This window comes from Cupressus sempervirens, chromosome 4 (assembly GCF_028749045.1).
Source record: "Cupressus sempervirens isolate cs-2001-9-10 chromosome 4, ASM2874904v1, whole genome shotgun sequence".
Classification (NCBI taxonomy): domain Eukaryota; kingdom Viridiplantae; phylum Streptophyta; class Pinopsida; order Cupressales; family Cupressaceae; genus Cupressus; species Cupressus sempervirens.
The window spans coordinates 706,090,900-706,162,988 of record NC_143121.1 but is presented as its reverse complement, the minus strand read 5'-3'; the positions used below and the strand labels follow the sequence as shown (position 1 = coordinate 706,162,988).

The following is a 72,089-nucleotide window of genomic DNA, read 5'->3' as shown; positions in this document are numbered from 1 at the left end:
GTTATGCTAGTTGAGTTTGGGAGATGGTTTTATAGTGGGTATATTCCTTGGATTAGGAATGGTTTATGAGTTTGATCTTCTTGATGAGAGGCTTACATCCATGATTAGTTATATGGTATGGTTTCGGTGTTGTTGAGGCTTCTTGGTTGGGGTTTTATGGAGGAGATCATACTTGCATAGTTTACATCTAAAGTTGTGTGTAGAAGGACATGATACAAGTTATGATTTGCATGGTTTCTCTTTGGTCTTGATTATCTTCCTAGATATTTAGTTTTGCTTACATTGGATTTGAGATTGGTTAGAGATTGTGATCACTAGTTTGTGCTCATGCATGTCATGTGAGAGATGACATGGTTATTCATCTATCTCTTTCCTTTTTTGGTTGTGGAGAACTTGGGAGAGTGTTGGAGACTTGTTGTGAGATTTTTTCTTGTAGGATATCATTTTATGGGTTGTGGATGTCCTTGAGAATACATGGATTCACTTATTTGAGATATTATGAGTGAACTGGTTACAAATTTGACATTATCTTTTGCAGTGGGAGCTTCTTGGTATATATGTGGCAGGTATTGCTCTTGAGGCTTGTGATTGTAGGTTACAGATTGGATATGTTGATGATTTGAGATTCACTTGTTATATCTTTGGAGGTATGGATAGTTGGATGTTTTTGGCACTTGTTGTGGGTGTTATTTTAGTTATGGATTTTTTGACAACTACAGATACATGTGATTACCTTTGGATTAGGTTTTTTGTACTTGGCATTTTAGTTGGTATAGGATTTTATGATCTTCAAATGTGATAGGTTGGGTGGCTTTCTCTTTGGATGGCTTCTATATATGTTTGGTGGCAGGGGCATAGTAGGAGGTGAGATCATTCATGTTTGAGATGTTGGATACTTTGATTTTTTTGTAGATACCAAGATGGAGCACTTGGTGTACTTTGATCCATGATGGTAGATGTGCTAGGAGGGATTGCTCCCTTGTTCATTTATGTGGCTACAAATTGATCTTATGTAATGTATATAACAAGTGGGAGATTGTTGAGCCAATAGGTGTCACACACATTGCATAATATTGTTAAATTGTATTATTTTATTTTATTATGTAATGTTGTACGTGGATGGACATGCAACATAGGAATATTCGCAAAGGATAGACTTGATGAGTTGTATTGTAACATTGTGATAATATTTGATTTAATTGTTTAATATTGGGGAAAATAATTAAATTTCCAATATTAAATGTGGGGTTAGTGGGTTAGATAGCACATGGTTTATGTAATACCACTTGGTGGTTTTGTGGGACTTGCTACTATATAGACAGCCACAAGGGTAGTTGTTGGAGTGAGAAGATAGTAAGGAAAAAGGCAAGAGTCAAGTGGGACAAGACTTGATAGATTAGCCAAGGAACCATTTGTGAAGTTTGGAAGCATGGCATGGGATGTGTGGATTCTGCTTTTTCACATAGATTTCTTAGTTGTGGCTATGGCTTTGAAGGCTTCTGTGGTTGTATTGCAATGGTATTTTTACTGAATAATACATGGTGATGGATGTTTTTGGAGGCTAGGTTTTTCCCTCAATGAGGGTTTCCTAGGGTATATCTTGTGTCACATTTTTGTAAGTATGTTGTCTATTCTCTTGCATGTGGATTTTAATAACTTATTTATTTCAGATCTATTATGGATTATGTGGAAATGGTTAAATTATTTGTTGCAAGTTTCCTTACACTTCTAACACTTTGTCTCTCTTTAACAAGGGGCAATACTTATATATTGTTATATCCTCATTCCAAGGTTCATGGGGAACGAAAGTAAGATCAGTAGCACATGCAAGGAAATAAGTCAGATAAGAGGACATACAAAACTCCTATCTAGAAGCCTAAGAGTGTGTGATTTGATTCCTTAATGAGTTGGCTATTAATTTTTCCTATTCTAGAAATTTTTTCCCAATTACAACAATATCTATGTAATGAAACATCCAATACTCGAAAAGAAAAACAATCGTTGAACCCTTAGCTTGATGCAATAAACCATTAGGTCATGTATGTAGGGTTTGATATGATCTTTAGTGATCATTTTAGGAAACCTTGAACCTCCATGATAAAACATTTTCATCCACTTTCTTGCCATTTGGTTGTGATATTTTGAAGGGTCTTCCTAGTATTTAACAAAGGGCTAGGTGGGACCAAAACTAGCAAAGGCACACTTAGGTCATTTGAAGATGGATGAAATAGTTTTTCTAGTGATAGAAAAAACTAGTTCCCCATTAATATTCAATATACTCTTGGTTTTTATATCATGGTGATCAATACAAAGTTGAAGTAATTCTAGACTTAACAATGCATGGGGAAAGGTGGCTGCTTTAAGGATACTAATTGTCAGGACCTCTAGACACCCCTTAACCTCGGCTTGGTCTAGGAAATTTTCTTGGAATTTCTCAACCCCAACTCCCATCAAATTGGTATCCGAAATCACAGGCCTTTTGCACTCATGACTGGAAACATTTATGAAGAAATGCATGACAGACTTTATTTTAATAGAAAACAACAAACTTTCCAAATCATTCTCCCAAGAGAAAAATGACAACACAGAAGGAGGAAAGAGAAATTTTTCACATTCTCACCTATAAGCCACTGAAAACTAGAACACTTCCCTTCTCCTATTGCTCATCTCTTGACTTACCTCAAAGCAGGATAAAGCAAATAAATTTTAAACTTGGGATTAAAAGGGAAGCTAGCATGCCAAAGAAAGTACTACTGAATAATGAGTCAATTATAGTGAGATTACTGTAGTCCATTACACACGCTTCAAATAATTATGATACTTATACATTAAATGCTCACTTTAAGGAAAATATTCTTGCAATCATCATTATTCTCTTGACATATCAATTTAGCTCCCAAATGAAATATTTTCCCCTTTCCATTCATGTCAGCTCATTACTCATATAGGCTGATAATGATTTGGATAAGACATTTACGTCATCATCCAGACATCGCCTCTGACACCTTAGAAACAAATATCTTTTCAAATGACCATAACACTCCTAAATATAGATCTTTACTATCATAACTACTTTGAACTACTTCAAACTAAGGTTCAAAGAGGTTCAAAGTGGTTCAAAAGAAAGTTGATGGTGCACTTGATAGGTTCCACCTACAAGATCATAAAGTTAGTCTTAAACCTTTGATTGAACTACTTCAAACTAAAGTTCAAAGAGGTTCAAAATGGTTCAAAATAATTTAAACAAGGATCTCACAAAGAGGTTTTACTTTCAAGGCTAAGGTAAACCAAGATCTTGGGAGGGAGAATTACATATTACTTTAAAGGAAAAAATTGAAGGGAGAAGAATAAGATAACAAAAAACTATGGTGACTCAAAAACTAGGGCTAATAGGTTATTCATCTTCCTTCTAAATAGATGCATAATATAGTGCATTTTTACAGAGAGAAAATTTCATGGTATATCTTTTGTCTCCAAGAATAATATGATCTACTCCTTTAGGGGAATAGGTGGTATGATTGGTTGTTGTTGAGAAAATGAAAGAGTGTGACAAAAAGAGTCAATATGATAGGTTTGATATCTAAATTGATTGGTAGAATTAATGATGAGTTTTATGAAGACCTTGACCCCTATTCTTGATATCAAAGGGAGAGGAGATAAGGATATTGTAGAAGAAGAATGAGATGGTTATAAGCATTTCCATCAATTATAAAAAGGGATATTATTAGAAGTTGATATTTTCATTGATAGAAACCCTTTATCTCCTTAAAGTTACTGAAGTTTAGAGCTTACTAATATGTGTTGTGGTGTTGACATTTTGTATTAACCCTCTACTTCAATTACTACCAAGGTTTTAAGAATATGATTATAAAGAGATCAAGAGTTTTTTGAAGGTGGGACATTTACTAGGTATGATGTTACTCTAGAATTGACATGTTGCATAAGGAAGAAGATTGATATAGATGATCGATGGTGGCTATTGGCTGAGTATTCTCCTTTTTGGATTTCTTCCTAGTTGATTTTGATGTCTACAACAAATTTTGTTATTATTTATGATAGATATCTATGATGATTTTTATTATAATGATATGACGTTGCTATGTTTCTAATCATCAGTGTTGCAGTTGGATTGATTTTGACCCCTCTTTATGTTGAAAATGATGAATTTTGGTAATGTGAGTTGGAGTAGAAAGATTATGCAATAATCATATTTTTAATATGATGATTAAAAGCATGACATTGGTATGGATGGTTGTATGATGATACAAATATATCAAGGTTTTTTTATCATTGAAGAATTTGTTTTCTGACAATTGCTCTAGTAGCATCCTAAAAGAATTCTTTGCATTCCTCCACATTTGATGATATGGTTATATGGTTTGGAATATATAACGTATGTAATTATTGGAATTACAATACGAAAGGTAAAATTTGGGGGGGGTGAAAATCAATAGCATAAACTTTGACTCATAAAAACTTTCACCACACATCCATCTCATACATTCAGTAAGTAAACTAAAATGCCATGTAAAGCATGTACATCTAAATCATGTAAATATATAAACATTCACACACATATGACACCAGATATGATTACCTAGAAACCCTCCAATGAGAAGGTAAAACTGGGGTGGGGATGACACCCACAAATCTTCACTACTGTAGTAATAAAGTGTATCCAATGAAGGTTATAATGTTTTGATCATGAGACATGATCTACCCTATAAAAGGTATGCCCTATTAAATTCTTGCAAAGACTATTAGGTCTCACCCTATTAAAGGATTTCAACACCCTATTAGAAGTGTGTCTTTCCAAAGGACTTTAACTCATAATTAAGTAAGCACCTTGTTAGAGGATTTCAATACAACCTATTAGGATTACTCTGTTAAGAGATTTGACTAATTCACCTGCTAGATTTATTCAGCAATGATCCTATGGTTAGGACTTGATTTCTTGGTAATAGATCACCTCTAAACTGATGTATTCTTGATCCTTCTTGATCATATGTCTCTTTTTTGTATGCTCTTCTATTCCTCTCTTATCCTTTAACTGATTATGCAATACAATCTTAGATCATAACCTGTTAGCCACCATGAATGCTTTATTTGTGCATGCAAACTTCTCTCTTTGCTCCTTCATACACCTTAGAAGTTTTAGGGTTTGTCCTCCTTAAGTAGACTTAGGTGACTTAGGGTTAGGTATGAATCAACGACTGTGATTCATCCATTTTTTTGCCTAATCCTTCTCTTTTTTTTATTGGCTACATGTCATGCATTGGGAATCTAACTTAAGATTCATCCTTATCTCCAAAATATCATAAATTAATCTTTAAGTTAGCTCAAAATGGTTTACATAGTTATTTATGCCATTACAAACAACTATGAAAAAATTGTCTTACTCGACATCTGAAGTCTCTAATGCTTGAAATATATTGATTTCTATACTATGACTTGATATCTGTATCACTCACCATGCACTACTTTCTCAGCTCTTGAATCACTTGGCATACACTATTTTCTCAGTACTTGAGTGACTCGGCACATGAGTGGCTCGGCACTCACTATGGACTTAGCATGCTCTATTAGATACATGTTGTGCTCAACATGTACTACTTGTTCAGCATGAACTAAGTAAACGACTTAAGTGTGTGGACACTCATTAGTCAAAACCAATCTGAGATCAATAGTCTCCCCTTTTGACATGGATAATGCACCGAAGGGGTTTTGTTTGTAAGCAATATCAGATATGGCCTTAAGTAATGATTGATTAACCTCATTACTAACTAGTTGAACATTCAAAACCTCCTTACCCTCTACATTCTTTGAACTAGATGTCATTCTGCGAAACTAGGGTTTACAAAAATATAAACAGCATAACTTGGCACTTGAAAAATACCTTGCAAGATCTAATGAAATGGTGTTGAATCACTGCACAAATCTTTTGCAATCACTTTGGATGAATTTCTACATCACCTCTTGCTCTCCTTACTCTTTTTTGATTTTAAAATGATGAAAAGTGAGTTGTAATCGATCAAATACCCTTATGAAATATCACAATAAATGTTGAGTGCTTACATAGTTGTAAACTCAACATCAACCAATTTTAGGCTCACTCAACATCCATTGACATTCGATTTTCTTGGCAACCATTATGAGCTTGGCATCAAATAGCTAGTCTGCTTGGCATCACCTTGCATTTCACTCAGCACATACAGGAAAATTTTCATGCTCGGCAACAACATGAAAAAATTAAAGATTTTTCTTGGATTCCTAATAACATCTTGCATCTTTTTTCATGCTAATTTAAGCTTTTCAATACTAAATCCTTTAGAACTGATGTATGATATAACTTATGAATTTTAGTCCCACATACCTCTTGATTGCTTAGTTTGATGAGGTGTGATTACCTGACCCATTGGGTGAAGTGATCCCTTTTCCATTTAATGTGATGCAATCATCTTTCTTCTTCCATGTCTTGTTCATTTCATTTCTAACATTTTCAACATCTGCCTTGCCTTTGCCTTTATCAAACTCACAACTAGGTGCCTTTCACCTTGTTGGACAATATCAACTGATGTGACCACTCTTCAAATAGCTAAAACATCCAGTTTGACTCAACCACCTTTTTTAGTCACTTTTGAAGTGTGTCCTAATACAATTCTTAGGAACATGTCCATATTTTTGACAATAATGATAGCTATACCTTGTATTATAATCCCAGTTATAAGAATTACCATTGTTCCTTACCTTTTTTTTCCTATTTGATGACCACATGGGTTTGAATCTGTATTCAAAAGCTCTATGTCCATATTTCTTATAGTTGTAGCAATATCCTTCAAATCTTTGTGTGTGCGTGGTCTTAGTTATACATTTATGTGTCTGATGTCCTTGTTTGTTGCACTTATGATAGTGAACCATGCTCAATGCTTGACATTCTAATCTATAGTCTTACTCCTACACATATTAGCAGTATGTCCTTTCTTACCACAATTATGACAAGTGGGTTTGGATTTCTTACCTTTGTTGCTCCTTTCTTCAACACTTTTGGATGACTCTCCTTCTTCAATACTTGTGTATCCCAGTCCAAACGTATCATTATTGGATCTAGGGGATCTCAATAATTGCTCAAAGTATTTGATGGCTTCACTTGGTTTGTTGAAACTTTCAAAAAATTCCTTTTCCCTTTTTAGGTCACTTTGCAATTGGTCATTATGCAATTTCAATGTTGTTATCTCAATGTCTTTGACATTCAGCTCATAGTCGACATTCATCATTTGACTTAGTGTATCCAATTGCATGTTAGCAATCTTGGTTAGTTCTGATGATTTCTCTTCCAGTATGTTGGCTAGAACTCTTTTGTCTTCTTCAATCATGGCTTTTTCTTCCATAGCCTTTTTTTTTGTATTCAGTCATCTCTCATAGTAGTATGGCTTGTGATTCTTGCTCTAACTTGAGATTTTTGATTTCCTCAGCTTGGGCTCTATTCTTTTCCATTATATCTATAATTGTTACATCAAATTCATTTGAATCTCCATCTGCAAATAGCTTAGTAGTTTTCATTTCTCTGTATTGTATGTCATTCTCTCCAATAGAAATTTCCTTCCTTCTCTTTAAAGATTTCTTTAATTCTTCTCTTGCTTCATTCAGATGATGTAGAATGAGTTGTGTTTCAATTCCCTGATTCTCAATAATCTTTCCCAACTTGAAGACTTCCATTTCCAAAATCTTTCCTCAAAGTTTCAAAGCTTCTCTTTTAAATAACAAAGCTCTGTTACCAATTGTTGGAATTACAATAGGAAAGGTAAACTTCTAGGGGGGGTGAATCAGTAGCATAAACTTTGACTCATAAAAACTTTCACCACACATCCATCTCATACATTCAATAAGTAAATTAAAATACCATGTAAATCATGTACATATAAACATTCACACACATATGACACCTGATATGATTACCCAAAAACCCTCCAATGAGAAGGTAAAATTGGGGTGGGGATGACACCCACAAATCTTCACTACTACAGTAATAAAGTGTATCAAATGAAGGTTACAATGTTTTGATCATGAGACATGATCTACCCTGTGAAATATTTTCATTGTTAAAGGCTTACAAAGACTATTAGGTCTCACCCTATTAAAGGATTTCAACACCTTATTAGAAGTGTGCCTTGCTAATGGACTTTATCTCACAATTAAGTAAGCACCTTGTTAGAGGATTTCAATATAGCCTATTAGGACTACTTTGTTAAGAGATTTGACTAATCCACCTGCTAGAATGATTTAACAATGATCCTATGGTTAGCACTTGATTGCTTGATAATAAATCACCTCTAAACAGATGTATTCTTGATCCTTCTTCATCAGATGTCTCTTTGTTGTATGCTCTTCTCTCCCTCTGTTCTCCTTTAACTAATTTTGTAATACAATCTCAGATAATAACTCCTTAGCCACCATGAATGCTCTATTCATATATTCAAACTTCTCTCTTCGTGCCCTCATACACCTTAGAAAGTTTAGGGTTTTTCCTCCTTAAGAAGACTTAGGTGACTTAGGGTTAGGTATGAATCAACAATTGTGATTCATTCATTTTGCTTCTTGTTCCTTCCCTTTTTCTAATTGGTTGCATGTCATGCATTGGGATTCTAACTTAAGATTTTTCCTTATCTCCAAAATATCATAAATTAATCTTTAAGTCATCTCAAAATGGTTTACATAGTTGTTTGTGCCATTACAAACAACTTATCACAAAAATGTCTTACTCAGCATCTGAAGTCTCTGATGCTCAGCATATACTAATTTCTATACTATGACTGAACATTTGTATCACTCGGCACGCACTATTTTCTCAACTCCTAAATCACTTGCCATACACTGCTTGCTCAACACTTGAGTGACTCGACACATGAGTGGCTCGGCACTCATTGTGGACTTGGCATGCTCTATTATATACATGTTGTGCTCAGCATGTACTACTTGTTTGGCATGAACTAATTAAATGACCTAAGTGTGTGGACACTCATTAATCAAAGCCTAATGCAAGGTGCTCCCCTTAATACCATAAACTCAAAATAGAAACAAAGAAACAAAAGTAAATGCGAGAACAAAATATGGACTTCTTATTTGCATCGCAAATGCAAAATTATAAAATTCATAAGTACAATATGCTAACCCACATGGGCACCTTCAGTACAATAATTTACAAGATAAGTTGTGAACTATCACCTAGAGTTGTCCTAGACAATGGTCGGGCCTTTCTTAAATAGGCAGTTTTATGTCACCCGAGAAGGTTCTAGATACTCAAACTTAATACCTAGGGTCGAAAAACCCTAAAAAAACATATAGAGTCATCCAAATACATTTTTGACAATTATTTTAGAAGTTTTGGGTAGCCCAACTTTAGAAGGCCATAACTCACGAACCGTTGCTCTGATTGGCTATTATAACCACTTTTCAAAAACACAAGCTCCTGATCTACAAACTCAAAACTATGCTAGAACCCTTCCGTTGAATTTTTGGACCTCATCCAAGTACTCTAAGGCCTCAAATGGTGATCCTAAAGATTTTTCTACAAATTGTTTCACCAAAAATCTATAATAACTTCTCTAATACTTAAGCTGGAGAAATGAGATTTTTATGGTAGGCTTATATCTCTAAAATGAACCTTCCTATAGAAAATGAGAACATTCCAAGAACATATGAAAAACTTACTAAAAATAACAAGTTCCCATAAATAGTAACACCATGTCTACTAGTCCTTTTTAAAATAGAAAAGATTGAAAATAAAATATTTTTGGGTGATGCAAGATTTCCCTTACACCCAGGATGCTCTTGCATCAAAACCAATCTAAGATCAACATGTAAAATGGATGTTTCACTCATATTTATGTTTAATTATATGGATCTATATTATAGAACATAGGCTATATGTTTATTTGTTGGAAACTACAATCGAAACAATTGTTATGATGAGGAGCTCCAAGAAAACCCAAACTTGTAGGGTTCTCTAGTAGGCCTTATCTTCTAGTTCTAATCTAGGACCACTTATGTAGTCCCTAGGGGTCACTGTAAAAACTCTCTACCTTAGAAGATTCAAACTAATCTCCAATCTACAAGAAACTCACCACCAAGGTTAATTCCCTTAACAATTTCTAATAGATTTTGCTCCAAAGCCACCCCAAGTTTTCAAAAGTCCAAGTTTGGCATCTCCATGGATGGATGGGCCATAGATTATGAATTTAAATTCTCTTATACAAATATTTCTACCCCTTTTCTCTCTTCCTACTCAATCTCTTCAATTCCCTAAAAAGTAGGGCTAGTAGTTCAAGAGCCTCAATTAGGCCTCTTAATGCAATTTTGACCAAATTAATCTAAAACCTTCTTAAGGACCCTAGAAATAAATCACCATACCAGATACCCTTTTAGAAATACTTCAATATTTTGTGGGTCTCAGATGCCCGAGGTGTCTGTACACCTATAACCCAAACTAGCCTAATTCCTTAAGGTTAATAGCACATAAGGGTTTGTGCTCTTGTTCTTGATTGATAGAGGTTCAATCACATTAAATTTACCTTTCACAGTGCCTAACATATCCATCCAACACTTCTCAATCCATCCACCCATTTTTCAATCCTTTGTTATGCTTCTTGCTCCTAGTCAGGTGCTTGTTGACTCGCCTAGGGAAAGATGCTAAAAATAGAAAAATGCTCTTTCAGGACCTTAAATTCAGTATTTACACTATACAATGAAAAAATGTCATGATATTCACACAATGGGATTTTATGGAAGATTCATTTTTTTCTTCCTCACTCTGGATGAAACAATGTACTAGCCAAAGAAGAAATATTTTTCAAGAACACTGCAAATGGAAAAATAGGAACTCAAAAATATTTACAAAGAATGTAGTCACATAGCTCTAACTAACTATCATGTATAGAGGTGGTGATCAACCCATTAAAGAAAATTTACTCAACTTGCAAGGAGAATTGTGATAGAAAAATGCACAAACCTAATTACTTTATTCCTCCAAACCACAATTTATGTTGACCAACACCTTGATCCAGTTGAGCATGGCCTTATATTCACAAAATTCATGAACTCCAACTATTCAAATAGTTCCACAACTACTAGGATTCATTGAGCAACTTTTCCACAAATGTTGCCAATGACAACTTTTCAAGAAATGTTTCCAATGGCAACCTTTCAAGAAATGTTGCGAATGGCAACTTTGACTTCTTTTTGCATCATTGCTTCAAGCTTGCCTTGGATGTCCCAAATTTATGTCTTGGGACCAAAATAGACTCCCTATAATCTCCCTACATGTTTCATGACTCTTCTAGCCATTTTACAAGCTCCAAGACCCAAGTTTCTCACCTAGTTGCGACTTGGTGAATTTTGGCAATGTGAGAAATTTTATGTCAACACTTGAAAATGAACTCCCAACTTCTATACTAGAAATATAAAAAATCTAAACACATTAGTAGGACTCTCAATTTCCTATTATTCACTAGTGGTTTGGTTAAAACCACTATAAGCCAAAATTGACCTAAGAGAGCTAGGGTTTCAAATGACCTACCCTAGGTGCTCCTGCACCATTCTCCTCTACAAACAAGAAGTCAATTTACTCCCAAAGTCACAAGATATTCGCTGATGTCTAACTTCTTAAGATAACTCTAAACTACCCAAATAGCCTCTAATTTAGTCTTCCCATTTTACAAGATGCTCCACATGGACTCCATGTATAGTTTTCTTCTTCACTCTAGAATCCAGTATCTTCTCTGCCTTAGGTTATTCCTCCTATGGTATAGAGACCTCAATTAGGTACTTAGCTATCTTGGAATCTTGTTTCTTCTTTGCAACATCTGGACCTTTATATTTGATTAGGTCTTTTACATTTAAAACTAGTGAGATAGCTAACTTTGTAGGTAACTTCGCCTTGTAATCATTTTGTCCATACTTTTCCAAAACTTTACGTGATTCTATTCTTCTCATGAAGATTTCTTTGGATTCCTTTCTAAAACCTATCTTTTTTGAGATGAATCATTACCAAATCCCCTACTTCAAATTGTAACTCTTTCTTTTTCTCATCCATTTTAGCTTTCAATTTTTGATTAATCTATGCTAGTTTTTTGTTAACCTAGTCATGGACCTCCTTCATGGACTAAGAAAAGCCCTTAGCATGTCCACTGTTTCCTGTAATGTCTCCAAGTTCCCTAAGTTCACACACACCTCTTGCGTGTATCCCATACACTATCTCAAAAGAACTTTTCTGGTAACCTTCTTTACATTGTCATTATAAGGAAATTCAGCTTGGGGTAAGACTTGGTCCCACATTTGACCATACTCCTTGGTCAAGCATCTCAATAGGTTTTGCAACACCCTATTGATGACCTATGTTTTTCTATTTTTTTGTGGATGATATGTTTAACCATTAGACAAGTTAGTTCCTAGTTTCTTCCACAAGGTCTTCCAAAAATGATCCATGAACTTCACATCTCTGTCTGACACAATTCTCAAAGGAAATCCATGTATTCTCACTACCTCCTTAAAGAAACAATGAGTTATGTGACTAGCATCATGAGTTTTATTGCAAGGTATAAAATGGCTCATTGTTCTAAACATGTCTACAACCACAAACACACTATCAAAACCAAAGTCAGTCCTTGGTAACCCAACAATAAAGTCCATGCTAATGGATTCCCATGGCCTATTTAGTATTGGAAGTGGTTGATTTAATCCTACATTAGTAATAGTCCCTTTTATACTTTGAAAAATTCTACATTCCTCCACATACTTCCTCACATCTCTCTTCATCCTAGGCCAATAGTAAAATCTTTGAACTAACTCTAGAATCTTATTAAGACCAAAATGCCTACTAAGACTTCCATTATGCTTCTCCTATATCAAATTCTCTCTCATGGACCCTCTAGGTACCTAAAACTGATTACCCTTGAAAAGAAATCCACTTTGTAAAGTGTATTCATCATATTGACTATGGAAATGATTGTTAAACTCTACACATACCTTGTCACCCTCTGCAAAGTCTTCATCATCCTTGTAGAGATCCTTGAAGCTTTCCAATCCAATGCTTTGTAATTGAACTTCACTGACATTAAGAAACCTTCTACTCAGTGCATTATGTATCTTATTAGCTTGTCCCTTTTTATGTTTGATAGTGAGATTGTAGGCTTGAAGTAACTCCACCCACTTGATGTGCCTATGAATGGGTTTCTCTAGTGTGTTGATGAAACTTAGGGCCTACTTTTCTATGAATCCTACAAACTCCTTAGGTAGTAGATAATGCCTCCACTTCTTGAGGGCTTGTACCATTACATACAATTCCAAATCATAAGAAGAGTATTTCTTCTTGGCCTCATTTAACTTTTCACTAAAAAATTCTACTAGTCTTCCTTCTTGACTAAGCACCGCCCTCACTGTAACATTACTTGCACCACATTCCATAGTAAATATCTTATCAAATATTGGAAGGACTAAGATAGGTTGGGTTTCCACTATTCTCTTCAATAATTCAAACCTCTTATTGGCCTCATTAGTCCACTTAAACTTGGTTTTCACCCCTCTTTTGATAGTATCTAGGATAGGTGCACAAATATCATTGAACCCCCTTATTAATTTTCTATAAAATAAATACAACCCATGGAAACTCCTTACCATTATCCCTAACTTTGGATTAAGCCAATTCAAAAAAGCTTCTACCTTACTTGGATCCATTTTTAGACTTCCTTGTGCAACTACAAACCCAAAGTATACCAACTCTTGCTTCAAGAATTCACATTTCTCTAGATTTATGGCTAAATTTTCATCATGTATCCTTTTCAACACAATGTTTTATGTGCTTCAAGTGTTCTTCCTTGGTTTTATGAAAGATGAGTATATCATCTATATATACCACAACAAATCTACCTATGTAGTATTTGAGCACTTAATTCATCAACCTCATGAATATACTAGGTGCATTACTAATCCCAAAGGGAATTACCAACCATTCATATTTTTCCTCTAATTTTTTTGAATATTTATTTCCATTCATCTCCCTTCTTAACTCTAATTTTGTGGTAACCACTTTTCAATTCTATCTTAGTAAAATAACTTGCTTCTCCTAAAAAATCCATGAGATATTTTATCCTAGGAATAGGAAACCTATACCTAATAGTTATCCTATTTATTACTCTTGATTTAGTATATGGTCTTGAATTACCTCCCTTTTTATGCTTTAGCACCATAGGTACTCCACATGGATTTATACTTTTTCTTATCAAACCTTGATCAAAAAGTTGTTGCACTTTCCTTGCAATCTCCTTGTTTTGATCTAGAGTCATATTTTAGGCTGATATGTTAGGTAAATATTTCCATAGTATAAATTCAATCTAATGACTAATGGCTCTCTTGGGGGTAATGTGGAAGGACTTTCATCAATGGCTATCTCCTTGGATTGTTGGAGAAACTTCTCTACCTCTACTGGCTCTATGATTGGCTTGGTCTCCTTCTTGGGTTTCACCACAATGGAAAACCTCATCAAATTTTCCTCCTTTAGATCACCCAAAAACTCCTTTCTATTTATTAACAATACATTAGGGGTCATTATCTTTGCATCATCCTCTTTAACTATTGAATCAATATGGTAAGTAACTCCATTCTTCTTAAATGAATAATATTTCTTCTCTCCATTATGGATGGCCTTCCTATCATATTTCCATGCTCTACCTAGTAACAAGTGACAAGAATCCATAGGTAATATTTCACACAACATCTTGTCCTTGTAACCCCCCGTAGAGAACTCTACCCAAGCTTGTTCATTCACCAAAATATTCTGACCCTTATTCAACCATGTAACCCTCTAAGGATGCTTATGGGGGACCTTTGACAAATTCAACTTGTTCACTACCTCCTTAGAGCTGATATCATCAATAGGCCCTGATTCTATGATCACCTTGCAAACCATGTCAAGTATTTTTCACTTTATACTAAATAATGCTCTTCTCTACTTGGGTTCCTCTTAAGTTGGTTCTTTGATAAAAATCCTTCTAAACATCAGGTTTTCCCCACTCTCTAAGTCTAGATTTACCTCTGGATACTTTACACTTCTAGTGTCGTCTTGTATATAATTTCTCTTCTTGAGAAGTGGGGATTTTCATAGGGCATATATAGGTAGGGTATCCTAACTGACCACCATTATAACATTTCATATTTATGAAATATAAGCCCCTATCTCTTCTTCCTCTATTACCACCAAATCCTCTACCCCTATTGAACCTCCTCTTCATGAACTAGAGTCTCCACTCTGCTCCATGATTTAGAGTTACCTTGCGACCTATTGTCACTAACTCTACCACCATAACCCCCTCTATTACCTCTAGAATATCTTCCTCTACCCATTCACTTGGATTAGATATTTTATTTCATCTTACCTTTTTCTTCCACCTTAAGGGCTAGTTGATAGGATTTTTGGATAGCAGTTGGGATCAATATATTGAGTTTTTCTTGTATGTTCCATCTAATTCCATTAAGGTATCTAGCTACCTTAATGCTTTCATCCTCTGGCACCCTAGATCTTAAGCACAACTTATAGAACTCTTCTTTGTAAGTGGCCACATCCAAGTCCTTCTATCTAAGACTATCTTTTCTTGTGTAACTAAATTTCATAATCCTTAGGTAAGTAATTCTCCCTTACCTTAGCCTTTATGGATTTACAAGAAGCTATAGAATTCTTTCCTTCCTTCTCCCTTTCTAATTGTGGGAAGCTCCACCAAGTCAAAGATGACCCCCTCATTCTAGACTTAGCTAGCTTAACCTTATGTGGCTCTAAGACTCTTCCACACATAAAGTGGTTATCCATCTCCTCTATCCACTCCATTACCAATTCTCTCTATCTTGAAACTAAAGAATAGAACTCCCTCCAATTTCTTTCCTCCTAACACCTTGATTTCCTTCAAGAAAATTTTGTCCTACAATGGTGGATTAGGTTTAGTCACTTCATCAACAATGTCAATTTATGTTCCCTTGTCATGTTCACTTTACAATTTTTCATTAACTCTATCAATATTTTCTACCACCTCTTCTAGCTTACTCTTAATAGCTTATAGAACCTGTTTGAGGATCTTATTCTCCTCCTTCTCTCATATCATCTCCCTAGTCAACTTACCATTTGTCACCATGCGTATCTCAAATGAAAATTCTAACATATACCATGTCCCAACTCAAATCTTTGTAGGGCTCTGATACCAATTTGATGGCGAGCTTCCAAGAAAACACAAACATGTAGAGTTCTCTACTAGACCTTATCTTCTACATCTACTCTAGGACCACTTCTCTAGTCCCTATGGGTCACTCTAGACACCATCTACCTTAGGAGATTCAAATTAATCTCCAATCCACAAGAAACTCACCACCAAGGTTGATTCCTATTGTCACAAAAGTTTGCACCCTTGTCCAAAGTTTTTACCTAAGGACAACCTTGTGAAACATGGAAACAACCTCCAAGCTATGGGACTTAAATTGTAAGGTTGAGTCTTTGGAGAAGGTTGGATTCCTTTGCTATCAGGATGCACCTAACTACTCTTGGAGAGGAAAAGGGAGAATGAATGTATAGAAAGCAATTCTACCTATTCTAACCTAAGGGGTGATGCACCAAAATAGAGTGTTCAAACCAATCTCCACCCATACATGCACACTTGAACCATCATGACACAAAAGATATACACATCTAGACTTGCTTTAATCTAACAATCACATGCAGATCAGAAAACCCAAATAAATGAAACAAGGAAGAGGAGAATTCACTTATATATCATTCATAGGCCAAAAGGAGATACACTCATGCAAGATTGCAGATATCCACAATACACTAATGAGAGGCAAATAGGTTTTACCAAATACATCAATGTCTAGAGGAGATAAAGTAGAATGTCATATAGGTTTAGAGGCAAAGGGAATTTATAGTGAACTTGCAAAGCAATATCAAGAAAATAGAGAAGGGTCGACCCTAACAAAATTAACAAAAACTATCTTTTTAGCTCAGGCATAACTGAGATATTTTCTATCCCAAACCAAACTCAACCACTACCATTAAGTCTTATAGAGAACAATCATATAGATCTAGAGAAAATATGATCTTGGCACAGATTCAAATGCAGTGAAGTCCATAAATTTTCCAAAGCAAAACCCTAAGAAGATAGAATGATGCCATTAAGTCATTCTGACAAAGTAGATGGATAAAACAAGATATGGTGGAGTGTTTCCTTCATTTACTGGGCATGGCATTTTTTGTCATTAAATTCTATATTGTAGCTGACAGGTAGAATAGTATCTAAACAGGCATGTGACAATTGAGTCACCCCTTCAGGAAGGTATATATACACCATCCAGAATGGACTTTGGAATCATCATTGTAATCATCATGGGAATAATTGTAATAAGAATATTGTGTATATGAATAAAGTATTTTTTATGTGTTATATCTTGCTATTCTAGATGTGTTAAGTATTCCTTTTACCTGTACGATAAACATTTGGCATCATTTCTAGTCGAACCTCGAATGAAGGAAATGTTATGAAGATTAATGCTGAATTTTCTTAACAAGGATAGGAATAAGATAAAAGAGAAGGATGAAATACGTACAATACAGGAAGTTTTAATTTTAGCACAACAAGCTGAGCATAGACAAAAGCTTCAAAGATTGCTAACAAACACCAAGGGTGTGAAGGGACACAGATAGAGGGAGTGCATTCACCTAGTAGGCCTAGGAGAGCCAAGTAATTTCTAGAAGAGACACAAATTGAACCTAGTTTTGAAAGCAGTAGCATTCAAAATATTTATAGAGTATAAGGACATCTTTGCTTGGACATATAAAGACTTAAAAGGAGTGCCATCAGAGTTGTGTGTCCACTAGATACCATTGATTGAAGGAGCAATACCCATACAAAAGTGGTCATACCAAATGAATAAAAACTATGCGGCACAGGTCATGGAAGAAATCAATCAGATGTTGGAAGTAAGAATTATTTTTAAAGTACAGACTAGTTAGTGAATTGTGATATCTCTAAAAAATGACACCATGTAGATAAGAATATGTGTAGACTTTTGATGCCTAAATGCAGTAACAATTTAAGATTCATTTTTGATAACATTCACGAATAGCATCCTGGAGGAAGTAGTGGGGTATGAGATTTATTATTCATGGATGGGTTCTTGGGGTACAATCAGATATCCATCAGTGAGGAGGACAAATTAAAAACAACATTCATTATGGAAGATGGAGTATATGCATACAATAGGATGTCATTTGGATTGTGCAATGCCTCGGAAACATTTCAAAGGGTTATCCTACATATATTTGATAAAATGTATGTCAGAAGTTTTAAAGCAATTCTAGATGACTGGTCAATCTTCAGCATAGAGGATAAACACCTAACAGCACTTGGAGAATGCATAGAGAGGTGTAGATGAGCAAGATTGGTACTGAATCCAAAGAAGTGTTCATTCATGGTGCCATAGGGGAAGCTACTCGGGCACATAGTCTGCAAAGCAGGGTTGAAGACAGATCCGAACAAGGTTCGCATAATCTTGGAGATGCCACCATCGACGAATGTATCTAAAGTAAAATCGTTTCTAGGGCACAATGGATATTACCAGTAATTTATTAAGAACTTTGCAAAGGTTCCCTATTTGCTAGACAAACTCACCTGTAAGGGTGAACCTTACAAATGGGGAGCCAAATAGAATGAAGCCTTTGAGGGACTGAAAATAAGGTTGACCATGGCACCAATTCTAGCCTATCCAAACTAGGACAAAGAATTTCATGTTCATGTAGATGTGTCAAATTATGTCATTGGAGCAACACTAGCACAGACAAGTGACCACAGATTGGACCATCTGGTGTATTTTGCAAGTAGATTATTATCTAAGGCAGAGAAAAACTATAGTACAATAGAACAAGAGGCACTAGGGATGGTGTACGTAGTACAAAAGTTTAGACATTATTTTTTGGCAATGCCATTTGTATTCTATGTAGATCATCAAGCACTGTTATACCTGGTGAATAAGTTGATTATTCAAGGAAGGATAAGTCAATGGTTACTATTATTGCAGGAGTTCACATTTAAGATCATGGTATGGCCAGGGAAAATTCATGTAATTGCAAACCATTTGTTGAGAATAAAATCAGGGAGCCACGGAGGGAGTTAATGATGATTTTCTCAATGCACAGCTATTTCACATCATAGTACTACCATCTTGGTATGCACAAATCAAAGAATATATATCAACAAGGTAGTTTTCGAGTGAGATGCCACCAAATGAGAGAAGGAAATTGGTGCTAAGGAGCTAGATGTTTCAATTAATCAATGGGCTACTATACAAAATAGGTTCGAATCAGATTCTAAGGCGATGCATCCTAGAGGAGGAAATTCCAAAAGTACTAAAGGAAGCACATGAAGGGCCAGTAGGAGGACACATGGGGTCAGACACAACTGCACGAAAGATACTACTGGTGGGATTATGGCAGCCAACCATACACAACGATGCCAGAGAGTGGATTGTTGTATGTGACACATGTCAAAGAGCTAGAAAACCATTAAAGAGAGACTTCATGCCTCTGAATCCTTCGTATGTGTAGGAACTCTTTGAAAGATGGGGATTGGACTTCTTCAGACCTCTGAAGGTAAGAAAAACTAGAAGGTGCCAATACATTGTAGTGGCAATGGAGTACCTAACTAAGTGGGTGGAGGCACGTGCACTACCGGATAACTTGGTGGTAAGAACAGCAAGATTTATTTATGAGAAAATCATCACCAGGTACAGGATTCCATTATAGTTGACAAGTGACCAGGGAGGACACTTTGTTAATCATGTCATCTGAGTGTTCACTACTGAATTTAAAATCTATCATTCATTGTTGAGCTCATACTATCTGAGAGACAATAGACAAGTTGAAGCCATGAACAAGATCCTGGTTGCAGTAATTTATAAATCCTATGCAATTGAGGGAGAAGATTGGAAAGAGAAGTTAACATCAGCCTTAAGGGTGTATTGTACCTCATATAAAGTAACTACCAGACATACTTTGTTCCAGTTGATGTATGGATAGGAGGCAGTGGTGCTGATAGAATTCATGGTACCAAGTTTGAGGATAGCAATCGAGAACAAGTTGGGTGACATGGAAAGCCTAAGGGAAAGATTGTACAACCTAAAAAAACTAGACAAATGATGACTACAGGTATAATGGACCACAGAAGTCACACAAAATAGGCAGAAGACATGGTATGATAAGCACTTAAAATTAAATAAGTTTCAACCAAGCCAATTAATGTTGAACTATAATAGACAGAATGAAATCAGACCTGAAAAGTTCAAAGTTAAATGGGTTGGACCATACAAGATATGAGAAGTTGGCAATAACGAGACAATCAAGCTATGGATGCTAGATAGGAAAGAAGTATCAGATGTGATGAAGGGGTTGAAGTTAAAAATATATCGTGAAAGAAATGTGCCCTCACCAATGAACATCTGAGAGGAAAGAATGATTGTAAATAATGTATATATGTAAGATAAGTAGATGTAGATAAAATACAAAATTGAACATATTCCCTAAAGTGCGGGTAGAATAATAAAGGATAGTAATAAAGTACTAAGGAATAGGATTATTAAAATATTAAATTAAAGGAGTATTTAAGACCGTACGGCCCTTAGAGATCTGTCAATACCATAAAAAGAGGAATAGTTTATGCACGGCTATAGGGAGAGAGGCACCATATGTCAAAGGCCAAAATAGAAGATTGTATGGCATTTTACGAACACACAACCAGAGAAAGCTCTGACCATGTGGAGAATAGAAGGAACACAGTACGTTGTATGTTTGATAGCTTGCGAGAAACCATAACATCGTACAGCCCATTTTCAAATGGAAAAAGCTTGTGAGAAATTAGAACACCATACAATGACAAAAAATAGAGAAACATCTTCTGCACGGCTCAGACAGAAGAAGGAAGCAGCGTATAGTGCTCTATATGGCTTGGAAAGAAGAAGATAAGTAGTGTATGGAGGTCTGTATGGCTTGAATGTTTGAGGAAGCAAGAAAAAGGACCATATGGAAGGGAGAAAAGTGAAACTGCATGGCCTCACTTTCGTACGGCCTTGAGAAGTATAAATTGCAACAAGAAGCAAAGGAAAAGTCTAGTATGATATCAAGGAAGCAAACATTGAATCAATGCATACCATGGTTGTACGACCAAACATATGGTAACAGGAGCAAGGAAATTGTACATTGTAAAAGGAGAATTGGGAACATCTTCAATATAGGAAAGAAAGCCATTTTGTATGGGTAAGAGGAATACAGGAGGAGAGTACTGTATGAACCTTGTGTTGTCTAAAACACTTAAAATTTCAAAAGAAACCACCATCTGCACAACTTGCAAAGGAAAAAGGAAATTTGTAGCCATGCATTGAAAGAGAGTAGCCATACCAAATAACCCTTCAAAGACTATACAAGAGCATTCAGAAGGGAGGAGTCATATTTTTCACAGTCATACAATGGATAGCGTTGGCAAGAAAGAAGTCATTCACAAAGCTTTGAAGGAGGATCGTACAAACGCAACAACAAGAGAAGGATTCCAAAAACAAGGTTGTACAAAGAAGCAACTAATCTAACGGTTTGTAATCTATCCAACAAAACAACAACAAAAGTGACAGTTATGCATTTAGCTGGAAAAAGGGCTTGGAAAAAGAAACTGGACAAAGATTCAGCCAAGAACAGGAATGTGAAGACATTGTCATCCAGAGTCTGTGTAGCAGGAGGAACCAGTATAGGACCAAGCAAGAAGAAAGTAAAGCAATAAAAATAGTCAGTTGTGACAAATATTCATACAATGCAAAGTGTTACATTCAAAGGGTTGAATGGTGTAGAATGTCAAAAGTGGTGGCAAGAGACTCCAAATAACCATCAGGTGAGGGCTAGCACTCAGAAAGCATAGGTGGAAAGGGTGATACAAATGTCAATATTTTGTATCAGAGGCTATGAAGGATTTCTACACATCATGATAGAAATGTATGATAGGTTCTCTCAAACTAGTACATTTGAGTATCTTGATTGCAACTTAGTAGTGTCATTCAAACCATCCGACTTTACATGAGTATTCAGGATACTTGGACATGCTCAAGGTAGAAGGAAAATAGAAAGTAAACCTAAAAAAATGAGTTGAGAAGTAAAGATGCAACTGATATAGCTCGTGTGTGGGGACTTGTCGCAAGCAGAGCAGGAAGCTCTTTTGGAGACATCAAGGGGTAGAGGGTTGAAAAAATCCAACATACAAAAAGGTCACTAGCACTGTTTGATGGACATCATGAAGAGTTGCCTCACAGGCTTTAGCCATACCTTAGATATTTTATTTCCACATGTAGTGATGATGAAAGAGATTCTACATGGTAGGGTATATGACTACGCAGCATTGTTGGTCGAGCAGATGTCAAAATTCATGACATTACAGCACAAGACATTCTACATGCCACATTATGCCATTGGCCTATTCCTAGAGGCAACAACGTGAATGATCCCTAATGATGCATTGGAGGCCAAACCGAGACCACTCGCACCAAGAAAACCACCGATTATGCAATGAAGACATCTAGATACACTTGGCACCAAGACCATCAGACAAAAATGACTAAGGCTAGATGGTGGAAATATGAACAGTGGTCGAGAAGAGACTTCTTCAGAGGAGAGTGGGACCAATGGGGAAGAGGAAGAGGATGAAGAGGTAGAGGTGATTAGATCTATGCCATTGAGATTCCCACGGCCTATACTTTAAGCTATAGCACATTTGGCTTCTATTGGCATACATGGCATTCCTGGTTTTGGTCAGCTCAAATAGGTAGTAGTGATGATGCCATTTTCTATTCCGACATAGCCCACTGTAGAGACATGAGCTAGTCCAAAAAGCAGTAGCAGTGACACATCCATCACCAACAGAGATAGTCACTCCAGAGGTAACAATGGAGCTTTCTTGTGAGGCTTTACCAAAGGCTAGAGAGGAGACACTCGTACTAAATACTAAGATGGACATAGAGATAAGGGTAATGGAGGTACCGACAAGCGAGGGTTTAGAGGTGTCAGGTGTCCGATTGGACGTACTAGGTTCAGATGCAGTGGTCACGGTGGATACGGCATTGCTAGCATCACCTTAGTGAGATGGAGAAAGACAAACCCAAAAGTTGAGTGCATACCTGAGTATGTGGTTCCATCGTACCCTAGCACCTCGAGTGGCGTACCAACAAACACCCACGCGAGAAGCAATTTTGGAGAACCCATTATAGACATAGGATGAGGGACTACCACATAGCACCATTGAGCATAATGCAAAAGCAGTAGAGAGGGATATGGGTGTGCAACAGGAACATCCAGTGGCTTCGGAAGCAGGGATGAAAGAGACATTCTTCGCTGATATAGCAGCTCTAGTGACTTGGGCTCGCTAGGTGGTGGCCTCTGCAAAGATTTAGGCTTTGGACTTAGTAGTGAAGGAGTTGGAAGGAGTAGTATCCTTCATGAGATTAGGATGCCCAGTTGCCTTTTACAATTTGTTTCGACAAACGAGGATGGTCGAGTGTGGAGACTGCAGACATGCGACAAGATTTGGTTCATGACGAAAGAACCTAGTATGGAGAGCTGAGTGGATGCTTTGACTCACGAGATAGTGGAGATATACAGGGAGGCATATTACACCCTGTGGAGGATCTAGGTAGATTAGGTAGTAGTTGAGAGGGCTCGGGAGGAGTCAGCTACCAGGTTAGCCACGAAGAGGGCAGCCCTGATGGAGAGACAGAGTCAGCTATAGAAATTGGCAGTAGAGAAGAAGAGAGTAGCAAAGGAGAAGGAGAAAGAGTTGGGAGAGATAATAGGGATGATTTAATCAGCTTTAGAGCTTTAGATGGAGGCAGAAGCAGAATTGAAAGTCAGGAAGGAGCGAATCTACAAGCTACGGGCGGAGCTGAACGAATTGAGGGCGCGGACAGCCACTACGCTAGGGACACATCCCGTTGTTTAGTATATATACATTGATGTAATTAGTTCTTTATTTTTGAGTTTTGTTGTAATTGTCATCCAAAGATGACTTTTCTTTTTGGGAAGGATGATGTTGTTAGTAAATTCTATATTGTAGCTGACGGGTAGAATAGTATCTAAACAGGCACGTGACAGTTTAATCACCCCTTCGAGAAGGTATATGTACACCGTCCAGAATGGACTTTGGAATCATCATTTTAATCATCTTGGGAATAATTTTAATAAGCATATTGTGTATATGAATAAAGTATTTTTTATGCATTATATCTTGATATACTACATGCATTAAGTATTCCTTTTACTTGTATGGTAAATAGCATTCATTGGAAAGTGGTTGGAATCGATCATGACGATCGGATCATGAAAGAAAACATCTCTTCCCTTTGTTTCTAGCTCATGAGTCAGCAAGGTCAACAGGTCAACCAAGTTCTATAACCAAAAATCACCACGTGGACCAATATTTTTTTATCTTTCTACCACCTCAAGATTTCTTCACATGTTTGACCACATAACCTACTAACTGCACCAACTTCCAACTTAACCGCAATGTCGCATAAAGGTTAGCCTTAACTATGACTGCATTTCTTTCAAATTGGGTCCATGAGGACACGTGGCGATTAGGAAAATTCCCACATTGTCTAAAATCTTCACAGCTTCAAAATGTGAGAAAGCACTTATCGTTGATCTCCACAAGATCAACGATCATGGAAGATCCTAGTTATTGTGATGTTTTCTTTTAAAACTTTCAGTCCCACTACACACCCAAAATCCAACTCCCCAACATGTCATCCCTCAGTGAATCAAAATGAAGTGATTGGAACAAAATTCTACCTCAGCACTTATCTAGTAACTGTTTGGCACTACTTTTCAACCCTGGCAACCCACACAGAAGAATGGACCCACAGAGACACACATTGATTGTCTACTTCCCTGCATTCTTTAACATCCTTGCATCTTCATAAAGTGGGGATGCGATGGCCATTGATTTGGGAAGATCTGACGGCACAGATAGAACTTAAAAACATGTGGTACCTATTAGTACTTGCAACCAACTAGGAACCACTCATATGCCAGCTCACTAGACACATCAACACAATCACATTGCGGCCCACACAATAAAACTTTACCCCACTAATCCACATGGCACGACATCACTTCCTCACATTGTCAAAAATTCTAACAAAATATGGAATGCAAGAAAGTGTTGGCCAATCAAAATCCATCCACATGCACAATTACCTTGAAATGTCAACTGGTCAAAAAGATGGCCCACAAACAAGCAGCAAGGCCCCACCTAGGACACATGGAAGAAGGTCACTTCCTCGCATCCGTTAAACACTGGGAAATTCCAAAATGCAAGAAAGCACCCGTCGTCAATCATCTTCGATTTGATGGTGGATGGAAACATGCAGTCCACTGACAACCTGTGTCAGTACCTCGGCCAATGAAGTGTCTTCCATATGCCAACTCGACTGATAACTTCCCTTTTTGCAGCCCAAAAAGAGAAAATAGACCCATATGCCACATGGCAACGAGGCGCTCACCAACATTGCTTAAAGTTTGAGCAATTTCATAATGTGGGAAAGCACCCGCCATTGATCTATGCAAGATCTGACAGTCTGTAAAGTTGTAGGAGCCGAAAAGTAAACTTAGGAAAATAGGAAATGCAATAAAGTTTATTTCATTTATTTACCTCATATTCCCATGGAATTTGAATATTTAAATATAGAAAGTGATCATTAGGTGGGCTTTGGCATTTAAATTCAATTTTTTGGCGGGAGGCAATTTGGTTAACAATTTCTAATGACTTTTTGTCCAAAGCCACCCCAATTCTTCCAAATTCCAAGTTCAACATCTCCATGGATGGATGGTTCATAGACATCTAAAATTAAATCCTTTTAGACAAGTTCTTCTACCCCTTTCTCTCTCTTCCTACTCGATCTCTTCAATTGCCTAAAAAGTAGGGTTAGTAGGTCAAGAGCCCCAATTAGGCCTCCTTATAATGTAGTTTTGACCAAATTACCCAAAAAATTCCTTAAGGACCCTAAAAATAAATCACCATACCATATACCCTTTTGGAATACTTCAAAATTTGGTGGGTCTCAAATGTCCTAGGTGTCCATACGCACTTAACCCAAATTAGCCTAATTCCTTAAGGCTAATAGCACATAAGGCTTTGTGCTCTTGTTCTTTATTGATAGAGGTTCAATCACATTGACTTTACCTTCCATAGTTTCTAACATATTCATCCAACACTTCTACATCAAAATGCCACACTACTCAGTCCATCCACCCATGTTATGCTTCTCGCTTCTACCTGAGTGCTTGTTGACTTGCCTGGGGAAAGATGCTAAAAATAGAAAAACATTGTTTTAGGACCTTAAATTTATTATTTAAATTGTACAATGAGTTCTCTTCCATGTCCCAACAGGTCATGATGGTCCCATGGTGGGATTTTATGGAAGTGGGATTTTTTTCTTCCTCACTCTGGATGAACCAGTGAACTAGGTAGAGAAGAAAGATTTTTCAAGAATGCTACAAATGCAAACAAAGGAAATCAAAATTATGCACATAGAAAGTATTCACATAGCTATAAATATCTACATTGTATAGAGATGGTGATCAATTCACTAAAGCAAAGTTATTCCACTTGCAAGCAAAACTATGACATGAGAATAAACAAAATTGATTGTTTTATTCCTCCAAATCAAAAATTATGTTCACCAACCCCTTGATCTAGTTGAGGATGGCCTTATATTCAAAAAATTTATTAACTCCAATTGTTCAAATAGTTCCATGACTATTAGGAGTCATTGAGAAACTTTTCAAGAAATGTTTTCATGACAACTTGTCAATGACAACTTTGACTACTTTTTGCATTATTGCTTCAAACTTGCCTTGGACCTCCAAAATTTATGTCTTGGGAAAAAAATAGACTCGCTATCATCTTCCTACATTTTTCATGACTCATCTAGCCATTTTGGAGACTCCAAGGCCCAAGTTTTTCACCTAGTTGCAACTTAGCAACTTTTGGCAATGTGGACAATTTTGTGTCAACACTTGAAATCTAACTCCCAACTTCTATACTAGACATATTAAACACATAAACACACCAGTACGACACCCGATGCCCTATTATTCACCAATGGTTTGGCTAAACCCACTACAAGCCAAAATTAACCTAGGAGAGATAGGGTTTCAAATGGCCTACCCTAGGTGCCCCTACACCATGTTATGTTGTCATTAATGCCAAACCTTACTAGTGAGACATTTTCTAATAGTTTAGAGTGCCATATTACTTAATTTATGAAGAGAATTTGAAAAGAGAAATAACAAGATGAACTAGTAAAGTGGTTGAGTAAAGAAGAGCAAGTATGATGGAATTATAAAGGGCACTTCATCAGTTAATATTTGAAAAGATAATATGTTGTATTAAGTGAAGAAGAAAGATAGGTTAAGATATAGAAGAGATGATTTATAGAAGTCAAGAAGTTGTGTATAACATGAGTTTGACCGAGTGGCAAGTTACTAGGTCAATGAAGAAATTAAGCATTATCGAGAAAAATATTAAGGAGCACAGTGATAGTCAAGCGAGCCAGTATAAGTTGAGAAAGACATATCACTAATGATCAAGCTACCCAATGATGACCAAGCTGAAGACATAGTGATGACCTCAACAAATTAATAGTTTGTGAATGAATCAAGATTTGAGGCCAAGACAGTTAAACTTATGGATCTTTCAAAACGTAATGAAGATAATGATTGATGAGTTGGCATAGTTAATTCATGAACTGAGTTTGTTAAGAAATCTAAGGTAGGGATTTAATGAGAATTTTCCAGAAGGTTCAAGGAAAGAAGGAGAAGGACAAAATGATGCACAAATTTAATGAATCTGATCAAACCCTAAGATCTATGGCTATGTTTAAGTGGCAAAAGATTAAACCTGTCTATTTAAGGAGGCATAAAAGATTACTTATAATTGTTGTTCGTTGGTAAATATATGAAGAGAAATTGAAGAAAAGAGTTTCAGAGGAAAGGTGAGAAGTTGGTGAAAGAGAGATTTCTTGAAGTGTTGCCAAGCATATCACAGATGAAGAATGTGATGAAGTCCAGTCAATGAACCAGGAATGAGTTGAATGGAAATCTAAACATGCAAAGTGAGTTTTAATTTATCAGATCAACCTAGTTGTTACTTTCTAACCATTGTGGAATTAAAAATTCTTTAATCAAGGTTGACCTAATAGTCATATTGTAAATCCTTTAATCAAGGTGATAGTTTCATGGGATGTTTTAAAGACCTCTAACAAGGCCACTCCTAACAGGGTGATTAAATCCTTTAAAAGGGTCACACCTAACACTTTTGTAACCTTTAACAAGGTTGGCTCTTAATCGTGCTCAATTCAAAAAAGTGAAAAAGTCATAGCATGTTACTTGGTAGTTTTTTCCAAATTAGGTTTCCACGTTAAATCCTGGTGTCATACTTGTGCAAATGTTATTTTCATGTTTCATGTTATTTACTATTTTTGTTATTTGGTATATACTAAACAAAGAGCTAAGTGTTTATTTGAATAAGTTGTATTATTGATGATTTATTATATTGGTTGAGTGGGTTCGTGACTTTTATTAAGTTGTTTGAAGTTATTAAAAGTTGAATTGATACATTTGGACCTAAGGATAATTGATTCACCCCCCCCTCCCCACCAGTTATTCTAATCATTCTAACAATGTTGATATCACATGCTTGTAGTTTCAAATCTCTTAGTGTTGTCATTAATATCTTTGATATATTCAGCGTGCTAGTAATTTGGTAGTATGTCAACGACTAGTCCCAAAAAATCTTCACATTTATCATCATTGATCTTTCTTGGGTTGAATGTAGATAGGATGACCTAGAACTTTAGCGTAGTATCTCAAATTTTAGATTTTTAGTAAAGTGATGTATCACAAGTATGCTTTTGATTATATGGTTTATAATTGTGTTTTTTTGGTTCAATAGTTATGAAGAAATTTATTTCATATTAGTTGTGGGAACTTAGGTCATTGAGGAAACATGAAACATGTTGGATGTTCAAAGAACTTCTCTACATAATATGCATGGTATTCAATTAATAATTTGGTGTTTCAATGTGTAGAGTTGCTTTTTAGGGTTACTTGTGACTGTCCTAATGACAAAGCTCGATCGTTCTCGTGTTCATGGTATGTTCCTAGTTGCATTGGAAGATGTGTTGATTTGGTTGTAGCTACCACCTTCTCATTTAGGGATTCGTATTGAGTGATTTCATTTTGAACAAGTCTTTTGGGTTGACTAATTGTCGCTACATATTACCCTTTTCCTAACTTCAAAGAATGTGCGCTAAGAATATGTGATGTTTGGGATCACATTTGATATTATTCTATGATGTTTTAGGTTCTATCTATCTTATTATAGGATTTCTTTCGCCATAATTATAGTTTGGTGGCTAACTTATTGCAATCTCCCCTTGTTCTAGTAAACCCAATTGATGTTTTATGATGATTTGAATGGCATAGCTAAGAGATTTGGTCAATCGCAGAGAGTTTGGAATTTGTGTGAGTTCAAAAATATGTGAGTATGAGGTAACAAATGTGTTTGGTGAGAGTATTTGTGGATAACTGTCAAATGGTTTTTTGAGGCAATGAATCAATATAACTACATTCAGGGGAGAATCTACAATAAATCATCTTAAAACCCTATTTTAATTCATTTCATGTATCTCATGTTAAGATAGTAAGTTTTCTCTGCAACTCATTTGCATATGCCCATGAAAAAATGATCTTTTATTTTCAAGTCTTTGGCATCTTTTCCTGAGTGAGTTATGGATACAAGTCTGGAAATGAGCCTCATGTAAAACTTTTCATATTGATACAAGTCATGATTTTTCCCTTACTGGGTTTTCCTCATAACTCCAATGTTCTCTTGTGCAATGGTGTTGATTTTTTTATCTTTCATTGGTGTTGATTTGTGTTACATGTTTTGGAATCAAAGTATAAGGTAAACTTGTTAAACTTTGATTTTACCTCATCCCATCGTAGTCTCCAAGTGTTTTCAACATCATCATCACAATGATCATTAGGCACCAATTGGCTAAGTGTTAAGCCTAAAGTTAAAGCAAGAGAATGTCCAAATGATTGAAGATTGTCCAATCTTGTTACCCTACTAAAGAAGAGAAAGAAAGTATAACCTTTTGAAAATGAGGATTTAACTACAAGAAACACTAGTAAAAATAAAGGTACTAAAGGTTAAAAAATCCCACCTAAATCCAAAACGTACCAAAGGGAAAGATTATAGAGAACGTTTTATCCCTAAAGTTCAAGTGATTGAAAATAAGAGGACAACCTGCTTCAAAGAAAGAAGAGAATAAGAAACTCCTCTATCATAGAAGGAATTGTCTTCATCCCCATCATCACAAATAAAGCATTTACCTCCTTACCAAAAGATATTGCCTCCACCACCTAAGATCCTAAATCCTCCACCTAATAATATTTTTGTCCCACACCTCTATCATCTTCACACATGTTTCCACCTAAAGGGTCTATCATCTCTTCCTCTTCTAAATTTACAAAAAAAAAACCTATTGAGAAGGAAATCTCTCTTGTACTTAATGTCCAAGATAAAGTTGATATTAGAATAAAAGATAAAGAAAAAAATGTACCTAAAGGGTAGGGTGAAGCTAAGTTGTAAGAATAAGATCAAATGTAGGATAGAAAGATGATTAAGCTTGGACAATAAGAGAGTACAAAATACATTGAAGGAGATGGTGGGGAAAAATTGGTGAATGTAAGTTACAAGATGAAGAAGTGAATGTAAGAGAACATCTAGAAGAGGAAGAATGATAAGAGACAAGAAAAGTAAGTGAATAGGTAGGGTGATGGTGAAGCCCCCAAGCCACAAAATGAACAAGATACTCATCTAAGGGATTATAATGATGCTAATATTACATATGCCTCAGAAAGTATTCTAATGCGATGAAACTAAGTGGTTCAAAAGAGAAAATTGATATATGTAGATCCACAAAGGAGGACTTTATCATTCTAAAGGAGGCAAAATGATGATTTCGGGACTTTCAGGAGAAGAAAGAAGAGATATAGGAGAGTGGCATCAATAACCATTAATTCATAGGAGCATAGAATTTCCCAAATATGTATTAGTAGACAAGCTTCAAGTGGAGATGAAACAATAGGACTACTAAAATTAGAATGAAGATTTAATTATAAAAATGAGAGAAAAAGAGGAGATTAATTGTGCAATAATTTTTGGTCATTATTCACAAACGTATGAAAAAGGATGAGACAAAAACTGACTTGAAGTCATAGATGTCACATATCAAGCCCTGCATGAATCAACTAGTCGGTATTGTTGACTCGGCCACCTTGTCAATGAACTTTCAAATAGCTTTGAACAAAGAAAGGCAACCCAAATATTGTGATATACTCCTTGCTCCTAATGAGTGGAGGGAATAATTGAAAACCTTGGGTGACCAAGTACATAGAAAGACAATAAAATTGTACCACTCCCTATGTGATGAAGTTAGCCTAGTACAATTGATGGAAATGGGAGTTAGTGAAAGCATAATGATGTGGGGGTTGTGTCTCTATTATTTAAAGGATGAAAATAACCAATTTTGAAAAGATGCTTTAGGTTGTGCTAATTGATAATAACAACCAAGACCTACTAAAGGAGTGGTTTAATGCCACCAAACTGACTATCAAGGCTCTAAATAGATGTAGAGACAAGTTAATAAAGAAACTAAGTTCTACAAATCAAGTGCAAAAAAAAAGAATTTAATGATATTATTTATTGCACTTTTTGGAAAACTTTAGTGTTGGTAAGGAAACCATCTAATAAGATAGTACAAGATTTCACTGAAAATCTCCATCCACTTGTCATAAAGGAATTCATGGATGAAATGATACAACAAAAGGTTGAGCTACTAAAGATGCAGATAAACTTGAAGGCTTCAAGGAACTATGTAAGGGACTAGAGAAGTACTCTCAATGCATTAAGACCAAATATATTAATAACACTGATTTTTATGTCACTTGAATTAATGGTAAATGCCTTTGTAGAAACCTTCCTAGACATATAATACAAGTAAATGCAATAGTATGGTCTACCCATACTCTATGATCACTTAATGGACTCAATCATTGCTGCATATGGAAAATTTGTTGGTTGTTATCTTAGGACCATATTGAGAAGAGTTCTCATGTGATCGTCAATTAGCTAAGGATCACTTTGTTTCTCAAGGTGTTGCATATGGAATTGTAGATTAGGCATATGTGAGTTTTATGGAAGGCCACAACATGGACTTTGGTGGAGTCAATTTTGTGTTAATAAAGTTGATTGGTCACTAGTATCAATTAAAATGTTGATCAGCCAAGTCAACTATTTAATCTTAATCCCCAAATCTGCAAATAAGGTATCCATATCTTTGTATAAAAATCTATATATTCTTAAGCTTAGCCATCAAAATTAGGGGTTAGAAGTTTACTTTGTCAACTACAAATATTGATTTGATTGCTTCTTTTGATGAAAATATTGATTTTTTTGTAAATTTGATGTTTGGCTTTTTTCATTCAGTCAATTATCTAGTTGTTTAAAGTAGATGAGTGAATTTCATGCTATTAGTATCCATTTAAGTTAGAATTTTGATTAAATTTTATCATCCTCTAGTGTTTTTTCTATGCATTTAGAGAATTGATTAGAAGCATCATAATTTTGAAATTTTCTTTTTGAATCTTCCTATAGATTCAAAATGTGTTTTTTATAAATGTTACATGTAGTGCCTGTATGTCATGTTTAAAAATAGTTTTGTTAATTCTTAGTTTACACCTACACTTGCTACCAAACATCCCTCATACAACATCATGATCAACCACTGAGCCGTTGTAACACAATTAAGTAGAAAATAACCTTAGAGCGGGTTTCTTGCTTTTCAATTCAAGTGATTGGTCTTTGTATCACTCAAAGTCAAATGTAGTAACACTACCATCAATAGGCAATGCTAAAGCTTACTTTGAGTGCATGATATTAAATAATGGTGTCACCGACTACAAGAAAAACAATTACAACACCTGGACTAAGTGTTTGTATCAAAATAGTTTTTCTTGATATCTACCAATTAAGCTAGTGTTATAAAGGATTCAAAATAGGATTGAAATGGTTATGTTGTGCTTAATAAATTTATATTTATGAATATTATACTATCATATATGCTCAAATGCGAAATAATAATTCTTTAAACCAAGTTAAGATACAGGTATGTAAACTTTACCACATAGAATGTGTATTTAATCATCAAATTTTTGACTAAAAAATTATTGCTTGTTTTGCCAATTAACAATGTTTATTTTTTTAGACAACATTCTCATCATACTTAGCTAGAGGGATATAATTGTTTGTGATTGGACACAATACTCATTGTGCACTTGGTTATTCAATTTATCTGCTACCTTCATGAAGGGTATGGCCACTCCTTGATGCAACGTGTGCAAGAGACTACTAATTTATTGTTAAAAGTAAAGTATTCAACTAATGTTCTCTCAAACAATTGAAGAATGACAAAGGCTTGGTTGCTCAAAAGATATTATTATATTTCAAATGATATATATATTATTGATGAATTTATTTGTCATCACAATATGGACGATACTTTGTAATATGTAACATGCATGATGAATTTCTCATTAGTAATTTATCAAATCAAATTATTCTTTTGAATTACTTAATTAAATTAATGATTCATTGAATGTATAAATATTCATTTAATGTAAATGGTTTTTTTAAATGAGAATCAATGACCAAATAGAGTTGCGTACATATAGTAATAATTGCTCTTGAGGAGCTCAAGTTGGATTGAGTTCAGCCCCAAACATGGTCGAAAGGAAGCATTAACAAAATGATGGCAACTTTCTCAGAAAAGCAAACTGGTTACCCAAAAGTAGTTTCTGCATTTTGATAACTAATCTTGTTAGTATTACCTATAACAATTAAGTTGGGGAGCATCTTAGTAAATGTTCAGCCCCAAATGTGGAGGAGAGGAAGAAAGAGAGCATCGACAGGCTAGAGTCTCAAAGTTCGACTTCCTCATAATGGAAAGTGGTACCGAAGTGATGCCCTTATCATCTCCATAACCACACTTTTGAGTGCTGGCTACAACATAGATCTTTCTCAAGTTTACATTAACTAGAAAATGATTTACACAAGCATAGCATTTAAGCTGATAGATGGTAATTTTCCTAACCTGTTATTGCAATCATAATGATCACGATCTGCATGTTGGAAAAATGACACCCACACATTCATACCCACCGAGTAACACTTCTAGCCAACAAAGGATGTATTTAATGACACCCTTTCCTCAAACCTCAAATCTCTCTCTTCTCTCGCAAACCCACTATTTTCTCCCTCTCCCTCATTTGGTCCACAGCTACCCTCTACCCCCTACGAGGTGCAGGTATATGCACACACATAAAAAGCTATTAGCATAATAAGGTCATTCTCATCATTATCAGGGTAACTTTCATAACCTGATGTAAGCTCTTTCTCTGAGGACTACTGAACACAATGACTAACCATGATGAACTTGAATTTGTAACATAAAGCCTATCTCCTAAGATATCGTCAGCTTCGTAGTCTTGTCTCTGGATGAGCTGACTAGTCAATTTTATTCTTCAGAGGTGAGTTCCATTTTGGGACGGCATAAATAAACTAAGCAGTAAATGTGCCAAAGCTTATTTGCTTGTGACTTGGCTAATAACGAAGTACTTGAGATGGTAGATTCAGATGAATTCACATACAAAATTAAAAACTGTGTTGTGTGAAAACCATTATGCACATAATGTTGTAAGAATAATACTACTTTCAAAGTACAAAGCATAGATTAAGAAATCCTTGATGAATGCAAACTGTTATCCTCAATGAATATAAATTGTTGGTTTTGATGGAGCTGTAATGGAAGTATCTCACATTTTCACAGTGTACATGGTCTTAATTTGATAGAAAGAATCCAGAACAGATTAATTTTGTGGGTGTATATATTGAAAGAACATAATGATGAAAAAAACATACTAGAGTGCAACAACGAAAATAGTTTCAATATCTGCCATACCAAACAGAAAAACTGTTCTCAAATCCAAAGTAATGAATCTCTCAACTCAATTAAAGAAATTGTGAGCACAATAGAATTCCAAAGAGAAGTTGAAATAAACTTGTCATGTATATACACCATTTGGACATTTTATTATGTGCATGCGTGTCCTTTACATATAATAGCAGGGAAGTCATAAAGTGACTATGACATTACATCCCACAATTCATGTGTGAAACATTAGAGCAGTTGCAATCACATTAGAGCAGTTGCAATGTGCAACTATGGAAAGAAGCCACTTCCATGTTGAAACAGGCGGGCCCCAGTGTGAAAATATCTGGTTGTAACTCATCAGGTTAAGTTTTGACAGATTTCAACTGATATTATAAGAGTGTTTCAAAAAAGCAAGTTACACATGTACTGTAAGTAGATCAGATTTAATTTCTATCAGTATTCAGTTTATTTAATATCTGCTTCTTAATACCCTTGAAGACATCTAGTTCCTTTAGAGCCTGGCCTATGGTAGTTTTAGGCCATGAACTTGTAACTCCCTGTTTTAGAGAATTTGACAGCTTGAGATCTGAATTTTCCACTGGGAATCCAGAGGTGTCAGCTTTGGAAGGATATACACGTATATTTCCTTCCTTCTCAAACGATGGCAGCCTTGGCAACTTCAACAAGTCTCCTGAGCTATCCAATGCTGTAAATTGTCTAAGAGGAGGAGCAGACTGGAGGAGTTCCACTACAGCTCCAATTGCAGCCTCCCTTGGAATTTGAAGTGTGGTTGCTTCCTTTGACATCGTTTCACTGGCCTGAGCACTTTGCCTTGCAGTCAAGCTGTCAAGCATCTCATAAAAAACATCAGAACATATTTTCTATTGATAATAACCAATTCTCCATTCTCTTGATAGATAAAATAGATACTAAATGTAATAAACAACCGAGTTTTCTAAGAAAGTAAAACAGAATTATAAAAAAATCAAGAAATCATCATATATGCCTTTGATCAAGAACTGATCTTAACAGGAAACTGAAAAATGGAAATGCTATCACTGTCAATTATGGTGAAATGACTCCTTGTGTGAATATCAATATTATCAAACAGATCAAATATATATTAGTTTATCATCACACAATGTAAAGTTTTAATTTTAGCTTCAATAGAGCAATGTCAATTGCAGTAGTTCAACTTTTGAACGCATATTTGATGAACATTTTACTCAAATACTGATTTCCACAGACATGTAAGAAAGCCCAAAAAAGTCTATATTTCAGAGAATATGACAGGCATCCAATATTGCCATATCTTTGTGATATTGCTATCAGGATTCAACTGTGCAGTATTTTAAGTCAAACTGATTGACCCATGTTTCATGAGTAGTGGTTCACACAAACCCATCTCTCATAAGAATGAATGGAACAATGACAATCAAATCATCTCACAAATGAATGTGATTCAAAAGATTATCATACCTGCAAATCAACTAATACAGTAAATGGAAACCTTAGGTGCTTTGTGCTAAAAATAAAAGAGAACCTAAAAATCTTTTATATACAGATTTACAAATCACGGGCCTCAATCATATCATCTGTACATATTTGTTCATTTAAATTTTATGCTGATTGCTTAATTTCATCCAGCAACGTTTCAATATCCTCAAATTGCTTCTTGATTTGGGATGAGAAAAAGATTGTTTTCTAATACATGCCATTGTTTTTGAGAAAGTTCAAAAGAAAACAAACTTAGATTGCCAATATAACAAAGTAAAAATTTTACTACCTCACCTTTCTACTGTTCACATGCCCATCATTTAATGGCAAAAGAAATGCAATTAATGTTATCAGACATCACTTTCAGCACACTACGTCCAAGTTGTCCCTCCTTGACTCCTTAGTCAGATCAACCGTGTTATATGGCTTTGTGATGTGGGTGCCCTCTCTCCTAGATTCTGACTCAGCCTTAATTGAGCACGTTCAGATTCTTTTCCTCCAGTGTATCATCAGATGTCATTGCTGAGTTTAGGGCCCATCCTTTCAGGCTTGGTGCCATATTTGATCTAGTCTAGTTCCTTCACTGTCTTTGGGGGTTTGTGGACTCTGCTAATGATTGCCACAAGTACTCCTACCTGGCTTATTGCTCTTCAGTTGTTCTTGCTGATTCTGATCCTGCCACCAGGGCCCATTGCTGGTAAACTCAAGCCACTTGCTTTTCTTGGCTCGATCAGGATTGGATTAATCACCTCCCTCCCTTTCAATTTTCATTGGATGCACCTGCTCACCTCCTTCCCTCACAACAGGAGTTCAATGAGCATGTTAGATTCAATATTTACAAACAACACATTATCACGACTTGGAGCAACCCTCTGGGAGGTTGCATCCAAGGATGGCCTTCTATGTTGAGCACTTCACATGCGTCTCGTCTACTTCCCTCAACACTGGGATCATGCCCTCAGTGTCTCTCTGGGATCCTTTACAGTCAGCTCCCACCGGCTTTGGATCCTAACCAACCATAATATCGACAGAGGTGACCGGATCTGTTGCCTTTGCACCTTGGCAGAGGCAAAGACAGAGACTCACTTCATCTTTTGTTGTCCCACCTACTACAAAATCAGGGGGAAGTTTCACTGCCTGTTCGAAGAGTGCAGTTCCATTTCAGCTTTCTTTGAATAACCCCACCAACAGTGCATTGCACTTTACCTCCAGGAGACCACTAGGCTTCGTGACAGATTTTGAAAGAACAAATTAGGATAGAATAGAATGTAGCAAGGATGAAGAAACAAAGGATCAAAACCATAATCTCATTCCTAGTGAAATAGACCTAGAACAAGTCAGGATGAAAACACAGAACCTAATAGACCTAACCATAAATTAGCTAGTAAGATATGTATTCCAAATGAGGATGTAGAAGGAGAGATCGTGAAGGATGATATATGCTTAGCACATATTAGTACTACAGCAGAAGAACGGAAGAAGGATCAATTAACTCTCACAACTGAGGAAGATGCAGAAATAGCAAAAGAAATACATCATATAGAGAACAACAAAGAAGAGAGTGTCAATAATAAGGTGCAGATACCTAGTTAGGAAATACTAGGAGCGATAGTGGAAGAAAAAATATATTGCACATCAGATCATAACCAACCATATGACAAGAACAACAATAATAGCAACCAATGTGATATTACAGCTGATTTGAAACAACTGGAAAAGGATGTGGTGGTTTTAGAAAATATAAATAGATTAGAACAATGAAAAAAAATGTAAGCATCAGAATTCATACACTAAAGATATCAGGGAAAACATCAGGACACATAACAAACTATTAAAGGACATTATGCTAGTTCATAATGACATCTGCAACCAACTCATCCTATGGCAGGATGCTTATAGGACTCACCTAAATTTGAAGGAGCAACTACTGATTAATGACAAGAGTGTGGATAAGGAAAGACACCTAATGAAGATAAGATAATTGAAAACCAAATAGCCTAGTTAGAAGGGGACTCAATCAAGAAAAAAAAAGATTCAAGAACATATAATCAAAATCCCAATAACAGGTCTAACAAAGATAGTCCACAGAGTCTAATTAAGGACACATGTTGATAATGACTTAGGACAGAACAATATTCAAGATGTAGATTCAGACCAAAATAGAAAAACAAACTCCAACAATAGCAAGGATAAAAGGAATACGGAAGTTTTAGTAGTGGAAAACATAAATGACAGAGATACGACGAGTTGTACACCTGCAACATTAACAAAAAATGCAGATGGAAAACACAACAAATGAGAAAAGGGAAAGAGCAAAAGGTAAAAAAAAAAAAAGGAAATTATACAAGTTCTTGCAAACTCCAATAGGAGAAAGATACCCATTTGAGGATGAGAACATTCTAAATGATCACCAAGAGGTGGTAGGAATAAAGGAGAGAAATCTTAATCACATTCCAACAGAAGTAGAGACTCTCATAAGGAATTGTGGGACAATTAGTCAGGATGAAGTATCTAATAACTGGGATAAAGATAGAGTGGAGGAGAATGTGGCTTAAACAATTCAATGCTAGGAGGAGAATGTGGCTGAAACATGGTTAACAGAAGGGGACAGAAACACAATTTATTTACACAACAGCACTCTTAATAGAAGGAACATAAATAGAATCAGAAAAAATCAAGGACAATGCTGGAAATGAAACAGAAAACCCAAACCGAATAGCAAAGGTCTTCGTTAATTGTTACACTAATATCTTAAATAATTTGAATCATCTAATATAATAGCTCAGAACAAGATGAAAAGCACACTAGCCAAATTATTAACAGCAGAAGATAATAAATTTCTAAATAAGAAATTCACCTTAAGAATCAACGAAGCCCTTTTTAACCTCAATCGAGATAAATCACTGGGTTCAGATGGCTTTCAAGCCTTTTCTTTCAAAAATGTTGGGATATTTTAGGTTACAATCTATATGAGGCTATTAAGGCAACCAGAAATTCAAGATCTCTCTAAACTAAGATTAATGATACCTTTCTAGCATTAATCCCGAAGAAATCAGAACATGAGGAACTAGGGGACTTTAGGCCCATAAAATTATGTAACATCATCTATAAAATTATTTCTAAAGCATTATCAAATAGGATGAAAATAGTCTTACCTAAACTAATTCAAAAGAACGAACTGGCTTCAATCCCAGTAGGTCAATCTTTGATGGTATAACTATTATCCAAGAACTAATACATTTGGCTCAAACCAACTAGGATTCGTGTATGTTAATCAAGTTCATAAGGCTTACGATAAAGTAGATAGTTCATAAGGCTTACAATAAAGTAGATTGAAGATTTTTATGTAAAACTATGGAAACCTTAGGCTTCTCATACCAAAGGATCAATTTAATATACAACTATATCTCAACACCCAAAATCTCCCTCCTTGTTAATAGCACGCATGAACGTTTCTTTAGCATTTCTAGAGGTATTAGGCAAGGAGACCCAATTTCTCCTTTCCTTTTTATCATAATGGTTGAAACATTTGGCAGAGCCATAAAAAAGGCACAGTCTGATGGAAAAATTAGAGGAATCACAGTAACATAAGAAGTCCCTAAAATAACACATCAATCCTTTGCAAATGACACCATCCTTCTAAGATAAAGTACGATGGAAGAGGTCCGGAACTTTTTTTTTTAAATTATAACTTGATAAGAAGGAGATATTTTCCACAAGTAGTCAAATTGTGATATTGCTATTAGGATTTAATTATGTAGTTTTCGAGTCAAACTCATTGACCCATATATCATGAGTAGTGACTCACACATGAATCCATCTCTCATGAGAACAAATGGAACACTTAGCTCTCATTGGATCTAGGTGATGCTCACATAGGTGAAGCACCGGGATTTCCCAAGAGGTCACCCATCCCAATTTTACTCCCACTTGAGCGCGCTTAACTACAGAGTTCCCTCCATGGTTAAACCCACTCTACTTGCATCCCCATTTGCAAAACCTTCACCAAGTGTTGTGCCTTATGAACCATTCATTACAAAGTCCCTTGAGCTCATCAATTGATAAGAAGAAGATAATTTCCACAGCAAGTCAAATTGTGATATTGCTATGAGGATTCAACTGTGTAGTTTTTGAGTCAAACTCACTGACCCATATATCATGAGTAGTGGTTCACATATGGAATCCATCTCTCATGAGAATAAATGGAACAATTAGCACTCATTAGATCTAGGTGATGCTCACAGAGGTGAAGCACCGAGACTTCCCAGGAGGTCACCCATCCTAGTAATGCTCCAGCTTGAGCGCGCTTAACTATGGAGTTCCCTCCATGGTTAAACCCACTCTGAATGCAACCCCATTTGCAAAAACTTCACCGAGTGTTGTGCCTTATTAACCATTCATTAGAAAGCCCCTTAAGCTCATCAATTGATAAGTAGGAGATATTTTCCACAGCAAGTCAAACTGTGATATTGCTATCAAGATTTAAATGTGTAGTTTTTGAGTCAAGCTCATTGACCCATATATCATGAGTGGTGATTCACACATGAATCCATCTCTCATGAGAATAAATTATAACTTATCTGTAATACAATGGGGTATAGGAAAGAAACTTTACCCAGTAAATATCTTAAGCATTTAATTGGAAAAAGGTACCAAAGAAGGTTTAAAATGGAATCTTATATTAAAAGAATCAGACAAAAAAATATAAAAATGGAACGGGAAATGGTTAACTAAAGTTGAAAGAACAACAATAATTAAAGCAGTTTTATCTATCATTTCTACATACTAGATGTCATGTCTTCCACTTCCTAAGGGAGTAAAAAGAAACCTAGATAGCAAGTTAAGGAAGTTCCTCTAACAAGGTACGAAAAGAAATCGAAACAATCATTGATCAAATGGGATAGTATATGTAGACCTAATATGGAGGTCTAGGTACAAAGAATTGGAACTGGCAAAATGAAGCTCTAGGAGCAAAACTAATTTGGAGGATGTATCAAGAACACAAAAGCAAATTTGCAAAATTTTTATTTCACAAATATTTAAATAGCTCAGATCATTTATCTTTGTTTTGAACTAGCAACCTACCTAAAGGATCAAGAACTAGAATTTCATGATGCATTGTAATCCCCTTATATCCAATTATCTTAGTTGGGACATTGGCCAAGGTCAGGATGCTCTATTTTGGGAAGATTTTGGGATGAGCTTTTCCACTCGATAGCCTTAACTTACCAGCTAATATTAAAAATACACTAATAAATTTGTGGGGACATCATGTAAGCGACTACAAACATATTACTAATGATTACCAACATGGAGGTTGGAAGTAGAAATCCATTCAAGAGACAAATTTGTCAACTCCAGAAGAAAAAATTAATGAAAAATTTCTAGAAAATGGACAAGTTAATCACAAAAATAGGAGGGATAAATTAATTTGGGGTGCCGAGAGCGGGAGATATAGTGTCAAAAAAGGATATGAAATGATAATTAACTCTCATCAATGGGAAAAGATAGATATTCCCCTCAATCTCTGCTAGGACGCAGCGCGTCTTCCCAAGGCAAGAATCTTTCTTTGGACAGCTTTGCAAAAGAGAATTCTAACGGTTGATAGGTTTACTAAGATGGGCCTCGAGGGGCCTTCAAGATGTTCTTTATGTGAAAATTAAACTGAGACAGCTGAGAACTTATTCCAATGCTCCTTTGCTAGAAAATGTTGGAAATGGTTATGTCAAAAGCTTACTAGCTAACAGCTTTTCCCGTCATCTTAAGGAATTTTCTAAATAGTTAGCCCAAACATGAGTTTTCTAGGGTCTACAGTAATTTATGGAAAATTTCTCTATCCATACTTTTATGGGAAATATGGAAGGAGAGGAATAGAAGAATATTTGCTAACAAATGTTTGGATTTAAGCTCATTTCTCAGTAAAGTATAAGCATACATTATATAGAGGTAGAAAATAATAACCTTAGAAATTCTCATAAGGAAGAAGGTTCTTTCTTTAAGTGGAATGTAGAAATGCGCAAAAACTGGTTTAAGCTTATTAACCCACCTTTGATCTATTCAAAAGCAAATAAACAAGCCAGAGCGGATTACAAATGGGAACCTCCCAATAGGTTGGGCAAAACTTAATTTTAATGGAGCCTCAAGAGGCAATCCAAGTCCTGCTGGATTAGGATGTATTATACATTCTGACAAAGGTTCTTGGATAATCAAACAAGCCAAGCCCTTAGCAGTGCTCTCTAATAATCTAGCAAAATTAGAGACCTTGATCGAAGGTCTAAACCATAGCTTGGAAATCAACATTAGAAAGTTATTCATTGAAGGGGACTCACAAATTATTCTAAATGTCTTACGGAAAAGAAGTGCTCCTAATTAGATATTGAATTCCAAACATGAATACATGTTAAAGATAGTCAATAAATTTGAAGAAATTAGTATTAAACATATATACCGAGAAGGAAATAAAGAAGTAGATACATTAGCCAACAAAGGAGTAGATGGTGAGGATTCTCTCCTACAGAATAATTAAGTCATCCAATCATAAACGTATAATCTTAAAATAATACTCAAAGATCAATAATCATATTATAATACAATCATACAAATCAATGGGTCATATTAACACATGGATTAACATTCAACAGGATTATTAATATTACCATTTTAAAGAAGGATATGAACTTGAAGGTATTGTCCAATGCATGGATAATCCGTCAACTAAAATGTTGTTAAACATTAAATTAGTTCAATTTGTTATAATGATAAAGGTGTAGTTAGTTACAAATGATACCATGGTAATTAGGCAAAATATAATGTAATTGATAAAAAATGAGAATGTCAGGCATCTTGGAGTAAGCTATCAACAGGATGAACACTAAGTATATTACATTTCAAATTAATTCTAAAATCGTATCATTAGCCTGAATGCAATACTTGAGTACAAAAATTAGCAATATGGTCAATCATGAGAATCTTCAATTAAAAAAATATGTTATGACCTATATATATTAATAATAGGTTTATTCAATATAATGTAAATATTACAACTTGATTATGAGTGTAAGGTCAAGATCAAAATACTTAGTCATCATAATGGAAATATACAGGAAGCTTCCTCTTTGAAGTAAATAAAAAGGTTAACCTTTCGAGGCATTTAGACTACATTTCCTTTATCATTTAGACTAAGATGCACATGTCATATGGATAACTTAAATAAATTCAAATAAATATTATTAGACTTTTTATTGATTTCTTCTAACAACGATCTTGATCAAGAGGAAAGTTTATGCAGGCAAAAATTGGACAATCAGGTAGAAAGTCAAAGCAGCAAAGTGTAGCTACTAAAAAGGGAACTACAAAGAGAAATATACAAAGGAAAAGCTCAAATTGACTGAATTGAGGAATAACCCTTATAAATTTTGTAAATAGAAGAATGTCCCTATATTAATCTCTTATCTTTAATGGACATAAGTCCTCGAGTTAGATTGGAGGTTTTATTGACTCCTTTCTTTCCTTTCAATGCCTATTTGAAAGGAGGAACAATGTATAAACATTATGAATTAATAATAAAAAGTTTTGGCTTTGGCCTTTTACCAATCAAAAAAAAATACCAAACCCTTAACATTAATCTATAATATAATAATAATGAAACATTAGACTCGTACAATATAAATCAATAATTAACAATGATGGTCAATAATTTATTGACTGATAATTTAAAATACCTTAAAACTGACCAGTAATGTTTCTACCACCAACGGTTGACTCAAGAAAGACATAACATCCATGCAAGATAGTCAATGGATAGAGATATGTTCACATTGGCTAATGGATGAAAAATTGCATCTCATGGAAGAGACATGTCCCTCGTTCAGGCAGATATTTGTAAGGAAAGAAAAATAGGGAGATATAAGATGAAAATGGAAAATCCACATTAAGTTACTGAACAACACACAAAGAAAATATTATTAAAAAGGATCATAAAAATATAGTAAGAAATGACAAAACTATACCTTTGAATGGCATTGCAGACTGGTATGGGATTTGCAGCAATCATTATATAGATATAGTTGTTGTATCTTAATCCATTTGGCTCGGACATAAATATTAGAATTGGGTTGAAATGGTAATGACTAAGTCTAATCCTATCAAAGGACATCACAAATGTATCAAAGCATGATCTTGCCATCCTATAGGGTAAAAGATGGAACAAGGAATCATTCTAGTCGATTAAAAGGAAACTAACAGTATGTGAATTATGTGTATGCTTTGTGAATGCTCCATGTCTCCAAGCATTTATGTGTATACTCTGTGTTTGCTCTATATCTTCATGCATTAATCTTTTGCATACTCTTATATCCATGCATATATATTCAATATTTTCAAGTGCTTAATCCATGAATGGTTCTACTTAGGTTTATCTATTGTAATAGAATAAATAGAGAAGGATGAATCTGAGAAATACTATCATGCAAATAGAATTTTGACCGAATTGGTTTGGCATCATTCTAAGATGGTCTAAATCATCTCTCTAGAAAGTGAGAGAAAACTTGTATTAAGTTACTAAATGTTCCTATCAAATCATGAGAAACAGTAATTGCTTGATGACAAGCAATTTTGGGGAGGGTAGGACTGTTGTAAACCTTCCAAAAATTAAAATTTATTATTAAATTATAATTAGTCAGTATAATATAAATCAATAATACTAATATTATTGCTAACCAATATAATATCAATCTTAATCGATATAATGTTAACATAAATTTATAATATCAATATAATATTAATATTATTTCATCTACAACATAATAGTTAATACTAATTTAAACCCTTAGCATTGATCTATAATATAATAATAATGAAACATTAAACCCATACAATATACTTTAATAAAGATCAGTAATAATAATTAACAATGATGGTTGATAGTTTACTGAGTGATAATTTAAAATACATTAATACTGATCGGTAATATTTCTACTGTCAACAGTTGAATCAAGAAAGACATAACATCAATGGACAGAGATATGTCCACACTGGTCAATGGATGGAAACTTTGCATCTCATGGAAGAGACATGTGCCTCATTCAAGCAGATATTTGTAAAGGGGGAGGTATAAGATGGAAAGTGGAAAAAGGCATTAAGTTTACCAAACAACGCACGGAGAAAATATTATAAAAGGGATCATCAAAAAACAGTAATAAGATATGACAAAACTATATCTTTAAACGGCATCACAGACCGTTATGGGATATACAGTGATCATTATATAGATCTCAATTATCAGTGAAGTCGATGGTCATTACAGTTAGGATAAAACAAAAGACAAAAGCAGAGTTGGCAGAAAAAATATAGCAGTTATGGGAAATAGAAGTATATATATATATATCAGGTAACTGTTGAAGCCTGAAAGCAATTGTTAAATAATTGATGAATATACTAAAGACATACAAATAGATTATTATAATTATATATTGAGACTATATTCAATCCTATTAAATATTTGGCTTAAGGAAGAAAGGCTATGATGTTCCAAGGAGGGGCTTGTCTAAATCCAAGCAATGGCATCTGTCCCAAGACAGGGTAGAGGTCATCTTCCGGAAGCCTTGAGGACAAGCCCAAGATAGGATACAGGCTTGGACCAATAAACTTGGAGGGAGCCCATGTATTTGGTCTCTAGTCACCTTGGTTATATACCTAATCCTTCCTTCCACAAGTTGGAATAGTAATACTAATAAGGCCAGTATAGATGTCAACAAATATAAATAGATAACTTAGTTGGATTAAATGAATAAATAATTCTTTTAATTCTTTACTTTGATTAAATTGTTGTATCTTTATAGATGTCAACAAATATACATAGATAACTTAGTTGGATTAAATACATGAATAATTCTTTTAATTCTTTACTTTGATTAAATTGTTGTATCCTTATTCATTTCGCTTGGATATAAATATTAGAATTGGGTTAAAACAGTAATGACCAAGTCTAATCCTATCAGGGGACATTACAAGGAGAGAAACAGAAGTCTTTTGTGAGTAGACTTTGTTGGAAGATTTTGTTATATCAGAAGCTGAGGAAGGAATTTGTGAGGTGGCCAGTACAAAATTAATGTTTAAAATGTATCCTAATTCACTAATTTGGATAATGACATTCAAAAGAAATGGAGTCTGAAACCTCCTACAAGCAATATAAATAGAAAATCAAGCTCTAGATGGGAGGCTCGCTAGAAGATGCCTAAGCAAAGCAGATACAAGAACTTTGATGGGGATGCTAAAGGGAATGCAAAGTAGGCTGGAGTAGGTTTAATAAAACAAGATAATAATGGCAAATGGGCTTTGGACATTATATACAAAGTTGGGAAAAGTAATGAACAATGAGACAGAGCTACAAACCTTGGCTCAGGAGGATCTAACTTTGTGAAGAGAAAGATATAAAAGATGTGTATATTGAATGGGACAATTAAATTTGTATAAATGCTATATGCAAAAATTATAATACAGAATTAGAAGTTGAAGCCTTGGGTGGAAAAATTTAGAAGTCTTTGTTACCATGGAAAGTCCACAATTACTCATTTATAGAGAAGCAAATTGACCATCTGATTGATTGGCCAATCTAGGGGTTTCTCAAGAGGGGATGGAAATGTTAATTATTTGATCGACAACATGGCCAAAGCTTGATAGGATAATTAAATTCAATCATTTACACTATTTGGCAAAGGCAACCCTTGTTCCCCTGACAACAGGAATCCGTTAAAGGTGTATCTCTGTTAGGTTCTTTGATGAGTTGGTGGTCTTGGACCAATCCCATAAAAGTTGATGTGGCACTATAAACATGTGAATTGAGAATTTTGAGAAGGTTTTTTCTTTCAGGCTAGTGTGTCAAATGGGTTAGATTGGGATATGGTGTGTGACATTCCCGTCTTGATCTTATGATAGATGAAGTGAACAACATGGATTTGGTTGGCCCTTGTGCCTAGAGATTGTCTTGATTAGGGTGCAATGCCTCACTGAAATTTTCTACGTTCTTTTTCCTCTGTGAAAGAATGTATCACAAATTTTCGGGGGTTTGATTTTCCTTGTATGTATCACAAAACATTTCAAAGCCAAAAGTCAGAACTAAGCTAAATTTTGGCCATATGAAGATCATATCAATGCAATGAGGCCAAACCACTGGTCTCAAGTCTCAACAACTTGAGGTCTGCTACAGCATGCACCAAGTGTAAGGCAGAAAATAGCATTTTCCTGTGTGAAATTGTTCAACCATACACAGACACAGTGAGAAAACTAAGAGGTTGCATTAAAATTAAGTAAAAAACCACTTTGAAAATTTAGGTTAACAAGGAATTTATTGGGTTCCAATTCTAAGCAATTGCCATCAAAGAACAAAAATGGATGGATGTACTTTCAGAAAAACTAATGCTAAAGTAGAGTAAATAGAATTTCAAAAACAAGACATCAATTTGGAGATTTTGCCAATTGATGGAGAAGTGAGGATCAAGTATCTCAATGGACTTCATATTCATATAAGGAGGCAAGATCTTTCTTCAACCCAAACAATAATTGTAAAGCTTGCATGCAAGAAAAATACTGAGATGGATTAGAAGATAGGAGAGCAAGGGATCTTTACCAGTTCCAATCAGAAATGCCACAAAGACACTTACCTCAAGAAAAAAGAAAAGAAAACTGAAGTATTGAAATGAGAAATGCAAATACCATCCACAGATACAAAGATTGTGCAAACACCATTAAGATTGCAATATGGATGAAAACGCCACTGGTACTACACCCCAAGAGCCACAAGATTCCTAAGAATACTACAACAGCCATTATAGATGGAATAACATTCAGTTGCCATTCCAATATGGGTGGAAAGATGAGGAATACCCATGACCATCTAAAAATACAAAGACCTTGCAACCACCATGAAGATTGCAATATGATGAACACATCACTGAGGGAGGTGATAGTAGATCCCAAATTACAACCCAAGAGCCACAACAAAGAGCATCCTAAAAATACAATGACAGCCATGGTTGATGGAATAGCATTCAGTTGTAATTCTAATATTAGCAGGAAGATAAGAGTGTACTACTATACAGAAGAGAGTGGTATATGATTAAAGAATCCAAGAAGTATGAACAGATGAGAGTTGCAAATTAGAAAAATAAAGGTAATAAAATCTGGCTCCATTCTCAAAAAGTCTTTATTTCAGTAAAGTTGATGAGAAAGCTTGGCTTTGAGAATCACAACCATTTCACACCTATAATGAAAATAAAGAAATTAGCTAACAATAAATGAATGTGGGTTAATGATTATAACAAGTCTTGTCAGTCTCAGAAGGATTAAAATCCAAAAACCATGACTTAATTGACGTCCCAGTTATCACTCTCAATATGATGCATGAAGTAATGTACAATTCATAGCAATGCAAAATTATAATTTCTTTGGCAAACATGTGGGCATTGGGGAGCCATATTCAGGTGCAGTGGGTGAAGTTATTGATATAGCTAGTAATAGTCATATTTAGTTTGTAAAAGTCAGATTAATGACAACAAAGATGCAAAATGAAAATATATTACCTGCTCGACAAATTCATACTGCTGCCATTGTCAATTGCAAAAGGAAGAGATACAGCAACTTCTGCTTCCCTGCGATAGTCATGAGCTCCAGAAGACATGACCATAGTCTTATCTACTGGGAGTGTTCTTATTGCCCTTTCTGTTTGCTTGGTACACTACATTTTAAAGAATGAATAGTAGTTGTCAGAATCAAGACAAAAAAACAAATAAAAATCTTAACAAAGAATCATCACAACAGAATGATGACAATTTAACACCAAACAGAACAAATAGAAATGTTGCACAATTAAACTCATTATTGTTGAGTTTGCATAATACTTTAACATAAAGGCCAGACAATAAGTACAATGGTAATGATAAATCAAATCTAATAGAGTTCTAAGAACAAAGTAGGAAACAAGTACTTCTAGGATGCTTTCCCAACTCATTTGTGGTAATTATCATATTTTCTTCACAAAAATAGATTCATAAAATCTCCTTTAATCCCCAGACGATCCATTCCTACAGGAAGTGATGCAAGAAAAACCTGATAGTCCTTTCTATCTCTCTTGGAGAAAAAATAAGGAATGGCTTGTAATTTAACACACCTACAATTCAATCATGCCAATATTCCACTACATACCAGTTCTTTTATATTTACAAGACGAGTAACACTCAATTGAGTACATTCAAAGTGTTATGTTATTGTCATTACATTAACAACTTTGCTCCCTCACAATATTAATGGAGAAAACCACCAATAGTCTTCCTATTTGATAAGTAGGAGATATTTTCCACAACAAGTCAAATTGTGATATTGCTATCAGGATTTAACTATGTAGTTTTTGAGTCAAACTCATTGACCCATATATCATGAGTAATGATTCACACATGAATCCATCTCTCATGAGAATAAATGAAACACTTAGCACTAATTGGATCTAGATGATGCTCACAGAGGTGAAGCATGGGGACTTCCCAGGAGGTCACCCATCCTAATACTACTCCAGGTCAAGTGCACTTAACTATGGAGTTCCCTCCATGGTTAAACCCACTCTACTTGCAATCCCATTTGCAAAACCTTCACCAAGTGGTGTGCCTTATGAACAATGTTACCGTCCCCGATATATTTTCAAACACTCCATCTCGAGAATGTCTCAGAGATTGGGGGACAACAAAGGGACTTTGACTTTGGCTTCTAGAACAAATTAGACATTGACTCTCAAAGTAACACAAATTTAGCATATGAATTCTGCTGATTCTTATATTTAAAGGTTCTATCGCGTATAAGTACATGCTTTATCCATGTTTTCATATAAATATTTTCAAATTCTCTATATATTTAAATTTTATCTATTGTTATATAGCCGTCCCCATTTTTTGTCTCCCTCGTCCCCATAGTCGGCCAAAATTTTCCCATCCTGGAAACCTGTCCTGCTGTCCCCTGTCATCCCCGTCTCAGAAACTTGGGGGAACGTAGCTTATGAACCATTCATTAGGAAGCCCCTTAAGCTCATTAATTGATAAGTAGGAGATATTTTCCACAACAAGTCAAATTGTGATATTGCTATCAAGATTTAACAATGTAGTTTTTGAGTCAAACTCAATGACCCATATATCATGAGTAATGATTCACACATGAATCCATCTCTCATGAGAATATATGGAAAACTTATAACTCATTGGATCTAGGTGATGCTCACAGAGGTGAAGCATCGAGACTTCTAGGGAGGTCACCCATCCCAGTACTACTCCAGCTTGAGCGCACTTAACTATGAAGTTCCCTCCATGGTTAAACCCACTCTACTTGCAACCCCATTTGCAAAACCTTCACCAAGTGTTGGGCCTTATGAACCATTCATTAGAACGCCCCTTAAGCTCATATGTGGTAATTATCCACGTGCTTCACCTCTGTGAGCATCACCTAGATCCAATGAGTGCCAAGTGTTCCATTTACTCTCATGAGAGATGGATTCATGTGTGAATCATTACTCATGATATATGGGTCAATGAGTTTGAATCATAAACTACACTCTTAAATCTTGACAGCAATATCACAATTTGAATTACTATGGAAAAAATCTCCTACTTATCAATTGATAAGCTTAAGGGCTTTCTAATGAATTTGGTGAAGGTTTTGCAAAATGGGGTTGCAAACAAAATGGGCTTAACCACAGAGGGAACTCCGTAGTTAAGCAAACTTGAGCTGGAGTAGTACTGGGATGGGCGACCTCCAAAGAAGTCTCAGTGCTTCACCTCTATGAGCATCACCTAGATCCAATGAGTGCTAAGTGTTCCATTTATTCTCATCAGAGATGGATTCATGTGTGAATCATTACTCATGATATATGGGTCAATGAATTTGACACAAAAACTACACAGTTAAATCCTGATAGCAATATCACAATTTAACTTGCTGTGGAAAATATCTCCTACTTACCAATTGATGAGCTTAAGGGGCTTTCTAATGAATGGTTCATAAGGCACAACACTTGGTAAAGGTTTTGCAAATGAGGTTGCAAGTAGAGTGGGTTTAACCATGGAGGGACCTTTGTAGCTAAGCGAGCTTGAGGTGGAGTAGTACTGGGATGGGTGACCTCCCGAGAAATCTCGGTGCTTCACCTCTATGAGCACCACCTAGATCCAATGAGTGCTAAGTGTTGCATTTATTCTCATGAGAGATGGATTCATGTGTGAATCATTACTCATGATATATAGGTCAATGAGTTTGACTCAAAAACTATACAGTTAAATCCTGGTAGCAATATCACAGTCTTCCTATTTTCCAACCTAAATAACTAGAATTGTCTACACTTACATAATGTCAAGTAACGAAAATGTGAGGCTAGTACCAATATAAAACTAACTTTATTTTCGTGTTTTCATCTAATTGACCAACTTTAATCATCAGTATCAATATAAAATTTTGACATGGTTGCAATCAAGAATTTAGTTTAGAGTAGGTCATTCCAACCAAACTCAATGCACCGTGGACAAAAAACTGTTCATGTGAGTGTAAAACTCATGTATCGCCTGTTTTATTTCAGTTTCCATGTTTAAACTTCAACACAAACTGAACTGTACATATACGGTAACCATGGTAGCCAGTTTAACCACAGCTCAATTGTCAAAAATACAGTTTCCTTTAAATACTCTTTAGCTAGAGCTTCAAGACTTCCAAGTGACAGATTGTGCATAATTGCATGCACATGCAACACAAGTTGGAAATTTCTCTACGATATGATTATCTGATGTTTATAAAAATGTCAGATAGCATTGCCAGATAGCATAGCAATCAAAAGTCAATTTAATTACAAAATAAACATTTAGGATTTTTGGACACAACAAAAAAAATAGATCATGCTATAAGCCTATAACTATGTTTTAGCATATGCCAAAAAGAAAGAAACAATTTACAGAAAAAGAGCTCCCGAACCATAAGTAAAAAACACTTAGAATTAATAAAAGAATGCTGTGACAAATTAAATGTTCTCAAAGTGCCTTAGAAAATGGAAACAAGATAAAATGAAGCCCCGGAGCCAAAAAAAAAATCAGGATAATAAGGCTATGTTCCTAGCTTTGTGATCACAAAAAGAGCAATCTTCTGCCATGATTTTAGAGGAAGAAACAGAAAAGCAAAATCCAAAATTTCTCATGCCTACAAAAATCGCGTTATACAAACCAGAATTAGGTATTCCTCTTCTTTGTCGCCATTGATCAAATATGTTAGCCAGAAGGATAGGGGTTTCAAGCATTCTTATCCAAAGGTATCAATCACAAATTTGAGGCAAAAATAGAATAATTTCTGTTTGTTTGCAATAATAAAGTAGTTTTAACAATTGCTTCACCTAAATTCCACTTCCTGAAAATCTTTAGTATATTCTTCAAAAAAAATAAGGTGGCATTGTACACTTGCACAAAAAAAAGTCACAAGTCCAAATTGTTCTTTTGTTATAGTCTCTCCAGCCTATGCTACTATTACAGTAGCTCCTTAAAGATTAAAAACATTTGTGCTTGATAATATGCTAAAACGGGACCTATTAAAAAATATGGACTTTAGAGCAGGCATGCAATATATAAAGTAGTTTTGAAATTGCTTCACTTAAATTCCACTTGTTCATAGCTTTTAGTATTTTTTTCAAAAAATTCAGGTGGAATTGTCTACTTGCACAAAGAATAGTCACTGAGTACCCAAATTATTCATTTGTTATAGTGTTTCCAACCTATTCTCCTATTAGAGTAGCTCCTTGACTATTACAAACATTTGTATACTTGATAATATACTATAAAAGAACCTATTAAGATGGTGGATATGATGGAAGCTGTGTTCTGTTTCCTGTGCTACAGCTGTGAATTTCGACATCAAAGAGCCCTTTAAGATAACTGTAGTACTCTCTGTATCAGATGATGTGCTAAAGATAGACTGCCAGTTTAAGAAAGCACAAACAGGAATGTTACCACAGATAGGATGACCTTATCTTATTTAGATGCACAATGTAACTGAATACTTGAAACAATTTAGAGATTACAGACATGGGAATAAAGACTTCCTTGTTGATAGTAAATATGGCATATGCCAATTGTTGGTCATTAAATTTGTTGAAATTTGAGTAGTTAGTACAATGTTTATTTGCAGGATAAGTACTTCTAGTTATCACACAGAGAGAGAGACAAATTTGCGATACTGATTTTCCATTTAATTAATTGCTTCTCTCAACCTCATAGAACTAGGATAACTAGGGGTGGGAAAAACAATATAACTGATCAAGACTAGTTACTAGATCTTTGGATTGAGGAACTAACAAATATACAAACCAAAATATTATTGGTTGTATAAGATCAGTAAGGAACTGTGATACTTACCCTTTGATGGATAACTTGAACACAAAATCATACTCAAAATAGAGTTTGTACATCAAGAGATGCAAATCAATCATAAAGCATCAACAGGCTGCAGAAATTTAAGGTAACTGATAAGCCCTCAAAGAACTCCTTCACCTTGTCCAGTAAAAAGATGCACAAATCTCTTGTCTAAATCCCTTGGCTATAAATTAGACTCATTTGATAAGGCAAATGCATTTGACAACAGATTGATCACATAATTCCTAAGGGTGACAGCCAAGTATTCCCAAAGTCATGCTCAATTGAAATTTGGACATCAAGGGTTGCATAACTTAAACCCAAAATCACACTCAAATAGAGTTTGTACATCAAGAGATGCAAATGAATCGTAAAGTAATAGAGTTTGTACATCACGAGATGCAAATGAATCATGAAGTAATAGAGTTTGTACATCACGAGATGCAAATGAATAGTAAAGTATCAAGATATCTCATTACTGATAAGCCCTCAAAGGAACACCTTCAACCTGTTAGATATAAAGATGAGCAAATATCTTGTCTAAATCCCATGAATATAAGCTATAATCATTCAACAATGCAAAGCATTTGACTATAGATTGATCACATGATTCCTTAGGGTGACACCCAAGTATTCCACTCCATTCACTTGAAATGCATAAGCAATGCTTGAAGTTGAGCAAAAGTCAAAAATTCATATTGAGGCACTAAAGATGACACTGAGATAACTAGGGAGGGAATTCAGAATTCATTATGTATGCACTACACACAAGAATAATTTTAAGGAAATGGGCTAAATGTTGCAAATTAAGGAACAGCCAAATAACAAAACAGTTTTCACAGAGCCGCTATTTTGGCAATGGAATTGACTTACAACATATCTCTCTGCCATATTTGAATATTTTCAGACATATATGAATTGCCATTAGTATAAACAGACGAATGTGACTTTCATCCAAACAGAAGCTCCCTTGTGGGGTAACAATTATCCAAACAGATCTGTTTTTCAATTAAGGTAACAAGCATCTTTAAGCATAAAAATATTCATGATTCTTTTGAATCCTAGGTATTTTGGTCTTGCAAAGTATCAGTTGCATCTTTAAACTTAAAATCATACATGTTTCTTTTCACTTAGATAATCTAAAACAGGCAACTACTAAAAACATGAAAAATGACCTCATTTGTCTCAATGAACAAGAAAGAAGTCACAAATAAGACAGAACTCTGTAATTTAGGAAATCAAATCTGCAAGCAATCTGAGTATTGAACATTACTAGCCTGATGAAAAAGCTCAGGCATCCAACAAACACTTATTTCTGGCTACGGGTCATTGGGTTCAATGTCTGCAATAAGAAAGTGTAAAAGCACAAACATAATAATGCATAGGCACTAAAGCTACCGGACCTATTACCCAAATTCCCTAAATTGCAGCATATAAAGTCCTTGTTGAACACCAACTTGTTTCAGGAAGCTAGTATATGCTTCTCATGTTTAACCCATGTGACAAATATCTTACAATGATAATCCTCTAAGGAACCTCAATTTTACATTTTTTTTAAATATAAGAGCTTTGATTTTACTTTAAGTATGGAACAAGTTTTAGTTATTAATTGCATTAACATTAACCAACTAATTCAGAAGTTCACTGATTTAAAAATCGTCTTCTATTTTCATGTTAGGAAGTGCAGATCATATATTGTTTCCAAACAATTTCATATGCAATTTGTATGGTTTCCGGATACAGGAATTTAAGCTTTTGGAGGAAACATATCCAGCTTTTGCATGAGAAGAAAATAATATATTTCATAAATCCAGACAAATGTACATTCCAGCCATTAAATACCTTTTTAAATTCCCACTGTTAAATGCCTGCTTTGAAAATAGTAAACTAATGAAAAACTGACAAAGTAGAGAGGACCAATACTATAAAAGAAACCCAACAGCCTACAAAAGATGCCAAACACAGATGAAGTGAAGTAAAATAAATATTCTATAAATCTATGAATATTCCTTTCTTGTGTATCATTCTTGCACAATAATATAAAAAGAGATTGGAACAAGAATCTAGTTACCCGTACATCACAGTGAAGCTTTTCCTGTGCTGAGAACACCAAGCACCTACAGGACCTGCTGCAAGACAGAGGTATTGTTTGTAAAGCTCTTTGTATGTATGAATGCCTTGGACTTAAAGTTGCAAATTTGCAGTAATTTGAATCTCCATTCCAGTGGCTATCAGGAGGGACAGGCAACAAACTTCCAGTCGAAGGAAGAGAACCACCAAAATTCAGCATCATATTTTTACTGTAACAATCATCTGATAATATTTTCACTGGATCAGTGGTTGAGGCACCCCTATAATAATCTGACACAATCTTTGGTAGCCCCAGTCCTGATGGAACATTGAAATCAGAAGCCACAAGGGGACGGTAGTCTACTGACAAGCATATTTTTCCAAAGGGAACCTCAATTGATGTAAATTTATAGGATTTCACAAGGGCACCCTCCCCGTGCAATAGGGGTCGGGGTAATGGCAAAAAACGATAAGAGAGACCAAAGAACTTGCCATAGGATGAGGTATTAGCAAGCTGAAAAGTCCGATATGCTGGCAAAAGCCTTGTCATAGAAAATAACGAGCGCAGAAATACCATAGTACTTTTGAGCACTCTAGCAATCATTCTCTCTATGCCAGATAACTGTTTTTCTGCACTTTGCCCATCTTCATGGTTCACATACTGCAAAACCCATCTTTCAAGAACACTCCTACGATCTGGTTGTTGTGACATAACTGTCTTCCAGAATTTGTGTAGCTTACCATGCTTAATGCTTAATTCAGTTTGTCGATGTGGAGACTGCATAAGGAGAACGTCCAAAACAACTGATCTGAATCCACTTCTCTTGCAAGCCTCTAGAGCATCCACATCTGTAGGAACTTCCTGCAATGCTAGATAAAAACGGCGATCCTCTCTTGTCTTCTTAGAACAAGAGGAGGAGGAGGATGCTGTGGACTCTGCAAATGATTGTCCTTTCACAGGTATCCTGGATTGCAAAATAATTTGTATGCTCTTGACAAAAAGATCTCGAACAATCTGATCAAATTTGGATTTTCTGTCCTTTGGCATGGCTGCTGCCATACTTCAGCATACAATAAAAACCTGAAACCACATAAACACAGACGTACATATCAAATTATGCACAACAAAGCACCCAAATTCAACCTTGTCAATCCTTCTTCAAGAATGAAATCGATTGAACAACAATAACACCTCCAGCTTTGCCAATCCTACTTCAGTCCCAATAACAGAAAAAACCACTAAAACAGCAATGCACCCAGTATACCTGTGCCAATTCCACTTCGGGCAGAAGCACCTATCAAGCCAGTGGGACAACAATAAACATGGTTCAATAATGTCAATCCTGCTTAAAGCCAAATCACTAATGAAATCATTAGGAGGATAATGCACCCAACTTAACCTTGCCAATTATACTCAAGCGCAAGCACATTAAATCAGCAACCAGACAATGCACCCAATTCAACTTTACTAGTCCTACTTCACATACAATCAAAAAACTAATTACTGGCACAACAACGCACCCAGTTCAATTTTGACAATTCAATCCTTCTTCAAGCCCAGTCACGCAAATACTAGCACAAAAATGCAACTATGTCAACTTTGTCAATTCAATCCTTCTTCAAACCTGATTAAGCAAATACTAGCCCAATAATGCACCTAATTTAACTTTCCCATTCCTAGCTTGAGCACAATCACAAAACGCGCCTAAACCATGCTAACTCTTCTTCAAGCCGGTTCAACGTATAAAGAAAACACCTCTGCAATAGAAAAAGTAGAAAACCAGATAAAAAAAAACCTTTGTACTAAAATACCTTCAATTCAGCTCATAAACGAATGACTTTTAAAGTAAAAACACCGCTGGTGTCAAATCCACAACAGCACCAATGCACCCAGACCTTGTTGATCCTACTTCAAGCCCTTTCAAATCGACTCATGAAGAAAATACAGCTGCATTAAAAGTAAACATTTCGAACTTCAAGCACCCCAATTCAGCTAAAACCCAAATGGGTATTGGCATAAGCACAATTGGGTATCCAGCGTAATCGCTCTTACATCAAACCAACAATCACAAATCATAAAAAGCTCAACTTCAATGCTCTGGAACCCTAAACAACTCAATACACCTTAAACCCCATTGAAAAAACCATTACTTCGTCACCAAGTTTTCCACAAAAGGTCACCAGCTGCAGCTTTCAAATACCAGGTTGACAAAGCACTACCAAAGAGAGATTTAACAGAGTATAGTATCTTTAATTTCTTCGGATTTTCGTTTGGCGGCTGTCCTCCACTTAGCTCGCTGGTGCACTCTGCTTTCACTTTTCTCCTTTCCTTTTCCTTCCCTTTTATGTTCTGTAGGACTTTGTGCCATAATCCGTTGAAGATCCCAACTCGAAGGCGCAGGTGATTGTGTTGTAAAGAGAGAATCTGATTTGGAAGGCGTGAAGAATTTCCTCCATAGCCTTGGCAATGCATCCGTGCATTAATCAACATACACAAAACCAAGAAATCGTCGCTACGGCTAGATGGGTTGGAGTATACATTTGGCTTTATGTCTTTAAAGCTTGTCAATTTTAAATCCCAAATGAACTATTCTCAATTTCTTTAGAAGAGGAATCCTCCAAGTTTGGCGGTCTGAACAAGTATTCCATTACGTTCCCTTTATTTTTTAGCTGGTTTTTTTTAGGACCATTTACCTGTGTTTTTTTTAATAATAATACGCTTATCGCCTCATTAAAAAAACGAAAAAACGAAAAATCTGATCCCCTATTTTGGCTTACTTTTTAGCCAAGCTTTTCTCATTAATTACTCCGGCTTTAAGTTCATTGCATGAACTGCTTTACCACTCCATTAAATTTTACCCATTTATTTTTTTGTTTGACTTGTTATTATTTTAATTAAAATGAAAAATTAAATTCCTCATAAAAGGCATTTAAATAAAACAATAACTTATGAGATCTCCTACTTACCATGTTTTTCTTAACCAAGCTAAACTCTTGTTATTAGAAAGTTATTGCTATTCAAGCTATCTAAATCCTTGTCTAAGAGCACTCCAAGTCCTTGATCTTAATTTTAAGTACTTAAAATCTCATTTTTTTTAATGGTTTGTTTCAATTTTTTTTAAATTCATAATAGGAGAGACAAATGAACTTTGACAATTTCTTGAGACAAATGAACTTTGACAATTTCTTAATTTGCTATGAAGTTCTTGAGAGTCTTATTTCTTATTATTTTTACCTATTTTTGAAGTACATGATAGATTGGAAGAAAAAAAAATTTGACAAATTATTTATTTGCTTTAGTGTTTATTTTTTTATTAATTTGTTTCAATTTTAAAAAATAATTAATACCGATAGTCATTCTACAATGGCAGAATGGGTGGAGTGGGATGGTGTGAGCGTGTTAATGTTAACTTTTATTCTTTTAGGTTAAATTTGACAAACATCTACATGTTAAAAGTTTAAATCTTATTATAAATAGATATAAATCATTCATTTTTTAATAAATAAAAATAAAAAACTTAACTTAGTAAAAAATTAAATAAATGGAGATAAAGGAAATATAAATAATTTTAGATGTAGTAAATTAGATTATAATTATTTTGTAGTGGATATTATCAGCATTTATTTTAGATAGATTTATTTAAGATATCTATACTAGTTATGTTAGAAGAGCAAAAATTTTGATAATATTTTATTTGCTATGTAATAAAAGAGGATCTAATTTTTTATAAAATGTTTCACAATTTTCTATTATTCTTTTTAGATATTAAATATTTGACAATTTTCTATTATTCTTTTATGAAGTCCTATTTTAATTATGATTGGCCAGTCATTTATGCTTTGCTAATTTTTTTATTTTATTTTTTTACTATTTTTAAAATTGAATATTTAAAGAATGTAATTTTATTGTTTTGGATTTTGTAATTTTTTATGTTTGATTGATTGATCTAATTTTTTGATTTGCTATGAAATAACTAAGGGTCTTTTTAGTTAGTTCATTCTAAATTATCTATATTATATTTTTTTAGTCAATAGGATGTTTGTGGGAACTTTGTTCTTGGAAATTGAATTTTTAACTAAAAGTTGTCAGTTTGGCTGAAAAATCGTAAATCCTTCCCCTTATTATTTACCCGCTAGTTTTTATCTCACTCCACATTTAACTCTTGTTTTGATATTTATTAGTTGTTACCTTCATTTTTAACTTCTTCTTTTTTTCTATTTTTTTTTTTAAATTACTTGTGATCTCTATTTATTTGACTTATGATTTTAAAAATTGATTTAGATTTTAGTTTTTAAATTATTTTAATTTATTTGTTATATTAGTTTAGCTTTTCTTTAAATATTATTTTTTTATTTCTATAATTTATTTAGTCAATAGAATATTTGTTATTTTTCATATTATTGTTTGTATTTCTCTTATTAATTTTTCATAATAGATTTTTTGATGGAGTTTTTTTAAATGATTTTTCTCATATTTGATAAATTAAATTTAAATTAAAAAATATTTATTAATCAATTTAAAAGATATTAGTAAATATTATGTTATTTAAATTGAAAATTATTAATAATTTAATTTGTTCATATAAGATTATATTATAAATGTCCACTTTTAACAAATATTTTTTTTTTCCAAGTAAAAGCCTACAACACAATGGTAACTTATGAGTCTCTCATGTGGGAGGTCTTAGGTTCGAATCTACCTTCGCTTAACATATAATAATAATTAATTATAACAAATAATAATAATTAATATAGGCTTCGGTCATTTACCGATCCAAAGAATAAAAAAATTCCTATTTATTTAAAAGATAATTATTTGTATCTTTACATTAACTCATGTTGTGATCTCTATTTATTTAACTTTTGGTTTTAAAAATTGATTTAAATTTTAGTTTTTAATTTATTTTAATTTATTTTTTGTATTATTTTAGTTTTTTCTTTAAATATTGTTTTTTAGTTTCTATAATGTATTTAGTCAAAAGAATTTTTTTTAAGGATGTTATTTTTTAATATTATTTTTTTGTATTTCACTTATTAATTTTTCATAATAGATTTTTTGATGGGCTTTTTTTAAATGATTATTTTTTTCATATTTGATAAATTGAATTTAAATAAATAATATTTATTAATCTATTTAAAATATTTTAGTAAATATTATGTCATTTAAATTAAAAATTAATAATAATTAAATTTGTTCACATAAGAGTATATTTTTAAAAATAATTTTATTATCGAGCACCTATCGGCTTATCGTTGCAAGCATAAAAATGTGCAACTACTAGTTTATTTTTTATTTATTAAGTTGGTAGGCTTTGTGTGTGAATTTTGCTTTGGAAAATAACTTTTTCTTATGTGATAGTTGTTAGGCCCCTTCTAATAGTTTTTCTTTTATGCTATGGGAAACACTTCAATTTTTTTTCTCCTTATTGTTTTGTTAGAAATCAACAAATGATGTTAAATCAAAAATAGCAAGTTATCCAAAAAGAATTTAGCATCATCTATCTATAAGATGATTTTCTCATGTCATTCTATTGGACTTCATACTTTACATAGATACACAAACATTTTGTTAAATATTTTACATACATTTTCAAATGATTGTACATTTCAAAAAATGTATATTGTCTTCTCATGCTTTAGTCCTTTATTTGATATATTTAGACTAGGTCTTTCTAATAGTTCACATTATCATATGTATTGTTGCACTCAAAGAATTCTATCAAATATTGCATACAACAATTTTGTCAAACTTTTTCTTGTTGCTTCATATTTCCTTTTTTGAGAATTCTTAACACTTCTCAATTGATCTCCATTGAATTTGCATGCATTTTTTATGCTCCAAAATTTTGTATATTTGTCTCTCTCGACATTTACTTAAAAATATTTCACACTTTAATGGATGATTTTTTTTCTTTGCTAGTTGTATTGTTAATTTAGTTGATAGGTTATTTGTGGGAACTTTGTTCCCAGAAATTGAATTTTTCACAAAAAAGTTGTCAATTGGCCGGAAAAGTTATCAATTTAGACGAAAAATTGAAAATCCTTCCCATGAATTATTTATCAGCCAATTTTCATCTCACTCCACTTTTAACTCTTATTTTGATATTTATTAGTCGTTATCTCCACTTTTAACTATTGTTTTCCTTTTTCTATTTTTTTTTTTTTTTTAATTATTTGTAATCTCAACATTAGCTCATGTTGTGATCTCTATTTATTTAACTTTTGATTTTTAAAATTGTTTTATATTTTAATTTATTTTTATATTGGTTTAGCTTTTCTTTAAATATTTTTTTAGTTTCTATAATTTGTTTAGTCAATCGAATATTTGTTAGAGATGTCGTGATTTTTTCATGTTATTATTTTTTATTTCTCTTATTATTTTTCATAATAGATTTTTTGATTGAGGTTTTTAAATGATTATTTTTTTCATATTTGATAATTTGAATTTAAAATAATAATATTTATTAATATATTTAAAATATTTTAGTAAATATTATGTTATTTAAAATTGAAAATTATTAATAATTTAATTAGTTCACATAAGTTTCTATTTTAAATCTCCACTTTTAACTAATATTTTTCTTTTTCTATTTCTTTAAAAAATAATTACTTGTGATATCTATTAGCTCATGTTTTGATCTCTATTTATTTAACTTTTGATATTTAAAATTAATTTAGGTTTTAGTTTTTAAATAATTTCAATCTATTTTTTTATATTAGTTTAGTTGTTTCTTTAAATATTGTCTTTTAGTTTCTATAATTCATTTAGTCAATAGAATATTTGTTAGAGACATTATTTTTTCATATAATTTTTTTGCATTTCTCTTATTAATTTTTCATAATTGATTGTTTTAAATGAATTTTTTTTCATATTCGATAAATTAAATTCAAATAAATACTAGCAGTTGCATATTTTTGTACATTTTTGTACATGCAACAAGTGCACTGATAGGAGATGAGATTTAAGAAAAAAATGTAGAATGAATATTAAATAATGTAAATATAATTTTATTTTTTAATGAAAATACAAAAATAAAAATGTTGAAGATTAAAACATAGATATAAAATTTACAATATTTATGAAATTTGAAGATTGCTTAAGAAACATGTTCAATAATTTTAATATTTTACAATTAAATTCAATCTATCAATTATGAAAAAAATAATCATTTACAAAAGACCATCGAAAAAATTATTACGAAAAATTAATAAGAGAAATACAAAAAAATAATATGAAAAATAGCGACATCTCTAACAAATATTCTATTGACCAAATAAATTATAGAAACTGAAAAAACAATAATTAAAGAAAAAACTAAACTAATATAAAAATAATAATTTAAAGTAATTTAAAAACTAAAACCTAAATTAATTTAAAAAATCAAAAGTTTAATAAATAGAGATCACAATATAATCTAGTGTAGAGATCACAAGTAATTATTTTTTAGATAAATAAGAAAAAAAAAAAAGTTAAAAGTGGATATTTAAATTATAATCTTATGTGAGCAAATTAGATTATTAATAATTTTAAATTTAAATAACATAATATTTACTAAAATATATGTAATAATAATAATAGCCACACTTTCGTCAATGAAAATGATTGCACAAAAGTCAAAAATTGCAATTTCTAGTAATCAACACAATATCTCCAAGCAGGCTCCCTTGGGATATGAAGAAAACCCTAAGAAAACTAGATTAAAGTAGGGGAGAAACAGGCAAATTTCCTCTAAAAGATTGCCTGCATCCTTCTCCACAGTGATTGTGAATTCATTTTCAGTTTTAGACAAACCAGCTAGTTCAATTTGTAGGAGTTGATAAAATCCAACTCTATAGCTCGCCAAGATCACCTGAATGCAAATAGCTTGCTGAAAAGAAAATGAAGGAGCAAGAGCTTGAAGCAAACAATGCAAGAGAAAATATTTCACAATAGGAAAATAAAATTGCTATGTGAATGGATGAATTTACAATGAGAGAGAGACCACTTATAAAGGCCTCAAGGAAGCTTGTAGAACAAGCTGGAAGGTGGTAGAAGATAAGGTTAATAACCAAGCACTCTTCCACAAAAAGGTAGAACATGCTAGAAGGGAACAAACTCCCGTGTTGTCAACAACTCATCACTACAACTATTAATTACATGCATTTATCTAAGTAAACGTAAGTAATAGAATAAATAATTAATAATTAATTCATTATTTACTCTAACACCCCCCCCCCCCCCCTTAAGTGCAACTTAGGGGAATGCCTTAAGCTCACAAAACTAAGAGAAAATGCAAGATGGGTCTCGACAACAAGGCCATGTTAGGTACCCATGTACAATGCAAGAGATGCAACCTCTAAAAATGGGGAAAGAGGGAAAACCTCATATTAAAAACCATCCCCCAAAAAGAGGTAAGTACAAACATGCTAAAAAAATAAAAGAAGGAAGGAAGGCCTCAACAAGACCCCCCAAGGACAACTTCCATTGAAAATGTTTCAAAAGACTCTTTCAAAACCATAAGTACAACCAGCCCCCCAATGAGATATAGAAAAGATGCCAAAGCCCCCCTAGAGTAATGTAGCCCCCAGAGAAAGAAATGAACCAATGAAACTCCAATGTGGAGTAAACAAGGGAACCCCTGAATGAAAGGCAAAACTGGAAGGCCTAGTTGATGCCCAAAGGAACAAGTATGAGGATTCTGAAATGGAATCCCCAAGGCAGGTGTGATGACATTGTCATGAATGTCTATTGTAGTATCCATAACAAGTGCACCTAGAGGCTCGATGAATGGAGCTGGAGGATCAGGTAGAGCAGAAGAAGAATCCTATTGAAGAGAAAAGACCTCAACTAGATGTGGTGTGGAAGTCAAAATAGGGATCTCAGGAACAACGCAAAGGTTCAAGTATCCTGACTGCACCACATGATGCTCCTATGAAAGAGAAGAAGTGTGCTCCAATAATGGAGATGGTGGACTAGAGTGTGAGAAGGTGTAGAGATGAGTGGAAGGATCAACTGCCCCTATAGCAATAAGACATCTTGTTGTATGATCTTGAATGAAGACTAAATCTGCTATAAACTCAACTGTCTTCCCTCGTCCACTGCGTGTAATCTGAGAAATTGAGAGAAGGTTTGCAGATAGAGATGGAACATACAATGCATCATTGAAGGTGCCATCCTAAATGCTAACTAAACCTTTCCCATAAAATGGTAGGGAAGTGTTATTCCCCATGCAAATATGAGGAATGGGAGAAGCCTCAAGAGTAGAGAAGACATTGTGAGAAGATGTCATATGGTGAGAAGCACCTGAATCCAGTATCTAAGGGACCTGGGAAGGAGATGCAATGGAAGCTTGTGATGCATGACCCTTTCCAAGATTTGATGTAGATGGCAAAGATGTGGAAGAAGACTAAAAGATAGACCCCTGTGAGGTAGAAGAGGATGGAGAAGAAATAGTGTTCTTCTGAAGAAGAGCCTGCAAATCTTTAATTTGTTTCTCATAGTCATCAAATCTCTTTTGAAAACAATGTGCCTCATCATGAGATCCTTTCTAACAATAGGAATGGGTAGGAGTCTCAATCTTCTTTTTCTCCTTCTTCTTAGAAGATGATGAACTAGTAGAAGAGGGATCTGATATCTACTTTGAGTTATGCTCCTTTGTATCCTTGACAAGCAATGCATGTGACTGTGAACCTAAAAGTGAATCCATCTGATTGATTTTGGACTGTTCACGAGTTAACAAATCACAAAATATCTCAAATGAAGGCATCATGTGTCTATCACCCAAGGCATCCATAGTGGAATAGAAAGTGGAAGAGAAGATCTGTTATTGTCCCCTCAACTTTGAGAGTATCAAAAAGATGCACTCATCATCTGTCTTGGTTTATTCACATCCCTGCAAAAGTGTATGCAAAGATTTGAACTTCATCAAGAAGTCCTCAATGGTGGGAAAGCTATCAGGTGTCAAAGAAGTCAACTCTGCATCTAGTTGAAGTGCCCGAAACTCATTCACTTAGCCAAACAAAGTCTCAAATTTAAGCCAATAAGCTCGTAGAGTAGTCAAACCATCCAACTAAAATAGTAAACTGTTTGAAATGTTCAGTGCAATCAATCCCATGGCCTCATTCATTTTGTTCCTGTGCTAAAGAATCTCAAAAGCTCATGTAAGAACAGGTTGATTCTCATCCAGACATGACCATAAGCCCCTTGACATGAGAAGTCATGTCATTTGTGCCTTCCAAGAGTGATAGTTGTGTGGTGTGAGATGGGTTAGAGATGGGTCCGCCATTGAGAGAAAGAAGAAGATAGAAATAGAAGGGTCTTATTCTGAAGTAAATTACAGAAAAGAAAATGCTCCCCCCCACAATGTATAAATTGGGTACCCTTTACTTAGTGCAATTACAATAGCCAATTTAGGGCCTATTTCTAAAAGTGATATTTCTATCTATAGAATCTATAATCTAATTGCAGATCTGGAAAGTACACTAAAAAAATACACTTTCAAAAAATAGAACTTGATTATGTGTCTAGATGAGCCTGTACTAAGCATTTGAAGTGGCAAAAATCAAGAATTGCAAGTTGCAAAAAAATACAGGAATAGAGATCTCAAACCATCTACACCAATGTGTAGATCATGAAATCCTACCCCAAAACAAAAAACAAAAAAAAATCTCGAAAAAACGAGCCTGTATGAGGGAGATATCGCTATTTGAAAATCACCTCTGTAGTTTTTTTTTTGAATCATCGCCGTCGCACCTCCAAAAAATAAAGAAAAAAGCCCAAAAAAATATCAGATCTATTATGTCAAACCCTCTTTCTCCTTTTCTCCAAATACTGAAAAAATGCTCTTCCGCCTGATTGAAGAAAAAATCACAAACAAACAAGGGTTTGTGTCTCTGAATCGCGGCTTCAAAAATCCTTTAGACCAAGAAGCAGTAGAGAGGCTCTGATACCATGTAGGAGTTGATAAAATTCAACTCCACAGCTTGCCAAGATCACATGCATACAAATAGTTTGCTGAAGAGAAACCGAAGGAGCAAGAGCTTGAAGCAAACAATGCAAGAGAAAATATTTCACAATAGGAAAATGAAATTGCTATGTGAATGGATGAATTTACAATGAGAGAGAGGTTGCTTATAAAGGCCTCAAGGAATCTTGTAGAACAAGCTAGAAGGTGGTAGAAGATAAGGTTGATAACTAAGCACTCTTCTAGAAAAAGGTGGAACATGCTAGAAGGGAACAAACTCCCATGTTGTCAACAACTCATCACTACAACTATTAACTACATGCATTTACCTAAGTAAGCTTAAGTAATGGAATAACTAGTTAATAAGTAATTAATTATTTACTCTAATACAATTGTGCGAAAAAATAATGGCTCTTTTACTAGCAAAAAGATAGAACCAAGGATTTCTGAGATTAATCTCAATCATTAAGGTAATAGCTTGTCCCAAGTAACTTCGAAAGAAAAAGTAGGGGAGTATGGCTCGCAACCAATTATTTTTTCCATAGAAAAGTTAGACAATCAAATCAGTTTTTACAATCTTACTAAATATGCAAATTTTGAGTTTTGTCAGAAGCTGAAATCTTCTTTTAACCTAGTCCCAAATGCCATAAATCCTCCCAAAAACTAGGCATGTATCCATCATTCCCCTGTTTATATCTTGCCCCATCGAAGGAAAGTAGAACTAAATCATTTCGCCTCTGTGATAAAACATTCAAATAAAGATCCTTCTCAAAAGCAATCTAAATATGAACAAAGTATTATTATTATTAGTAACCAAAATAGTGAAGAGCACTGGCAAGAATGTCAAAAAATAGGGATTTTCACCTATTAGAATGGACCTATAGCAGAATTCAACAATCTGATAGATTGGTTGGAGGATTTCTACAAACACCAGGTAAGTATTTCTCATTTCTCTACAGACTAGCTTATAGTCATTGCTTAAATGAATTTGTTAAAAAATATTTTCTATGTCAATTAGATTGCTATTTTAAAGGATATGTCATTAAATTTTTTGAATGGTATCTAAATTGTGAGAAGGAAAAACTAAATTTTACTATCCCAACCTAGATTACTCTACAGTCTTTACCTCCAAAGTTAATGCATATAGAAACAATTAGGAAAATAGGTTTTTCAATGGGAGATTTGATAAGGATAGATGCTTCTTTTGAATTTTGTAACAGTGTTAGATTATTGCTGAATTGTGAAGTAAATTCCACAAATTTTAAACCTATTAAAATTATTACCAACTCAGCAATATACAGTATAAAATGTTTCAGAAAAGAGACTGAAATATTTGAAATTGTTAGATTAAATGATGAAAGAAAAACAATTTTTAAAAAGATACAGTTAACATCAGATCTTGAGGATGTCTTTCCTATGATTAGGATTAGAAATCAGAAAGAACACCAAAAGAACGAAGTAAACCTCTTGAGGTCATCTTTGGACTTAGAAAAGGAAAAGGAAGTAGATAAAGAAAAAAGTATAAAGAAAGCAGATAAGTTTGCTTAATCTCTCAATACAAACATTGAAAGCTCAGAAACAACCCCAAAGGAAGTTCTAGGGAAAATGGAAGAACTGATTCAGAAAGATCATCAAACTTTGACCAATGGAAAATTAGAAAATCAAGAAAAGAAATCCAAAAACAACATTAAAAAAAGGAAGAGAAGTAAAAGGAAAGAACAGGAAAATAAGAGAATCTCATAATCCAATATGGAAAAAGAAGTTTCAGACAGGAAGACAAAAGATTCAAATATGGGTCTTATCTCCAAAGATAGAAATGTAAAATCATCTCAGTTTATAGAAACATCAGAGGATAAGCAATACCAAGAAAGTGCTTCAAAAGACAAAACTCCAAAAAGATAGAGTGGAAAAGAAACTCACAAAGTTATGGCAAACCCCAGTCCTATATAAAAGCAATAGTGAAAGTAAGGCTAAGATCAACAATCAAAGCAAGGAAATTGGAAACATTACTCAGGACTTATATGATCTTTTGAACAATAACATGAGTAGCATTGAGGATTCAGATAAAGAAATTAATGCAGAAGATGAAAATGAAAATCTAGAACAACTTACTGAGGAACTAATTCATGTGTTCAATTTTGAGAATCCAGACAAAAGCAGTATAGATAAAAAAGAAAGTATATTACAGAGAGTACTTAAATTGGGTGGAAATGACTACACTTATGAAGATCTTTAAAAAGACATGTTAAGCATAGAAGAGGAAGATAAAAGAAGGAAATATTTTCTAGATGATAAGGAGGAAGATATGACAGCACAAAACTCGGGAAAAATAGAAATTCAAAATATCATGACAAAAAAAATTCTGCAAGAATTAGAAAATGAGGAAGGAAGTGATACGGAAGGAAAATATTACAATACTCTTTTAAACGCTAAAGAAAATATAGAAAAACTAGGTATTCTAATGAATCGAGAAGGAATTAAGGCTCCAAGATATGGTAAATTAAAAGTCAAAAGAAGAAGGAAATCCTTGAAAGAACTAAGAGAAGCAAATGGGCAGGCAAAAGAATAACAAAAGATCAATCAAATTTTCAATGTAGGGAAGGGGAAGGTCCTTCCCAGGGTAGCATGAAGAGCACAACCTAGAATGCTATAGGCTTAAATGCCCCTAGCAAGAAAAGGCTTTTATGTCAAAATTTAAAAGCCTTTGATTCAGATATAATTATGTTACAAGAAACCAAATTAAATAAGGATGAAGGCATCAAGCTAGAAAAGAAACTAAGTAGATGGAATTCTTACCTGCAAGAATCTAGAGGGGCCTCAGGAGGTTTAGGAATAATCTAGAATCCTAGGAAAGTCATCCTCAACATCATAAAATCAAGTCACTCATGAATAAACAACAAAATTAAAAGTATTAAATCTAATTTACAATTTATTTTAATAAATATATATGGTCCAATCCATAATTCAGACAAAAAAGTCATATGGGATTAAATCAGTTTATTTACCAATGATTATAGTAATGAAATTATCCTTTTAGGAGGAGATTCTAATACTATTTTGAATTTAGATGAGAAATTTGGAGGTCTACAACAAATTTCCCAAGCGTCTATAGATTTCAAAAATTGGGTAGATAGCAACAATTTAGTTGACATTCCGACTAATAATGGAAAATTTACTTGGAATAACAAAAGAAAAGATTTTACCTACATAGCTGAAAAATTGGATAGATTCCTCATTAAAGGAGGACTTAGTGATTTCAATTTCAATATCCATTCCTCTATCTTGCCTATAGCAGAATCAGACCATTATCTAGTCCAAATTATCCTTTCTAAACCAAATAAACCATATAGAAACCCGTTCAAATGCAAAAAATGTGGTTTCTTGATCAAAAATTTATGAATCTCATCAAAACTTAGTGGAAACAAGATAACTTTACAAGATCCAAAATGTTCATCTTTGTTTCCAAAATGAAATTAATTAAAGAAAAAATCCTTAAAATGGAATAAAGAATATTTTTAAAATATCTTCAAAGAAAAATTAGATATTGAAGAAAAGTTACTTAAACTAAACACTAAGGTAATTAAAAATGGAATGAATAATAATAGCTTCTGCGTAGAAAAAGAATTACTGGCAAAACAAGAAAGCATCATTGCAAAAGAAGAAACTTTCTAGAGACAAAAGTCAAGAGAGAAATGGCTAGAAGAAGGAGATCGAAATACTAAGTACTTCCACGACAGTACACTCTGCAATAGAGCAATCAATCAAATGATTAAAGTGAAAGATGCCTTGGGCTCATTCATAGATAATCCAGATAAAATAGTTGAAACCTTTGTAAGCCATTTTCATAATATTCTCAATAACTTTGATGGTTCCAATTTGGTAGCCCAAACAAAAATGCTAGAAGAAATTCCCTAAATTATAACACTAGAAGATAATAAAAGACTAAATAAACCCATCTCTCTAGAAGAAGTTAAAACAACTCTATTTAGCATGAATCTAGATAAATCACCAGGGCCTGACAGATTCCAGACTTTCTTCTATCAAAAATGCTAGGAAATTATTGGTCTAGACCTTTGGAAGGCAATTGAAGCCTCAAAAAAAGGTGGTTCATTATCATCCAAGATTAATTTCACCTTTTTAACTTTGATTCCTAAAATAGAGAACTCGAATAATCTAGGAGACTATAGGCCAATAGCTCTTTGCAATACTATATATATAAAAAAAATCCAAAATTTTAACAAATTGATTAAAACCTTTTCTGACCAAACTCATATCTGAAGAATAGATAGGTTTTGTTCCAGGATGATCAATCTTAGATGGAATTCTAATTATACAAGAAACTATTCATTCAACAATCAAGAATAGAACCTCAAGCATGTTTATGAAACTAGACATCCAAAAAGCTTATGACATGGTTGATTGGAGGTTCTTATGCAAAACCCTAGAAGCCTTCAGATTCTCATATCAATGGATCAAACTAATTTTTAAGTGCATTTCAACTACCAAAATTTCAATTCTCATTAATGTTACCCTAGAAGGTTTTTTTGAAACATCAAGAGGTTTAAGACAAGGAGACCCTTTATCTCCTTTCCTCTTCATTATTATGGTTGAAGCTTTTGGGAGAGATTTCTCTAAGGCTAATAATGAAGGAAAGATTAATGGCATTACGATTACTGACAATATTCCCAACATTACGCATCAGTAGTATGCAGATGACACCATCCTTCCAAGTGAAAGCACAATTAAAGAAGCTCTGAATATCAAAACAATCATACAACATTATATAGAAGCATTAGGGCAAAGAGTCAATGTCTCTAAATCTGAGATTTTATTTTATTAATACCAATCTAAATATAGAAAAATAGATTTGTAACATCATAGGTTTCAAAAAAGGAAACTTTCCATGTAAATATTTAGGAATTGAATTAGAAAATGGAAAAAAACATAACAAAGTATTGAGTCAGATCCTAAAAGGATTAGATAAAAAAATAGG

General features: G+C 34.2%; 1 protein-coding gene across 6 annotated transcripts; it reads right to left on the bottom strand.

Annotated features, from left to right (window-relative positions):
* Window positions 1-35,285: 35,285 nt before the first annotated feature.
* LOC149563214 (autophagy-related protein 13a-like) lies at window positions 35,286-58,726 on the bottom strand. 6 transcript variants are annotated; one of them, XM_089826583.1, is made up of 5 exons: window positions 57,966-58,617; window positions 57,419-57,496; window positions 56,155-57,234; window positions 49,245-49,399; window positions 35,286-36,012 (listed from the first exon to the last, which is right to left on the bottom strand). In XM_089826583.1, the coding sequence occupies exons 3-5, from the start codon at window positions 57,211-57,213 to the stop codon at window positions 35,613-35,615; spliced, it is 1,614 nt and encodes a 537-aa protein (XP_089682709.1). In that variant the 5' UTR covers window positions 57,214-57,234; window positions 57,419-57,496; window positions 57,966-58,617; the 3' UTR covers window positions 35,286-35,612. The 6 variants fall into 6 exon arrangements, with proteins under 6 accessions (XP_089682709.1, XP_089682710.1, XP_089682714.1 ...); XM_089826584.1 differs by having other exon boundaries at window positions 57,419-57,498; window positions 58,404-58,441; XM_089826588.1 differs by having other exon boundaries at window positions 56,161-57,234; window positions 57,419-57,448; window positions 57,966-58,177.
* Between the last annotated feature and the right edge of the window lie 13,363 nt (window positions 58,727-72,089).

Excerpts from the sequence above, each read along its gene's own strand:
- LOC149563214 (XM_089826586.1), bottom strand. The coding sequence starts at position 57,213 with ATGGCAGCAGCCATGCCAAAGGACAGAAAATCCAAATTTGATCAGATT. Across the intron at positions 49,400-56,154 it reads AGCTTCACTGTGATGTACGG|TGTACCAAGCAAACAGAAAG; the intron begins GTAACTAGATTC and ends TTTAAAATGTAG. Across the intron at positions 36,013-49,244 it reads AGTATGAATTTGTCGAGCAG|CTTGACTGCAAGGCAAAGTG; the intron begins GTAATATATTTT and ends GATGCTTGACAG.